Here is a 72089-nt window from a genome sequence, read left to right as displayed (position 1 = left end):
AGACTTAAACAAGAAAGTTTAATAAAATCAAAGAAGACATTTTGAAGTCAAGTTCACTGGTAATTAGTAGAAGGACAATCAAAGAAAAAATGACAAATACTATACTCTTGTTCCCTACATAAATAACACACAAAGCATAATTGGTCAACACAATATCATATAAATAATTTGTCTTAGGTCAAACAAAAAGGGAGTGATAAGTGAGGATTTCAGATACTTGGTTTTAAGAAACCTAGTTTTCATTAAGATAAACCAATGCATATCGCTATAAGGAAAATCTAATTGAAAACTTGCAAACCTCATCAAACTTAGAACTACAAATAGTACTCCTATTAACATTAATCATACCTATCTTGTTAATATCACGCGTCAATATGAATTTTTTTAAACCTATTTGTTAACCTCCTTAAGAAGATTAATAGGTCATTTCTAAATTTGTAAGTTATAAGTCATAAAACTAGATATAATAGAATTGATTATGTGAATCCTCCTTGTCACACTTAACATTTTCTCTCTCTAAAAAATCAATTTACATTTCACCTTATCTACTAGAGGTTGGAGGAATCTAATCTCAAGAGCACCTATAAAAATATGAACAACAAGATATTCAAAAGGTATAAATCCCCTATTGCAACCAATAACATTTTTAATCCTCCCACTAAAAGAAGCATAGTTATCTACAGAAAAAAAGCTTTTAGAAACTTTCATCCATTGACTAGAAACCGTCTCATAAGACTCTAGAAAATTCATGAGATTAGATATAATATTTTTGTTAGCCTTGCAAAACACAAAGATATCATCAACATAAAAGGACATGCGAAGGAAAAATAATGTATTTAAGGTCAGCCTTAGGAAGCATCTGTTAATAGAATAAAAGATAAGCACATGCTTAAAACTTCTTCAGCTAAGAAAACAGAAAGGGAGATAAATGATCTCCCCGCATAACACCTCTACTACATGAGAAATACCCAACCAAATTCTGATTAACTCTAGTAGAAAGAAGAGTAGATTTAAAAATGGTATGAATCCAATTTATCAAAATCAATGAAAATTCAAACTATTGTAACACTTGTAGAAGGAAAATTAAGAGTATCAAAGACCTTTTTAATATCTACTTTGATAGCAACATTAAAGTAATAACTTTAGAAGCAATGCATATGCAATCTTTAATGTTTATTCCTTTGATAAAATCATTTTGATTAGGGATATGATCTTACTTCAAACTAGAACAAGTCATAACCAAAATTTTATAAATAACCTTAACCTAAAATTGGCAACAACAATAAGTCTAAAATCCTAAATGGAGTTAGCTATAGGAAGCTTAGGAATGATGGAGACAACATTAGAATTTATGTTAGTTAAGATCCAATTATGGTGTTTCACAACACACACATCATTATCAATGATACTATAATCAATTATATTAAAATATAATTAATTATAATTTTTTTCACACAAATTTTTGTTCACTTGAAAATTTTCGAGTATATTATAGTTTCTATTTTCATCTTTTTATTATTTTTTTTTTCAACTTTCTCTTTTTGCAATCTATCCACGTTTTCCACTCTAGAAAAATAAACAATTAGTCTTTTACCTTTTGCATATTGTCAAATGTCCTTCTTTGAGAGTTTCTCAATTTCTCAAATGTCATTATGCATTTTGATTGTTGCTTATTTAATCTAGTTGGAAACTTTAATCACTTTGTGGTATAAACATATTTCAATAACTTCATTTGAGTCACAGTGAGAAGTATGAATTCAATCTCTAGATAACCACACTAATTATTGTATGATTGATAACATTTATCATTCCTATTAAATAAAAGATGTGTTCTTCCTTGTACTAAATATTCTTTAAGTCCTTGTTGAGGAGTGACAATTTTTAACCTTTACTTCTTCAACTTCATATGTGACATGACTAGTGATCTTATCTTTCCCATATTTTTTGCTTTTCTCTATATTAATAATTTGTCAAATAGACTATTTCAAAACATAACAAGACATAAACAAACATGCCTTCATCCCACTAAGAATGTTAACAATCACATTGCTAAAACGTCCTAAGTATGCATTCAAAGTTTCTTCAAAGTGTTTTCTTATATCAATCAAATCTCCTATTTTAGGGTTTAAGCTTGTTAGCATAAATTGAGAGACAAACAATTTAGAAAAATCTAAAAAATAAATTATTGATCTATCACTGAACCAATCTAAGATAATTCTAGTCAATGTAAATACAAACATGTTGCATACTTCAAATCACTTTTGATTAAAATTTAAGTTCAAATATTTTCAAATGAAAACTTAAATCTTGGACACCATTGAATAGTCGACTTTTTTCATTTCCACCGAGAAAGATTGAAATTCATGTTGCAATTCTTTATATTTTTTGTTTGAGTTGTTCCTGCACTTTTAGGGCGTCTTTGGTATACACTATTGTGTTTCCTTCTCTTCACTTATTAATTCATGATATCTATAATTTGTTGTAATGTAGGGGGAATTTTCATTGTTATATTCTCTTGCATTGTCGCATTTTGGATCCTCTTACTTGTCTCTTTATCTTTAAAAAAATCTTTAAATGTGTAGGACCAATTTTACTAGGCTTCACGGATGTGAAAATATTTTAGTTAATGTTTGTAATTCCTAGGACTTAAAATAGAACATTAAATAGTTCACAAGTCTTATTTATAAGTGTTTTACCTACTTAAATGCTTTCCATAAAAGAAGTTCATATGTATTCTTATTCATGCAATTCAACTAGAACTTATTCTCGTTTTAAGGATTACTTTGCCATGTGTCCTATTTAAATGTGTGTATGAAACATAGTTTTTCAAAACTAATTATGGATGTTATATCAAACAATAATTTATCAGATCAGGTAATAGCTTATCATTCTAAAGATAAGACATGTTCACTAGTAACTTGTAATAATTTAAAATAAACTTTTATAATTAAAAATATTATTAACATTTTTTTGTAATCTTATATCAATAATTAAAAAGTTATTAAAAAGTTTTTCCCCAAAAAACTTATGCTACAAGTAGGAGGAAGAGTTTATACTCAACTTTTACAATTCGTCCTTCAAATAACATTATATAATAATGTAACAAGTGTTTTGAAGGTACTTTGGGTATGCCCACGTTAACTACTTAGCTACTTTTCCACATCTATCACTATATAAGGTATGAAATGTGATATACACATTTAAACTTTATTATTCATTTTTATACTCACAGTGTTTGTGGCAGTCATCTTCATTGCCAGAAGCAACCACTACGTTCAGACGTATTAAAATCCTCTCTAACTTATAAGTGTTAATAAAAGTTATTCGCTTAATTAAATATCAATAGACGTATGAATTTGGAGTAAAAATTACAATCACGCTATTTTTTAAGATCTTAAATATAAAAATTCTAAATTATTTTAAATTGTTTTAATTTAGTAGGCTCTAACATAAAATAAATTGTTGAAAATTCTAGGTTAATTAAAAATCAAAACATTTTATAATATTATTTTATAATATATTAGTGAGTACAAATTTCACTTTAATTAATTTTATAAGATTAAGTTAAATTTAAAAACAATTCTTAATTAATTTCAAAATTATTTATATTTTATCATAACAAAATAGGTTAGATTTATTAAATTATTCGTTATCGAATAATCCTTAAATATTTATAGTCTTATGTATAAATTCAACAGTTTCAACATAAATGAAATATTAAAAATCTATATCAAGAAAAAAAAAATCATAATATATTGTGTAAACTAATTTTATAAAATTGAGTCATATTTAATTTTTTTTTTAAAAAGAGCTTTTATGATTATAAAGATTGGATGAGTAATTGATATTTTTTAACGTGTGGATTTGAGTAGTTTTTGCATGATGAGAAAGGAATAGGTTGAGGAATCAGGCGCGGTGGCTCTAGTCGTAAAAGTATATATCAAGTTATCAACCGACTAATTCTTTTGTGTGCTTTTACAAGAAGACAGCACTGAAGAATATTGTTGACTTATGTAACATACTTTCTCCGTAAGCTTACATGCCATGTACACAAATTTCTCGTACGTGTCATCATATATGACATATAGTGATTAAAATTAAGAAAAATGATATTTTTCACAAGCTTCGTCGTGGAGTCTAAAATGGGTATAGAAAAGAAGGACAGAATGAAAAATACAGTGAGTGTTGGAATAACAAAGGAAGCAAGAGATAAAAAAAATAAATATTTTAGACAAAAATGAAATGGTAGAGAAAGAAGTGTTTAAAAAATAAAAGGGTTTTGAAAGACAATGCTACCCTTTCATGTGTAATACTAATATAGCTAGCTAGTTGGCCAACACATGGATGGAACCACCACTACATCCCAATTCTGAAAGCCTTACACGCTTTTAACACTCTCTAGAAAAGTGGTTTCTTTTCTTTCTCTGAGGACTCGTAGCTTTTCCTTTTTCCCATTCTCTTCTTAAATCCATGGACACAGCTCAGTGGGCACAGGTACACAGAACTACTTTTTCTGTTTTCTTTCCATATAATCATGAAAATCTCTGCTGGGGGTTGTGGTTTTCAACCATAATTTAGATTATTAAGTTTTGGGCTTGGGAAATTATTTTGATTATATTGTTAGTTCTATGGGGAAGTTAAGTTCCACTTTATCCCCAACTTTTTCTGATGTTCAGCTCAATCCCCCACTAAATTCAATTTTTCTTGCTGTCTTTTTAAGATCTTTCCCTCATTTATTTTTATCTGCTATTGAAAGTACTGCTCCTTTCTTTTTCCCATTTTCTTTCCTTTCCACCATCTGATAAAGGATAAAGGACCCAAGAAAAAGTTAACATATTTGTTTGTATCATACCACTGCTGTTGTAATCCCTCAAAGTGTTTGTTGTAATAAAAGCACCTTCTTTGTATACTTGTCTTGTTTGTTTCCTTCCTAGACTCTCTTTTTCTCCGCAAAGGTTTTGAATTCAGTAATGGCCTTTTGCTCTCCTTTAGATTTTATTGTTTTAAAATTTGGATATTTTTTCAGGGTATTGGAGTGGTTAAACCTATGGAAGGTTCAAAGCCTCCTCCTATGTTGGAGAGAAGGGCGAGGCCTCAGAAGGATCAAGCTTTGAACTGCCCAAGGTGCAATTCCACCAACACCAAATTCTGCTACTACAATAACTATAGCCTCTCCCAGCCAAGGTACTTTTGCAAGACATGTAGAAGGTATTGGACTGAGGGTGGTTCTCTGAGAAACGTTCCTGTGGGTGGTGGCTCTAGAAAGAACAAGAGATCAACTCCATCAGTTCCATCACCAGCATCGCCACCAACAAAGAAGCTTCCTGATCTCACAACACCAAATTTCCCTCAATCTGCTTCTCAGGACCCTAAGATCCACCAAGGCCAAGACCTTAACTTAGCATATCCGCCAGCTGAGGACTACAACACTGTGTCCAAGTTCATCGAGGTTCCTTACAGCACGGAATTAGACAAGGGTAGTCTTCAGAACGCCACTTCCTCATCAACACCGTCTCAGTTGTCTGCCATGGAGCTTCTCAAGACTGGGATTGCTTCCTCAAGGGGTTTAAACTCCTTCATGCCAATGTACAATTCAACTGGGTTTCCTTTGCCAGACTTTAAGCCACCACCTGGCCTTAACTTCAGTCTAGAGGGGTTTGAAAATGGTTACGGGGGTCTTCAGGGAATTCAAGAGGGTCCTACAGGTGCAAGGATCTTATTTCCTGTGGAGGATTTAAAGCAGCAGGTTCCAACCACCAATGAGTTCGATCAGCAGAATAGAAGTCAAGGGGATTCAACTGGGTATTGGAATGGCATGTTAGGTGGCGGATCGTGGTAGATATTTTAGAGAGAAAAAAAAAGGAAGAATGAGGGTTGCTGTTTTAGCCTTTTTTTTCTTTTTCTTTTTCTTTTCTTAATGGAGGGAGTGTGGTTGTGTTTGGAGTGATCAGAACCACTAACAAAATAGGGTACATGGCTGCTGTTTCGCTTCTTTTGAATCCATTTCAATTTTTGGTCTTCTTTTCCTTTCCCTAGTAGTCCCACTTTGATTGTTGGCTTTGGTCCCAAAAGAATGTGGCTGTATTTTGAAGCTACCTTGCATTTTTATTTAGGTTAAGCAACAGGAGTATCGAGTCGATAACCTATATCATAATCAAAACTACTCATTTTTCATTTTTGGCTTTCCCGTGAGAATAATAACGCTTATTCTTGGGGTTTTACCAGGATCTTCGCGCACGGTTTGCTGCTACCACAGCAACACATCAAGGAAAAGGATTCCCATCAATACTATTGTCAGGTACCAAGAGAGTTTGGTCGGTCATGCACAACCTTCAAATTTAATGCCGTATTTAAGTATAATTGATTTTGGTTAATAAGGGCACTTAGCAACAACTTAGTGCACCAAATAACTAGTTTTTAGTGTTGGTATTTGTAAATTCTAAACTGGGATTTTGGGTGATTTATATACAGTCCTGAAACATAAAGTGAGTTGGAATGATGGCTGTCAAATCCTTTACAGCAAAAGTGGTCTCACTCTCTCTTTTCCTCTCTCTCTTTTCCTTTCTTTTTGCTTGCCAACCGATCAGAAGTGTCAGATCTTAACAGTACCGCTTGGTATTTCAGATTCTTCCATCCCTTCAGCTTTCACGAAGCAACCAAATAAGATCTATAACATGACAGTAATAATACATTGGTACGATCCATGAATTAATTCTACTCAGCTAACTATCCTTTATCAACAATATAATAATAACAATAATACACTCCTGTAAGGTTATCAAACTGCACTTTAACGTTTCCCTATGCTTTCCGATCACTACCACCTTTACAAAACCTTGCTACATCGTCTCTTCCATGTCTTAACTCACTCGAGCCGAATGCGACCTAGATTTTTCTTTTTCATTCATAGTTGGTCCCATGTTTTGCAGTAACAGTTCCCTTCAGTGGTTGATGAAGGTTCGTTGAGTCACTCACTTTGGTCCAATTTGTGAACATTATTATTTTATTTATACATCTCCCACATGGGCTTCTTTTCCCTTTCTTATATTGAAAGCCAAAGAAGCTGGAGCTTGACTCTGGTCTCTCCTTTTCCAGTGGAGGGTCCTACAAACATTCCTCTTGGTAACCGTGCAGGAATATTATCCTCCACTGCGAGTGTCCTCCTCCACGTAGAGATACACCTCCTTCACTTTATCCAATATAATATTATAATAATGTACCCTTGGTAAATATTAATTCACGCTACCCTTCCTTGCTTCTAACGTGTTAAGCATATGCATATCTATTTATACATTCAAATTTAACAACTCATGGAGGAATCTACCTCTTTCTGGTTGCAAATTCATCTACTCCACAAACATCCACTAAACAATATTTTTTCAAGCATTTATTTATTGATTTGGTGTGGCAGTATATATCTATAGAATGTACTGTGATTCATTTGGATTTACGTCGGTACTATATATATATATATATATATATATATATATATATATATATATATATTTTGTGATCCTAGAAGAAGGAGTCTACTATTTTTAGGGTTTGGTAAAAGCATGATTCATTGATCTACGAAGGAAATTCTCATTCCTTATGACTAAATCATGTGGGGAGAATTGATGTATGTAGGCATTGGATGATCAAAACCTAGAGGACGACCCTTTCAACCTAGGGCTTCTCTCCAATGATGACCTTTTTACATTAGGGTTTCTACGTACTAGACAGGCCCTAACATTAAGGACAGAAAGGGTAATTATTCACGTAGCTGCGGGACCATATATGTGCAAGCAGGTGATCATTCATTTTTCTAACGAAATCATGTTAAGAAATGTACACCTTTGGGATCGTCTCGGAGCAATTTGTTTGGCTACATATGGCAACATTTTTAAGTGAAGACACAAGAAAGAATGGGCTATACCTAGCTGCTTTGTATAAATTTTTATTGCAAATCCAACTAATTCCCTCCATTGACCAATATAAATACTTGTTACATCCTTCTTACCCAAATTTACTCTATGAAAGATGCTGCTCAAGATATATGTATGTAGCGTTGGCCCAGTTCCTGATGTTACTTCATACATATCAACAATTCTAGCTAGCTACCTTATTATAGATTTCTAGATTCCTATAACCGTCGTGTTTATGACCTGTGATCACGCTGTGCCTTAATACTTGGTATTCTCAGCTTAATGCTTCATTTTTTCAACCGTTTTTTTTTTAAAGTAAATGTAGTGCATGTTTAGTAAGTAACACTGAATTCAACTCATTGTGATCTTTTTTAAGCAACATAGATTACTTTTGCTTCGATTTCAACATCATTTTCTCCCGCGAAATTAAATACACTAGTAAACTTACATGTGAGTGTCTTGATTTATGGAAATGTGCATGCTAAGAGGGCGGAATATTTTTCACAAGTTAAAATTTATAAAATTATTAAGAAGTTGATTTTAAGTTTAGGTGAGTTTTACAAAATCAGTTTATAAGATTTTGCTTTCACTACAAGAAAAACATGAAATAAAATCAATTTAGAGACAAAAAATAATTAGTTGTTATAGTAACTAAATTAGAGACCATTTTAAAAATTAAAAAAAAAATGGTTTCTAAATTAGTTTCTATTATTGTTAAATGGTTTCTAAATTGATATCTAATTAGCTACCAAGGTTTTAATTACTAATTATTTAGTTTCTATATTTGGTAACAAAAACTTTGGTTGCTAATTAGATATCAATTAAAAATCATTTAAAAATAATAGAAACTAATTTAGAAATCAATTTTTTTTTAGTCTCTAAAATGGTCTCTAATTTAGTCACTATAACAACTAATTATTTTTTGTCTCTAAAAATTCGTTTCTATTTCATGATTTTCTTGTAGTGTTTAAGTTTAAGGACACAAAATCAGACAATCCTATGATGGGGAGGTTAACCCCCACACCATCTGGGTTGAAACCCAGATGATGCTAAACCATACTAGCATGACTCTTACACTCACTTATATACTATAAAATGTCTTTATCTCTAGTCGACATGAGATTTTTAATAAAAAAATGCAATCCTTTAGTTTTCTTCTACTTTCTCCATGTACATATATATGCTTCCTCCCTCATTGTCAAAATTGAAGATAAACACACATTCATGAAAATGCCTTAGATTGCATGCTTAATCTTCAAACCTCCCAATGAAAATAACAATTTTTTTTCAAGCAAAGATTAAATTAATTAAAGCGAACACTTCACGGGTGTCCCAACCCTTATATAAGTGTCAAAACAAATCACAAGAAAACATTCAAAAACATATCAACAAATTGAAAAACTTATAAGAACCGATGTTTTCTAGAGCAACAACTCTGCATTTTCCAACACAATAGAAAAAAACAAAATAAAACATTATGCAGCAAATTTGCATATTTCCAACACAAAATAAAACATTGTTGCTTCCATCCTAAAAGTTGCACATCTCACACTCCTTTTGTTGTCTCCTGCACCTTCTTTGGTCTCTTTCCGCTACATCATTTTTCGACCAAATGATACACAATCGTGTCGCCATCACAGGGAACTTTAACACACCTAGTGATGCTACACCACAACCTGCACATAGAACAAAACCTTCAACGCCTCTCAGCCAGCACAAGAAAATGGAAAATAAACCCTTGGATTGTATAAAGACCTAGTAACTTATTTGCATCTGAGTTAAAGCATAGAGACAACGAGCATACATTATAGCCATTCAGATTCGCAAATATAAATGAGTAAATTTTATGCAAGCAGATTTATTTAGTTGTCATGTTAATGCAAATTAAGGGAGACAACAACCAGTCAGAAAAAGAGAAAATGTTTTTCCTTACTTTATGTTTCATCCAAGTCCAAGACTGGACTTGAGCCATGAAAAGGATTTTTTGTGCATCAACCTTTTGCTTGATTAAAAATAGACTGGACTGTTCAAAATGATTAATTAGGACATTGTGGAGACAACTGTTGCACAACTTCCAAACTACATTTGACACAATACATGTAATAAGATTGTGTGAAGTTGTCTCCTCCTCCCTCCCACATAGGGCACACAATGTGTCCCTCAAGATAACTCCTCTTTTGAACAGATTTTGTTTGGTTGTTATCTTGTTTGAAAAAAATCCTCCAAACAAAGAACTATGCCGAGGGAGTAACCTTTAAGCTCCACAACACAAAAAATGATTTAGATATACCCCCTGCATCATGATCAACTAACTTTGTATATGCAGACTTTACTGAGAAGCTATAAGATGGAGGGTCTCTCCATAACCATTTATCTTCCTTATTTGAATGTAAAGATGATTGTGATATACAAACCATAAAATCTTCTAGCATAGGCCTTTCCCATTCAAATCAATCCCTTCTCCAACTGAAATCCCAATTCCAACCTTTTCTATACTAACTTCTGAATTTATCAATTGGTTTATCTTTAATCATAGAATTATTATAGATTCTAGGGTACTTCTATTTGAGGTGAGAATTGTGTAACCACTCGTCTTCCCAAAATTTAAATTTTAATCCAAACCCCACTTGTCAAACCACATTTGAGTTAAACCAATTAGTTCCTTAATCGGAGTTACATACCTTACATAAATCAGTCCACCATCTAGATTTGTACTTATTCTGATCCAGTGTTATTAGATTTATTCTCCTCCACGATCCGTACTTTGATTCCAAAACATCCTTCCAAAGGCCAACCTTAAGGAACATCATTCTCCATTTCCATTTCGCTAGGAGTGCCTTATTAAACAAATCTATACTTCTAATACCAAGGTCACCCTCCGCTTTCGGTTTACATATAATTTCCCTACTAATCCAAGCATTTTTCTTTCATTCTGCCCCCCACCCCCATAGAAAACTTCTTTGTAACTTTGTGATATCCTTGCAAACACCAATCAGTGCTTTAAAAAAGGACAGGTAGAACAGAGTTATGACATTAATGACAGATTTTATAAGACACACTCGTCGCATGAAGAATAGATTTCTTCCTTTCCACACTGATAACTTCTTTAAGATCTTTCATAATACGAGCTCCCAAAAGGAGCATCTAGATGGATTACCTCCTATCGAAAGACTTAAGTAAGTGAAGGATAATTCCATTAAGCTACAGTGGAGAATATTAGAATACATTCTTACCAAATGCCCATCAACATCGATTGCACCAATTTTACTTTTGTGAAAGTTTACTCTAAGGTCATATCTAAATTCAAAACATCTTAGCATAGCTTTAATAGTCCTTACCTTATATTTTGTGCGCTGGATTCACAGACAAAAAGAGTGTCATCAACGAACTGGAGTAAATCCACGTTTAAACTATTGTTCTTGACTTTTATACTTGAAAAGTTCTTACTCTTTGCTTGATTTACTAACCCAGACAGACCTTGAGCCACAATTAAGCCACAATTAAAAACAAGAAATGTGCAATCAATTCCCCCTGCCTAAGGCCTCTAGAAGGTTTTAATTCTTTTATCGGGCTATCATTAACCAGAACAAAGATAGTAGCATATTCAAGGCTTGCTATAATCCATTGTATCCATTTTTCACAAAATTTAATTAATCTCCGTTCAAATCAATTTCTATAATATTTGATATCTATATAAGATTACAACATTTTTTTTATTACTACTAAAACTATCACAGTATAATAACTTTATTTTAACTACAAACTTAAATTCTTTGAAAATACTATCCATTAAACATTGAAACGTTTTAATTTAAATCATGCAAGAAAAGAATATTTTAAAAATTCAACATGAAAATATTTTTATAGATAAAACACAACTAATCATTATATTCTTATATCTTATATCTATACTACAAAACATAGATATATGAAATATTAATTGTAACTTTTATAAAAATTCTTTTTCAAATAACTAAAAAAAAACGGAAGACCATGCGTAACTACGGGTCTCCTACTGATTAACAAAGAAACCCAAATACGTGGATATGAATATGAGAACAATGTTAGTTTGATAAGATAAGTTTAAGGAGGATTTCAGCTTTGGAGGACAAACCAAAGTTAATTCCAACTCATGATTTGTCCTTGTTAACTTTTATTAGTCCAGAATGCAGACTCACTACTACTCAGTGCGCAGCATTCATATTACATCTCTTGATCTTATGAGTGCTAGCAACGAAATTTGAAAGTAGCTGTGGGTCACTGCTGCTACGAAATTCAAACTTCTGCTGAGTGAAAATGCTCAAAAGTGCCATGTTCTTCATTCAAGTTTCAAATGAATTTGTTATTTTGGAAGCAGCAAAGTCCGACCCTGATGGAGTTCTTTCAGCTTTATTAAGAAACATGGGAAAATTTTAAAGAATGATGTCTTCGAAGCAGTAAAAACTTTCCACAAGGAATGGATGATCCCAAAGGAATATAATGCTTCATTCATCACATTCACTCCAAAATTTGAGAATCTTCAATCTTTATAAGAGTATAAATCCATCTCACTTGGAGGTTGTTTATAAAAAACATTGGCTAAAGTGATCTTAATAAGGATTAAGAAAAATAGTGGAATGATTGTTAAGTTAAACTTTGAAAAGACATATCATTCGGTGAAGAGTTTTTTTGTCTAGACGTTGGGCAGATTAGGAATGTAAATATTTGGATGTTTGGATTTAATTATAGATAATGTGATATTAGGAATTTTGATACTATTATTGCTTGTTACACACTTATATATAATTAATTTGTTCCCGTACCTTTAATATGTTGATGTAACAGCTTTGATTTTTAAAATTATACAACCCTGTGCTTTGTATTTTATAAGAATTAGGGTTTTTTAAGATGCGTAACTAATAATACAATTGGAAGAAAAAAGGTCTTAGTAATTACAGATTCTATAATTTAAAAGATGAGTGCAGCAATTGTAGTTATACCATAGTTAAGTTTAAGAGTTAAATAAATTTATGCATTGTGAGATTTGTAACATAATTCTAAATCTAAAACATAAAAATATTTTAAATCCTTAGTTTTTGCAACGAAGTATATAAAGGGATATATTGATATTAATACTCATGGTTCATGGAGGTGTGAGAAATAAATTATGGGGTGTAGGAAGTAAAAACCTATGATGAGTCCATTAAATTTTTTTATCAGTAAGGAAAAAATAAATAAATATGGATCATTTTAGGGATTGACCAATCCTTATACATCTTAAACACCTATCTCTCACCTCAATAAAAACAAAAACGACATTTTCTCACAGACAACAGAACACACCTATCATTTGTTTTTAATTGAAAATATACAAATCAGATGATTAAGACACCTACCATTTATTTCTTTTTCTTTTGCTACAATGAATTTAGGACCTCTTAAGCTTTTTCATGAGTATTTTTAAAAGAAGAAAATAAAAACAACGGTTTTTTCATAAATTAAAATCAGTTTATGATAACTTATTTTGTAAAATCTATTCAATATGAGAATTTTAAAAGAATAGTTTCTAATTCATAAAAAAAAATTATTAGTAAAAAAAATAAATAAATATGAATCACTTTAGAAATGGTCTAACATTTATACATCTTGGACTGAAAGTCCACAACAATCCTAACAACATCACCATCCTAACAACATCACAAACTGAAGAAACACAACCCAACCTACTACTAATCACTTGTTTTTAATTCTAATTCATATATAAGTTGTTTCTTATTTACTATAAATTTGTTTTTTTTTATCACAAAAGTGTTTATAAAGAAATTATTCTGGTTTGTTCTAATGATTTAAACACTTTAAAAGCATGAGTTGGTCGAAACCCTTATTCCACCGCATAATAATTTACTAAATCTCCGCATAAAGTTTAATGATTATTTAATATGCAAGATACATGATAATAGATAAATAATAATGATGATACTAAAGGAAACACAAATGCAAAATTATGAAAATTAATAATTTATTTAGCCAGCAACAACTAATGAGATATTTATTGTACTATTGGAAGAAAACGAAAACAATTAGAAAGAAAGACATGAGAACAAAAACAAGTCTTTTCTTTCTTTCTCTCTAAAAACGCGGCTTTATTTTTTTTATTTTCTTTCATGTTTTCTTAATTTCCTCCTTTCATTCAGACAAAAGGGTCTTAAAATAATTAAATTAATTATCTGATAACTTATCTCAACAGGAATATTTACGTAATGACATGTTTTCTTTTTCCTACTCATTTTTTTCCCACCATCTATTGACATGTTTTTCAAACATCACGATTAGGTCTTACAAATAAGTAACATATATGATAATAAAGCACCGTTATCTTCCTTTTTTTCAATTATTTCCCGTCGTTTTACTTGGTTAATGAAATATTTATAAAAAAAATATTTTAGTGAGAAAGTTAGAGTATTGATAACATTGATAAAAGTATTTAGTTCTCTTATATTTGTTACTATGTTATTTTTCTTTTTTAAAAAATTGCTGCTATTAAAGTTTTTATATCTGAAACTTATGTCTCAATGAACATGCAATACATTCTCTTCTTCTTTCTTTATAGCATGTATAAAGAAGTCTTTAATCTCATTACAATTTTTATTCATTTTTCTTAAACAATGTACTTTTTTTTTTCTCTTTCTCTTTTCTTCCTTACACTTTCAATACTCACATATTCATTAAACTAGTTGAATATAACTTTCTAATTTGGCAACAACGATTGCGATCGTTAAATACTTGAAGCTTACTAAATTCTTAGAAACTCAAGATTACCTCTCCAAATTTCTTTAACTACTCGTTATGTTTTTTTTTTTTATCAACAAAGAATAAATAAAATAAAAAGAGACACTTCAGGGATGTCCCAACCCTTATACAAAACCCCAAATACAAGTATTCTAGTACCCTACCAACTAATGATCCAACAATACACAATCCCAGTACAAAATATAAGAACCCAATGATAAGTGTCTAATTTCAGTAATATTTCATATTAAAATATAGGCACTTATGAGGATTTATTGCTAATTTACATATAAAATAATCCATAATTTATGAATTTATACCTTTTTACATTTTTTATGATCTTTATTTGAATAAGAGTATTTTATTCCCAAATTTGGTATTAATTGCAGATTTATAAGGAAGATTGGAGATTTGGATTAAAGATGAATGATTTGAGCTAAGAAGATAGAAGGTCCCAGAATGGAAAAAGATGCAAAGGAAGATTGGGCCTTTTTTTATGTTTTATCATTTAGCTCATTAGCGCGACACAATAAACCACCTAACCCTAGAAAAATAGGATAAATAGAGGGCTAGAGGCTCAACCTTAGTGTGCCAGATTGAGAGGAAAACACCATAGAGTGAGTTGTAACCCAATTAGGAGAATGGAAGTATGCGTGGCTAATTCTACCCTTTGGGATTGAGAATAATCTGCTCAAACTCTTATGTATTAAGGTGATATTTTATATATTAATATTCAGTTCTTGATTGATTATTGGTATTGTTGTTTTACTTTTAATTTTCCGTGACAAATTGAGAATCTTAAATATGATCGGGAGGTATTTTTAGCGTTCGGACCTAAACAACAATACTTAACATATTTGAGTGCTAGGAATAGACTTGAAATGTTAATTGCTATTAAACGTCTGAGCTTCGTTCTAAGTTGTTCTTATAATTATGCAAGGGATCGATAGTTAGGGGACATTCTTAAGGATTTTATATGCGAGGAATCGATATAAATGATTTTTATACGGGCATCAATTTCAATCAAAGAACTTAATATTGACATGCTAATCAAAATACTTGAGAGTGAGAGAGATGAAACTAATCCTTATTTTTCCAATTGAAACAACTAATTCTTTGTTTGTTTTCTTATTGATCAGTGTCAACACAATTAATTCAAAACTCTTTTAATTGTTCTGTTTTTATATTTAGCGATTATTGTACTCGATAATTCACTGTTCCTTGTGGGATCGATATCCGTCCTTATGGACAATTATTACTTTTGACAAACGCGGTGCACTTGCCGTAAAAAGTCATCAAGTTTTTGGCGCCCGGGGAACAGATTTGATTTGTTGAGTATAATTTCCTAAATATTGTAAATATTTTATTTTTTTTATTTGTTTTGATTTTATTTATTTTATTAAAATTAGATTTGATTTGATTTTAGTATAGATTTGCTGTTAAAAAAAAAAAAAGTTGTTGATTTTATATTATTTTATTTTCTTTTCTTTACGTTATTTAATTTAGTTTATTTTTATTTTATTTTGTTTTGATTTTGATTTTAATTTTGTTTTATTATATTTTATTTTAGTTTTTTTGGATTAGTTTAGGTAGTTTTATTTATGTTTACGTTATTTATTTATTTTAATTATATTTTATTATTAGTTTTAGTTTTTATTTCTACGTAAGCTAGTTAGTTAGAATATTAGTTGTTTACAATTATAGTTTTCAATTTTTTTTTTTAACTTTATTTTATTTTATTTTATTTCTAGTATTTATTTTATTTTTTATTTTTTTAATACGTTATTTTTTGTTTTTAGAGTTTTCTTTTATTCTGTTTTTAGTTTTTATTTTATCTATTTTTTTTTTTGAATATTTTTGTTAATTTTCTCTTAACGTCATTTTAGTGTTTTATTTTTGTTTTTTGGTTTTATTTATTTATTTATTTTATTTTACATATTTTGTTTTTATTTTTATCTTCAAATTTATTTTATTTTATTCTTTTTAAAGAAAAAAAAAATTCTCTGTTTTTTTTCTCTCCACTAATATGTTTTAGGAAGAAAGCAACATGACAGAACAGCAAGCAACACCTACTAAGAAGACACTTGGAGATTATGTCATATACCAAGGACCAAGACATTTTTCTAGTATTGCAATACCTACTACTACCAAGGCCTTGGAAATAAATCCCGATTTTCTCACTCTCATCCGTGCCTATCAATTTACAGCAATAGAACATGAGGATCCATATTCACATTTGGATACATTTTATGAATTGGTAGGAACAATGGGTTTTCAATCAGGTGATCTTGAAAATGTTTATATGCGCTTGTTTTCTTTTTCATTGGCAGGAAAGGCTAAGGAATGGCTCAAATCACTTCCAAATCAGAGCCTCACTAGCTGGAAGGATGTAGAGGGAAAAATTTTGCAAAGATTTTTTCCAATTTCTCGCTACATCAAAGCAAAGTCTGAAATCTCTATGTTCAGACAAGGAGCAAATGAAGTCTTTTGTGATACATGGGAAAGATTTAAGATGATATTGAGAAAATGCCCAAATCATGGGTTTGAAGATATTTCTCAACTGAGCATATTCCTGAATGGTCTCAGATTTGACATAAAGATGCTCCTAGATGCTGCAGCTGGTGGCACAATGATGGCCCTTGATGTAGAACAAGCGACAATAATTATTGATGCATTGGCATCAACTGATTATAAAGCCCAACATGATGGACAAGATCTTCAGAATAAAGGGTTGTTAGAAAATGCACTCTTGGCTAAAAATAAGATTCTGACACAGCAAATTGAGCAACTAACTGCACAAATGGCTAAATTGCCCCAACAATTATATGTTGTTCATTCATCTCAAAGCCAAAGTCAGTCAATCAGGTGTGATTTTTGTGGAGGTGTTCATCCTAATGGTCACTGTTTTTATCAGAACAATTCACCTGAAGTTGAGGATCCATCCATGCTTGAAAGAATGAATAAAGTTGAAGACGCTCTGACAAAGATTGTGAGCGCGCAGGACAATATTGTGAGAGCGCAAGACAATAGCATGGCCATGATTAGGAGTATAGAGATCCAGATGAGATAGCTGACCAAACAAATTTCACAAATTGTGGAGGAACAAAGTGGCCAGTTTTCAGTCAATAGGCAAACTAATTCAAAAGAGCATTGCGATAATGTAGTGGCTGAAAAAGAAGAAAAAGATGAGATAGAGGGGAAGAGAGATGAGAAAGAGAGAAGTGAGGAGGAAAAAATAAAGAAGAAAAGTAAAAATAAGGAGAGAGGAGTTTTTGAAAAAGATTTATCATATCCTCATTCTCTTTCAAAAAGCGAGAAGGAAAGAAAATTCTTTGATAAATTGCTCCCTAAAAATTATTTTGCAGGAAATTTGAAGCAAGATTCAACATTTGAAAGATTTTGAAAGAATAGGAGCTATATTGAAGAAAAAAATATAGAGCTGGAGGATAGATACAATGTCATTATTCAAAAAGGCTTGCCTAAAAAATTCAAGGACCCAGGGAGTTTTAACCTTCCCGTGTCTATAGCTACTTTATTAGTAGCCAATGCTTTATTGGATTTGGGAGCAAGCGTAAATATAATTCCTTTGGCAATGTTGAAGAAAATAGGTGATTTGGAGATTAAACCCACCAAGATGACTTTAAAGTTAGCTGATCGATCAAGTAACCAAGTATCCATATGGTGTGGTTGAAGATGTTCTTGTCAAAGTGGATAAATTCATATTTCCTGTGGATTTTGTTGTGATGGACATGAAAGAAGATGAGGAGGTTCCCTTGATACTTGGAAGACCCTTTATGAAGACTACTAGAATCATAGTTGATGTCGACAAAGGAGAACTTCAAGTTAGAATTCAAGATGAGGAGGTAACTTTAAATCTTTTTAATGGTCTTAAAAATTTTAATGCAGGGGAAGAATGGGTACAGAAGGATGGATCACAGAGATATTCCACCTTGAAATAAACAGGCGTCAAGCTAGATGACGTTAAACGAGCGCTTACTGGGAGGCAACCCAGTCCACATTTTAGTTTTATGTTGTTTTATTACCTTTGCTAATTTTATTTAAAATAAAAAATAAAAAAGAAAAGTAAATAAGAATAATAAAAAAAAATCCCATATGCCTCCTAATCATTTTGCAGGTTATGTATTTTTGACCTGGGGACAGTTTCTATTATTCAGGGGGGCAGATCCAGCAAATGAAGCAAGATTGTAGATAAAAATTTTAACAAAATGTTGGATGACTTCTTAAGAATAGAGGATTGAACAAAAATATGGTTTTATCTCTCTAATTCTCTTTTCTTTTCAGTTATTTGGATTTTTTCTTATTTTATTTATTTTATTTTTCGGTTATTTTGTTTTCTGTTTATTTGCTTATTTGTTTGGTTTGTTTTTATTGCTTATTTTGAATAAATTTCCTGTTTTATTAGTTTGGTAATTTTAAGTCTTGAATTATCTTTCTTGACTAAATTTCAGTTTTAATTTGTTTGTTTTCTAGTTTTTTTTTTCAAATTAAAAAGAACTAGAATATTAATTTTGAATTGTGGAAAAAAGAATTTGTGTTTAAATATTAAGTAGTGAGATGAATTAGACACAGGTTAGAAAAGAAAATATGATTGAATCCCTATTCAAATGTAGTTAAAATTATGATACATGAAAATTTAACAGGATGATTGATTAGGACAGATAATGACAAGACAAAAAGGAATGAGACCATTTAAACCAAGTGAGTGTGTGAACCTTAAATAGTTTTGAGAGTTTTATTGATGATTTGACAGGTGTGGTTGCTTAATTTTTATTTTTTTTGCATCATAAAAGAGCATGAAGATGATTGAGGCATTTGTTTGTGTTAATTAGGAGCCAGGGCCAAAAAGCCAACCTTTATATTAGAATTCCATTTTTTTATATCCCCTTTGGGCTAAGAAATTTTTTGTTAATATTGCACCTTAACCTTTATTGATATAATTTTCTACCCTTTAGCATGTTTAAGGAAGGAGAATATAGATACAATACATATAGAAAAGGGAATGGTTGGTTTTGATTTTGAAAGTTCAAAAAGTTGAAAATAGGAAGAATCTTTTCCTATTATTGAAAAAAAAAAAAACAGAAGAAGAAAAAGAAATAAAAAAAAAGATAAAAAATTCATGAAAAGAAAGAAAATGGGGAAAAAGGTGACATCGAAAGAAAGTGGTAACTAGATAACATATATGTTCTCTATAATTGAATTGTAGGTATGTTCTTCTTCTTTAAGATGTGCATTTTGTTATCTAAGAAAAACCAATATTTTTTGGAAGCCCAACCTCATTACAACCCTGTAAAAGACCTCAAGATTCATGTTTCTAATATGTTTGTGATTTGAAGATGAAATGAAAAGCAACTGTGATTTGTTATGATTCAGTGAAAATATAGAGAAACACTTACCTGTGAGCATATGAGAAGATATTCCTTGATGAATTGTCATTTATTTGTTTTGATTTGATCCTGGAAATTGATTGTGTCTATAATTTTTTATATTTGAATTTGGAAGCATCATAAGTTTCTAATTTGATCTGTTGTTTAGTGAATTAAGCTATTTGATATTTAAATTCAAATATATTCATTTACTTTGCTTGAGGACAAGCAAGATTCTAAGTTGGGGAGAGTGATAAGTGTCTAATTTCAGTAATATTTCATATTAAAATATAGGCATTTATGAGGATTTATTGCTAATTTACATATAAAATAATCCCTAATTTATGAATTTATACCTTTTTACATTTTTTATGATCTTTATTTGAATAAGAGTATTTTATTCCCAAATTTGGTATTAATTGCAGATTTATAAGGAAGATTGGAGATTTGGATTAAAGATGAATGATTTGAGCTAAGAAGATAAAGATAGAAGGTCCCAGAATGGAAAAAGATGCAAAGGAAGATTGGGCCTTTTTTTATGTTTTATCATTTAGCCCATTAGCGTGACACAATAAACAACCTAACCCTAGAAAAATAGGATAAATAGAGGGCTAGAGGCTCAACCTTAGTGTGCCAGATTGAGAGGAAAACACCATAGAGTGAGTTGTAACCTAATTAGGAGAATGGAAGGTGATAGAAGTATGCGTGGCTAATTCTACCCATTGGGATTGAGAATAATCTGCTCAAACTCTTATGTATTGAGGTGATATTTTATATATTAATATTCAGTTCTTGATTGATTATTGGTATTGTTGTTTTACTTTTAATTTTCCGTGACAAATTGAGAATCTTAAATCTGACCGGGAGGTATTTTTAGGGTTCGGACATAAACAACAATACTTAACATATTTGAGTGCTAGGAATAGACTTGAAATGTTAATTGCTATTAAACGTCTGAGCTTCGTTCTAAGTTGTTCTTATAATTATGCGAGGGATCGATAGTTAGGGGACATTCTTAAGGATTTTATATGCGAGGAATCGATATAAATGATTTTTATACGGGCATCAATTTCAATCAAAGAACTTAATATTGACATGCTAATCAAAATACTTGAGAGTGAGAAAGATGAAACTAATCCTTATTTTTCCAATTGAAATAACTAATTTTTTGTTTGTTTTCTTATTGATCAGTGCCAACACAATTAATTCAAAACTCTTTTAATTGTTCTGTTTTTATATTTAGCGATTATTGTATTCGATAATTCACTGTTCCTTGTGGGATCGATATCCGTCCTTAGTGACAATTATTACTTTTGACAAACGCGGTGCACTTGCCGTAAAAAGTCATCACCCAACAACCACAGTTACATCAACCCACCAAAAAAGGTTACACCCTCAAACAAAGATATACAAGAGGCTTTTGCCATCAGGCTGAATTACCATAACCAAGTGTCAAACTCGATAATAAAAGACACATCACCCAACAACTAAGTCAAATCTTTGTAACAGGCAAACTGTACCAAAAATCCAAAAACTAACATCAACAAACCGATCCTTCGAGGATAGTACATAGACCAGATATTGCCTGCAAGAAAAACGTAACAGCTTCCAATCGCAGTTTTGAGCAAAGAACTCAGTCCGGCCCTGCCAAACAAAATGTCCAAGACAACCACAATACAAAGCAGAATCATTAGTCTGACCCTGCCAGATAGGAAATACCAAAACAACCTGCACAACCACTTAGAGCTTTCCAAGCCTCAGTCTAGCCATTCATATAGGAGTTACCGAAGGAACCTGTGCAATCCACACCACAACTACCAAAACTAGGAAAGAACGTTAGTTAAAAACACAAAAAATCAGACTTTCAAATACCTCATACAACAAATAGGATCCAAACACCAGTCTGAGTAAGAGAACGCAACCGATTTTTCTTTTACTGTGACCCAAGACCAAGTCTTCCTTTGTGCCACGGTAAAAACCTCCACTAGATCCACCCGCCCATTCTCAAACACAACCTTATTCCTGTGATTCCAAATTTCACTCACAAAACCTACCCAAATACCCCCCAACACTTGGTAACTGCGTGGTTCAGACCAAGAGGTTTGAACATCCTAAAGTGCATTTGTGCATCACAATGTAGCACCAACGGGAAACCCAACCACGTGAGACACATACCTCAAATTCTCCAAGAAATCTTACACTCAAAAAATAAATGTCTTACCGACTCTTCTTCCACACCACACAGAGGGCACCGATCGCACATCAAAGGTATACCGCGTCTCGAAAGATTGTCCTTAGTAAGAATAACATTACGTAACACCCTCCAAGCCAAAAAATGTGTCGAAGGTAAGGTCTTTAAAGTCCAGAAATTCGCGAACAGATCCTCCCCCACTACTGACTCCTCCCCCATGAGGCACTTATATGCTACCTTCACAGAGAAATCCGTATGATCCACATCCCTCCATAGCCATTTATCTGGTTTAACTCCACCTTCTCTTGTTAACCTTTTGGTATCCAACTTCCGCATTAGAAGATCAAGTAAATTGGATTCCCACACAAAAGGATTTCTTCTCCACCGCAGTTTCCAGGACCAACCATTACTACTCCAACTCCCAAATTGTGACAGAGTACAACCAATATCCAAGGAGATTAAATATAATCTAGGGAATTTATGCATTAGAGGGATGTTTTCCAACCACTTATCCTCCCATAATCTGATTTCTTTCCCATCTCCTACTTCCCACCGACCTCTATCTTCAAAATCAAATCCCCACCCCTCTAAGTGCCAAACTTTCCTAAGGTCCCTCCACCACATTGACTCCTTACAAGACTGATCTTGAGATCTTAAACCCCTCCACCCACCGTACTTAGACTCTATAATATCCTTCCAAAACCCACTCTCTTCAGACTTAAGTCTCCATATCCATTTCCCTAAAAGAGCCAAGTTAAACTTTTCTATGTCAATGACCCCTAATCCGCCATTATCTTTCGATTGACAAATCTTATCCCACGCCACCCAAGCAATTTTCCAGTTCTCTGACCCCCATTCCCACAAAAAGTTTTTTTGTAACCTTTTCACTTCCCTCATCACAGTTACCGGCATATAAAAAATGGAGACATAGAAAAGCGGTAGGGACGTAAGCACCGATTTGATAAGACATACTCTGCCTGCCAAAGAGAGGGTTTTCCCTTTCCACGCGCTCAGCATATTCCGTAACTTAGTGATCACACCTTCCCAAAAGACACACCTCTTATGATTCCCACCTACCAACACCCCCAAGTAATTAAAAGGTGCCTTCATAATGTCACAGTTAAGGATTGAGGCGAAAGTCATCGTCTGATTTATATTCACACCCACTCCCCCAACCTTACTTTTGGAGTAGTTAACCTTAAGACCAGAAGCAAGTTCAAAGCATTTCAGAATAGCCTTTAGTGTCAGAACATTTTGGATTGAGGCTTTACAGAAGAAAAAAGTGTCGTCTGCATATTGCAACATGCACACTTTTACTCGTTTTTCCCCGACTTCAATACCTTCTACTAGCTTCTTTTCTTCCGCCTGCCTAACTACCCCTGCAAGACCTTCAGCCGCAATTAGAAAAAGGAACGGTGCTAAAGGATCCCCTTGTCTTAGGCCCTTCAAAGGTTTAAACTCAGTTGTAGGGCTTCCATTTACTAACACAAATATTGAGGATGATTCTAAACAATTTTTTTATCCAATCAATCCACTTACCACAAAAACCCAATCTTCCCATCATGTAGTAAATAAACTCTCAACTAACTGAGTCGTATGCCTTTTCATAGTCCACCTTAAACATCACACATTCTTTCTTTTTCCTTTTTACCTCCTCCAGTGTCTTGTTAGCCACTAACACACTGTCCAACAAACTTCTTCCTTCCAAGAAAGCAGACTGTCTGGGATTAATAACTTTGTTTAGTACCCTTTTTAACCTTGAAGAAAGGATTTTAGAGATAATTTTATACACACAACCCACCAAAGAGATTGGTCTAAACTCATTCAGTTGTTGTGGATTTGCAACCTTTGGAACCAGGGTAATAAATGAGGCATTAGAACCTTTCGGCCAACTTCCACCCTCTGCAAACCTTTGTACCGCACTCACAACATCTTCTTTTAAAAAATCCCAACAGAATTTTATAAAGCCAAAATTAAAACCATCCGGTCCAGGACTTTTGGAGTTGTTACAATTCCATACTGCCTCCTTAACTTCCTCTTCAGAAATACTTCCAACCAACATTACATTGTCCTCCCTAGATATCCCCTTAAACCGAACATTATCCAATCTAACCAGAGGACTTCCACCCCCACTAAATCTGCCCTCAAAAAATTCCTTCACTCTAACCTTTACTTCGGTTGGGTTTTCGCACCATTGATCTCCGACCTTGAGACCATTAATAAACTACTCGTTATGTGGTTATTAACTTTCATGACTATTCATATTCTTATTAAAATGGTTGACATTAACACTTCTTTTCAGATATGGACTAAACTGCATGTTTACTATCCTACTCAGAATAGAGCCAAGATCAAGAAAATCAATATTCAAGTAAGGACACCCAAGAATGATAGATCTATACTTGTCTATTTAATTTATTAAAGAAAAATATGAATGTGTATGTTGCTATCGATACCTCCATATCCATGAATGATCATTTTAAATTCGTTTTAGATGGCTGATGTAAAGAATATGATAGTTTTTCACTTTTTTCCTCTCCCAAATAGATCCTATATTGTAGAAGAGATTAAAGCACTTTTGTTGTCTCAAGAAGAAAGATTTGATAAACACATGACCGTTGAGCACTCCATAATTCAAGCCAACTATGCTCGGGTTCTTGATCTTCTCAACATCAACTAAACAACAAACCAAGAGTTAATGGCTCTTTTAACAAAGGCAATCATAACTTCTTAAGAAACCATGCTTCAAACAAGTACTTTCACAATTCAATGACAAAATCTACTACTAAGACTATATTAAACATCTCCAATTCTTGGAAGAATAATAAACTCTAGGCTCAAATTTGTGGCAAAATAGGACTAAATTGTGTGTTTACTATGTTACTCAGAATAGAGTCAAGATCAAGAAACTCAATATTCAAATGAGGACACCCAAAAATGATAGATCTATATTTGTCTATATACTTTATTAAAGAAAAGTGTGGATGTGTATGTTGCTATTGATACCTACATATCCACAAATGATCTTGTTAAATCCGTTTTAGATGGTTGGTTTGAAGAATATGATAGTTTTTCACTTTTTTACTCTCCCAAATAGATCCTATATTGTAGAAGAGATTAAAGCACTTTTATTGTCTCAAGAAGAAAGATTTGATAAACACAAGACTATTGAACACTCCATAATTCAAGCCAACTGGGCTCAAGTTCTTGATCTTCTCAACATCAATTAAACAAAAACCAAGATTTAATGGTTCTTTTAACAAAGGCAATCATAACTTCTAAAGAAACAATGCTTCAAACAAGAAATTTCGCAATTCAAGGACAAAATCTACTACTAAGACTATGTTAAACACCTCCATGTGCAATCATCGTGAACACATTGAACTAAGAGCTTAGATTGATTTGATGATGACACCTTGTACGTGCAATGATTGATAATGTGGAAACGATTAATGGCATCTTGAGCTTCTTCCTTGATGTTGAATCGTTGCCCGATCAAAAGTGTCCTTGGAGGATACATTATTGAGTCGCGATCAAAGGCATTACCAAATGCGGGGTCATACATAGGTGGTTCAGGTGGAAAGTGCAAAAAATGCTCTGGTGGGTCATAAAATGAGTTGTGTTCATGTTGTTGATTATTTGTATGGTGTGCATGTGGTTCTTTTGGCTCCTCATCATCAACAGTTGCAAGTATTTCGTCTTCATACTCACTAAAAGGATTGAAGACTTCTTCAGGAACACCAACAACTCCATGCTCTTCTAGTAGTTTTTGAGGAGTTGTTAGTTTTCGTGTTCGCCTAGGTTGATATATGAACTACTTAATAATTGGGTATATTTTTTTTTTCTTCTGCCATTCTTTTTTTATTTCTGATTTTGTTTTTACTTTTATTGTTGTTGTTTTTATTTTCTATAATTATTTATTTTTGCATTTTTTTCTTCTCATTTTTAAGCATTAAGTGTAGTATTTGTATTAGTTTTTTTTTTAGGATTTTGCATTTAGGTAGATACTTCAGTTGTTACTCTTTTGATTTTTTTTTTTATAGTTATATACTGTATTTTTTACTTGAAATTAATATGATTACATCATCAATAATAATAAAAAATATTAATTTATGTTTATAAATTCAATTTTTATGTTTTTGTAGGGTTTAATTTTTTATATATCTAATTTCACCTTCAAATCTTCTAGCCTAGTGTTCTATTGGAAATTAAGGCTAGCTTCCCTTACCTGAAAAATTAGAAGATATTCACTAAGAGCTCCAAAACCACCAAGAACCCAAAGGTAACTTAACCTGTATCACAGAGTCCTAATAAAAAATCTAACTATATCACTAAGACCCTGAGCTAACATAGATTAACCCTGAAGCTAAAAGGGTCACATGCAAGCAAGGAAGAAAACAACCTAACAAGTTCCAAAATTGACTCAAAGAGAAGAGCAAAAATGAACTTACTCTATCAGAGATTTTGATCAGGCAGTCTTGTAGTACTCATTGCCAAGAGTCTGATGGTGGACTCTGATCGTTGAACAGATGAACGAGGAAGTCAGAATTGTAGAGAGAAGGGAGAGGAAAGAAAAAGAACTTTCTAGAGAGATGGTGGTTCTTTTTAAAATGAAACCTGAATAACTGAATTTCTATTTATATACCCTTTTTATTTAAAATTATTCAGGAGTCATTTAAAATATACCACTTCTACTCTAAAGTAATTTTCTAGATCCTTACCGTTGATAATGAAATTTATCCAAAATTTATTTTCTCAAAAAAAAACTAAATAAATGGTAGAAAAAGTTGTTTAAGAAGTTTGGTGGAACTAATGTGTGAGTATTTGGCAAGATGAAAATGACATTTACTAAGATTTTGATTAGCTAAATGACTATTTACACCCTTTGTCTGGGTTGATTAAAGTTAAGTAATATTACTTATTAAAGTGTTGTTATTCTAAAAGACAATATCCTTGATAGTTAAAAGAATATATTAAGTATTAATATTAAGTTTAAAACTAAGATAAATACTTATTTTATTAATTTTAATATATGAGTGATTTTCTGGTAAAAAAATACTTAAACTTAAATGTGATTTTTTTTTATCAGCATAAACTTAAATGTGATATTATAAGATTTATAAAATTAAGATTAATAATTTATACCTATATATAAAGGGGATTCCCCTCTTAACTGCTCTTAATTTTTTTTCTTATTTTATCCTTATATTAATATTTAATTTTATTATTGTATTATGGTTTTTGTGTAATTTCTTATTCTCCTCTTAACTGCTCTTAATTTTTTTTCCTATTTTATTCTTATATTAATATTTAATTTTATTATTGTATTATGGTCATTGTGTCATTTCTTATTCTCCTTTTAACTGCTCTTAATTTGTTTTTCCATTTTATCTTTAGTGGAGAGTGGAGAGTGGAGAGATTGATTAGTTACTTTTCTGTTTTAAAGATCTTCTTCTCTATGGAGAGTGAAGATGATTTGGTACGTTACTTTTCTGATTTAAACTGATATTCTCCACTACACATAACTCACGTATCCTACTTCCCACTTTCTTTTTCCTATATAGGTACCTACTTCTCACTTTCTCTCTCCACTACACATAACACACTTTTTTTTTTACCATACTTCTCACTTTCTTTTCTCTTTCCTTTTCACTTTCATGGAAAATCATACTTTCATTTCTTTGATTAATCTTGCACTTTTCATTGATTGTTTGTGAGTTTTTGGGTTTTTTTTTTTGCAGTGGCTTTGGATCGGTGATTGAGAAAATCTCAACAAACTATGGTGTTCTAGGAGCATCTCTTCAAGGTTTATTTGTTTTCAAGAAACTATGCAGGTTTTGTTGTCTAATGATTATGAAGGTTTTGTTGTGTCTAATGAGGGTCTAGCCTATACTCAAGACTGAAAAAGATATTGATGTAAGTTCTTTAGAAGAAGAATTTGTTGAAGACCTTCTTGAGCAACATAATGAGATTGAGTTTGCAAATCAATGACATATGATCTTAATAACCTACTTTTGCGTTGTTCCCTTTTTGTTTTCTTCCTTTTCTTCTTCTTTGGGCAATTCATTATCCACCATGAATTTGAATTATATGCATATATATTACGGTATGTAGATGTACAATACATTTCATTTATTTCTTCTGGGGAGAAGAATACTGTGCAATTTTGAGAGAAAGTTGGTTGCGAAAGAATCCTATTTCAATGGGTATCAAAAAAAGTGCAACAAATCTAATACATATACCTCAAATTTTTATATCTTAATTATAAAGCATTAAAGTTAAATACATATTAATTATTGTTTTTATGATCATTTAATATCTGTTGTGATTTTCTTCTGCCTATCATAATTATGTGGTGTTGTGACCGTCTTTGTAATTTGATAACATAGAACTTATATTTTCTCAATATTGCACTACATTATAATTCAAACCTTTTTAACTTTTTTGCTTTGCTTTATATTAAATTATAAAAAAATTTGGAAAGTGATAACTTCTCATACTCTAATTTCACCTCCGCAATCATAGAATAATGTTTTTTCATCATTACTCTAATTCAAATTTGAACAGCAAAATTAGTATGTAAAATGTTTCAATTTTTTATTTTATGCATTATCTTATTTTGGTTTATATTTTTATTTATGAAGATCTGATTTTTTTTTATATTGTGGAACATAATTTAATGAGAGGTCTTTTAAAATTATTATGTAAACCATAATAAACATAATTTTACTAAATTTAATGAGTTTTAATAATATTCAATCAATATGCATTTAAAAAAATATTTTTATGACATAATTTTCACAATCTATGTTAAAACAAAATGACTATATATATATTATCGTCTATATATTTGATTTAAAAGGTTAAATATTACTATAATCACTAAAACAATGTATTAATTAAGACCTAAGTTTCTTTTAGTTTGAAATACTAATTAAAATCAAACTACTATAGATTTGATGAATAGTCAAATCAGTAAAAATAAAAAATATTGATACATAATAATAATAACATTAATAGCAAAAATAAAAAAATAAAAAACACAATAATTATAAAAATAAAATATTAAATATATAATAAATATAGATATATATTAAAACAAAAATAAAAAATGCGGATACACAGGCGCTCGCCTGTGTTCCCGTAGTATAAATAATATAAATAATGTAAATAACAAATATGTGCTTTCGATCCTATGCGAGATTTCTTGTAAAAGAAATCAGACCAAATCGAAGATGAAAAAAATACTATTTAAAAGATTTAGTAAACTTTGAAGATTCTATTTTTAAAGAACCTAATTTATATTTTTTTATAATGATAGCAAAAAGTTTAAAAGAAAAAATTATTTCGTTGAAACTATTTTATTTTAATCAGATTAAAATTCATTTTATCTTCTAATTATTTTATATAGTTGATACAAGCTCCTAAACGTATAGATATGTATGGGAAAAAAATATAGAAGTGATTATTTTTAAAAATAGTGAAAACTGTACAAACGGATAGTGACGATACAATATATTAGGAACTTTTTCTATTTTAAATTACATATTTCATTTTAAAAGATATAAAGTGTAGAATTATATGCGTCAGCTAATAGTAAATAATTAAAAATATAACAATTATATAAATGATTATTTTATGCATATTATTAAAATTCTTCTCGTTAATCTTACAATTTATATTTATTCTTCTACCGTATGTAGCAATTATTTTAAAAGACAAATATAAATACCAAAACAAATTATATATGAAATCAGTTGAAAATAATAAGTACTTATAATTTTTTTAACATATATAGATCTTCGATGATATTCATACAAGCATGTTGAAATAAAATGCAAAAATTAAATTACAACTTCATAATATTAAGTTAGATTATGTTATAGGGAAGAGAAGCAATTTAAAAAAAATAAGAAAAATAGGGAAAAAAAATATACTATTGTTTGCAGTGCATTTCTGAATTCTTTCCTCGATTTTTGAATTTTCGTCTCAATTTGATGAAGTAAATTAATGGTTTAAAGGTTTATAATGTAAACTACTAACAATTTTTAAATTATCTGATTTCGTATCAATTAGAAAGATAAATATATTTTATATTATGATATATAATATTATGAATGTATTTTATAAGATTAAGTAAACTTATAATTCAACAGTAATATTAATTCAGAATAAATATAGACTAAAATTTTAGATGAAAAAAAAACAAAAGTACATTAATTTTCTTAATGATATTATGGTTATATTTTTATAAGCAAGCACTTATATTTTATTTTATTTTTCTCTAAATATACACTTGAAATGGTATTACTAGTTTGGATGTGTACACTTTATTCCTTTAATTGCTTATTTATTTTAAAGAATAGTTATTGGTGTAGGGTTTTGAGTGAGTGTGAGTGCAAGGTTTTCAACCCATCGTCCCCTATATTACCTACCTATTTATTATAGACTAAAATAAACAACAAACATTTATTTATCAACTTACAAGGGTATTTTGTTGGTTAAAGGACAATAACTTACAACTACGTACAATTGTTATTAATTCCCCACTCATTTCTAGGTTTTTTGTAGTTCACAATTTTGAATAGCATGGCTTAAATGCCAACGCCCAAGAACCTTCAAACCCTCTTTATAACTCCAAAAGTACAACTTATATTATGATTCGTAAAAATAAACCTAAACTTGATAGTACTTTAACTGTTTATTCATTTACTTTTTTTAGATTAATTAATAATATTCAACTTAAAAGATATTTGGTAAAAAAAAAATCTTTAAATTTGTTTCGAAAGCTTTGGTTGATACTGCACGTTATACTAACTTTAATATAAAGACATTAATACATGAATACGAATGTTTGATTTCTTACTTGAAGATACGTTATGCCTCAATGTCTAGTTTATCCAAAATGGATTAATTTAGTGAGAGAAAAATTAGTTTAAATGTAACATACTTAAATACCATGCAATTACACATATGAATGGAGATAATATAATTTAAAATATAAATAGTTTGATATTTTTGTTTTGCTTAAAATTTAAAGTAGTAGTAGAAGAAACATTATTTTTTTTTTTTTTTGCATTATGTGAAAGTAAATTTTACTTATATTTTTAGACAGTTATGCATTTTGTTTATCTTAATTATCTTTAGTTATACATTTTATTCAAATAACTTAAATCGTTTATAAATACACATTGATCTTAGAGAGTAATCATTCAATCATCTCACTCACTTTATTAATACTTATATATTACATATTTTCTCTCTAACTCTTACAGTTTTGAACGTTCGAATAATACTCAATAGGTTGGTCTCCATAATTCACTCAGTAATCCTTCTTTGAGGGTTGAAGTACAACTTCCTAAAAATATCATTCTTTTCACCTAGAGAGAGAACAAAGTTTTTTAAAATAATACTTATAAATAATGTATGCTAATTTGTTCATTCAAGTAACATAGAAGGCATGATTGTTTTTATTTTATTTGGGAAACCGTTTTTGACTCACTTGAATATATAGAAATGGTGGTATAGGGGCAAAGAAAAGTGGAAGAAAGAAAGAGTGTGTTGAAAGAATTGAGTGGGAAGGTGGGTACCCCCTTGGAAATAACTTGATGCATAGGAATGTAACTGTCAAAGTCCCACACCCACGCCCTATGTCACTCCATACCCCCTTGTTTCCTGGACCCTTGTCTACAATACTCACTCACTTTTCACCAACATTTATCCTAAACCGTGGTACTTGGATTCATCCCATTCTCACTTCCATTATTATTTAATTTACCATCAACATCTCTCAAAACTTCACATCAATTTTTATCATTTTTTACTTCCTTCAAACTCCAAAAATAACCCTCTTCCTTCTTATGCATCTATATGCACTTTCTTCCCTCGTCTACACCCGTGCGTTTGAGGAAAACTCTTGTATCGAAATAGATATGAATGGATTTCGAAGCCACTTTTCTGATCTCATTCGAGTCAACTCTTTACGAGTCACTCGCACTCTTCACCGCACAAACTATGTTTTCCACTTATTGTGAAACAAATAAAAGGATTTAAATTTAACCCATCCATGTTCTTTCAACAAAAAGCGTGGTTTTGGTTAATGGAATACACCCTTTTTTCCTTCTCTCAAACTTTTCTACCTTTTCACTCTTCCTCCACGCTCTTACCACGACCTTCCTCAACTGGTATGCGACATTGATACTTAAAGATAAGATATAATTAAAAAGCACATCATGAATTAACTAATGTAGTTATTGCAACCCCAACTGAGTGTTCACACTTTCAGCAAACTGTTAACTATTACGTCTTAATTAATTTGAGTTATTGGACTTCACTTCCGTGATTGAGTGAACGTCAATTCTGGAAAACCGTTATTAAATACTATTTAAGATGCATGCACACCAAATGTTAATCAGTCCTAACACGGCTCTATTCTGCCAACACTCTACCTACTGTATGTTTAATTCGATCAACTTCTTTTATTTAAAATTATAAGTATCAAATTAATAATTAAAAATATATATAAGTAATTTAATCATTTTTTCTTTAAAGTAATTTAAACGTACTTTTAATAATATTATTATTTATAAAAAAACATCAGCAGAACGGGGTTTGAACCCGACGTGAATCGAACACGCAACCTTCTGATCTGGAGTCAGACGCGCTACCATTGCGCCACGGATCCGTTGATGTTATCATCTCTTCTTTAACTTTATTAAAATCAATTATTTCACAAATTTCCTAATACAAGCTCTAGCATCTTTCACAGTGGTTACTTTTGTATTAATTTTAACAACATAAATAATATACAAATATTATCAACTTTATAACTTACACTCCAATTTTACCTTTTTAGATTTGACTTTAATAAAAGTATTTTACCTTTTGACTTTCTTAAAAGAACATTTCACTCAAGGAAAAAATGTAGTTGAGATTAAAAGATGCCATGTGGCTCTCCATTTTTTACAAATATGCGCATTTATAATTATTAAAAAATGTTTATATTTTTAGTGGATAATAATCTATTTTTTACAATATTCTCAAATAGTTTTATTTGTACAGATACCAGAGTTTTAAATATTGAAATAATACTTATAGGATTTTTTATGTAAATAAATTTTACAGTAAAAAAATATTTTAAATATATAAATTATATTATAGTTAAAGGTTGCAATAATAAAATGTTTATTAACATATAATTTTTATTTTTTATTTATTATATTGTATGAAAATATCATATTTGGTAATTAATAATTTATTTCATACAAATTTAAAATTTAATTTAAAAATAAAAAGACAGATTGAAAAAAAAAAGATTTCAAGAAAAAAAAAATCTAAAACTCGACTAATTATTTTCAAAAAAGACTCTCATTTTTTTTATCAACAAAAAACAAATAAATAAATAAGATATATATATTTTAGGGACACGTTAACCCTTATATAACAAAAGACCAACTTAAATCTCTTTCCCCTCTAACCTTCTTACACAAACAAAATAAACCTTAATCATTTCCTCTTGTACAAACATATGTGAAGATAACTATTAAAATAAAATTGTTAAAGTCTCTCTACTCGTCATATAGATCTCTTAATAAAATTTGACATACATCATGCAAACTAATGGCTCAGGACATCAATCAAATATGAAAAACATACATTGCGTGTTTTGGACTTTACTCATAACCAAGCTTTCAACTATCCGTAATGTAAAGATTTCAATATGATCAATCTTGTAATTTTTTTAAAGTAATTATTTGAAAAAGACTCTCGTAATCTAGTTTAATTTTATATAAAATAATGCTTTATTTAGTTAAGTTACATTTAGACTATTGATTTAGATTTAAAATAGGAATTTAATGTCTATTAATAGCAAATCACCCACGTTTACTTTCAGTCAACTCCGAATCCCTCGACATGTAATTGGCTCCTTTCCTATCATTTGTTCATTAATCAATTGTGATTAATGAAAAATATTCGACAAATTATTTGGTAGTTACGCGCTAAATTATTAACTAGTATTATTGCTGATATAATTGTATTTCAACTTTCGATGATACCAATATGCTTCAATGTATCAAACTTAGTTAGTGATTAAATGATAATTGAAAGGTTGGGGTTATTGAATTGCTACTTTATTTTAACTATTTATATTTTAAATATTAAAAAATTTGTTTAAAAAGTGTAATCTTGTAATTTGAATGTGATTAGATAATAAAAATGATTTATGGGAGGAAATATATTGAAGCTGTTGTTATAAGAATATAGCGATTTTCCAACTTGTATTTGGAGCAATGAGGCTTACCAAAGATGAAGTAAACTAAAATTGGACGGTCGTGCCTATGTTTCTAAAGACACCAACGAAAACACTAAAATATTTAATACCATGCCCTTATACTTCATTACCGACATATTCTTGGCATTAGTTATTTATTTTAATTATGTCGGTTTTCAAATTTATTGAGCACATTATGTAGTTCAACTCCTCTCGTCACTTCATCGTACCATGAGTATCTTAGATATATGAAAAAGACATCATACAAGGATGGTTAACCACTTAACTTGTTCTTCAACACACAAAAACAAAAGGTGGTTAACGTGCTTTATGTCACATTCTCACCTCTCCAATGCAATAACTACTTTCCTCCATTTTATCCACCTAAACTTCTATTATATCTCTCTTCACCTACACTAAAACTTTCCTCTTTTTCACAGATAAACCCATTGACGATCAACAATAATATGGTAAATTAATTTGATGTGATCAACAATTGCATAATATACTATACATATTAAATTTTCTTTTATCCTATATTCAACTTTCAAAGATTAATTATTAGAATTTTTTTATCAATAACAAATAAATTAAATAAAATTTTATACGAAAACCTGATTCAAAAAGAAAAGAATTTACAAGATCAAAAGAGAATTTAATCCTAAATATAGCCTAAATTGTTTTCATGATAGTATAATGTATCTAACAACTGGTGTGATGATTAATAATTATTATTATTATTTGAAATATCAATACAATTGAGATGTTAAGTTGTTAAGTTGTATAATAATATGTAAGATAAAAACTTTATAAAAAAAATCATGCTCTAGTTGACTACTTACTATAATTTCTGTATTATACAATAATTTAAACAAACTTCATAAATAGTTAGTTTAATATAAAAAAAATATACATTTACAGGTTGTTTTTTATTATATTTGTACGACAACTCTGAAAAATGTAAACAATTCTACACTTAAATGAATGTTATATAATTGTGATAATTTTAATATTGCTGTTCTTCTTCACTTGGCATGCTTGACGGAAGGTACATCACACAATGAAACTAATAAAAGAATCAAATTTAGTGTTAAATTTGTGACGTGTATTTCTAAAAAGTATAGTTTGACTTTTGTTTATAATATTAAATTAGTTCAGATGGAGAATTTTCCTCCTTTGGTAGTTGGGAAGGCATGGTATGAAAAAACACCATGCATGCAGTCTATAATGACGGTGCAGTCCACGGAATTATCACTATACACATTATTCTTCCAATTATCTTTGTACATTTTTATTTTATTTATTGTTTAATAAGTTTTATTAATTACACTAATGCAAAAATAGGAATCAATGACAGGTTATTATGACGGGTATACTTTATCTGTCATAGAAAATGGTATGATGGCATTTTTGTAATAATCATAAAATTTATTATGACAGTTAAAATAAAAACTAACATAATAAGTATTTATTATGTCTGTTCAGTGTAGAAATGTTATAGTAAGTTTTTACTATGTCAATTTTTTATTTTAACTGACATAATAAGTATTCTTATTTTTTTAACCCTATTGCTTTCAAAAAAATTTAACCCTAATTCTTCCGCGTGCCGTTTCTTCTTACACATTGCCGCTTTGCGTTTCTTCTTCCTTCCACACTGCGGCTTCTGCGTTCTTCTTCCACACTGCGGCTCTGTGGCTTCTGCGTTTCTTCTACACTAGGGCTTCCACATTTCTTCTTCCACACGACGGATTCCGCGTTTCTTCTTCCACATTATGGTTCCCGCGTTTCTTCTTTCACACTACGATTTTTGCGTGCTAAGCTTCTTCTTCCATACTACGATGCTGAAGCTTCTCCTTCCACCCTACGGTAACCCTTCCGCTTGTTTGGTTCAATCTGATGCATTTCTTCATTTCCTTCGAAACTTGTTTTGTTCTGAATTTTGAGTTTCCCATTTTTTTTTTCCTTTTTTTAATTCCTAAATACTTATTTTCCTTTGCACAATGATCATGTTGCCTATATTTTTTAATTCATTTTTGAATTCTCTGCTTGTTTATGTATTCCGCATACATAGCCAAATGATACAATAGAGCCATCTGTTATATATATATATATATATATATATATATATATATATGGGAGAGTCTTCAAATTAGACAATTGTTACCCTGTCACGACTAACTATAACAACAAATTATTGCTAGATAAGTATACATGTTGATTTAAGTAGAAGTTGTTTTTAAAATTTTATAATAAATTAATTAGCATGCTAGTAAGTGAATGAGTTAGATGTGTGTGAAATTGTGAAATTTCTTATGAGGTATAATTGCAGGATGGGGTAATAGTAAGTTCCTAGATAATCAAGAATACGTGAATCTGAGTTGTATATATAGATGCTTGTGTTAGTAAAAAAAAAAAAGGATTGATAATCAATGTCACAGTTCTAAGAATAATATTTATATTTATATTCCATGAAGAACGATGACTTTCTTTTTGTAGGTGAGATTGCTAGTGCATAGTGCTCTGAAGGTTTCTCAACTTGTGATTCTAGTTTCACTATCTCCTTGGCTGGTTCAACAGTTTGCTCTGAAGGTTTTTTAGCTTCTGATTTATTACTCATGATTTATATGAACTCCTATTTATTCTTGTTATGTTAGTCTTTTAATAACTTGCAACAAATACTTCCTTGCCAAATTTTCAATTATCCAGGGAGTATTTCCTTTCTTTCTCTCCTGTTTTGTTCTGTTCAGGAAGGATTTATTACTCATTCAGGTTTAATATAGTCTCTGCCTTTGTCTCTCTCTATTCTAATAAACGCATGCACTAATAAGTAATCTTTGACTTTCAGGATCTTGTTTTGCTGCAACATTTCTCTAGAAATGTTGAGAGGAAGCTCCTCATAATCCACAATACCCTTAACAAAGCTGAGATACTCTGGAATCAACTCTTCACAGTTGTCCATGATGAAGACTCTGCGTACATACAATTTAGAATTTTTGGATTAACATGCTTTTTAATAATGTGGATTAACATGCATTTTTTCAGCTTCTAATGTTGTTTAATTAGTTTTTTCAGCTTAGCACTTTGTCTGTTTTGCATTCATTGGAAGATTTTATTTAGTCTCTAACCTAAAGTTTCATTTAGCATAAGCATGACATTATACACCTTTGCTAATCCAGGTTGGTGACTTTGATCGTTTCCTCTCTATTCTGACTATATTGTCTCGCACTTGCCTTCCATTAAACACCCCTCATTACAGGTTCATACTATTATCCCTCTTTAATAATAAAATCTTACATGTGGAAGTGGTTAATTATTTTATAATTTTTTCTTCTGATAGGCCTAAAAAATGGAATGGAAGAAGTATTAATATTGGTGCAGTTTTTGTCGATATAAATTATATTTCTTACATTTCATAAATTTATTGTTGTTAGATTTTTTTTTATTTTTTTTTCTTACATATTCTTAAGAACAATAAAGTGAACAATGATAGTGTGTAATACTTTAAATTAGGTTTTAAATTAGGAACCGAGAGAGAGCAAAAAAAAGAAAGAAAAATAAAATGTAATGTGATCTTTGTCTAAATATTATATTATATTTAATTTGGGTATATTCTGTATTGATTTAAATTTTTCAACAAACAAAATTTAAAGGCAATTAGAATGCAATTAGAATTTGTCCTGGAAAGTGATTTGTAGATGGTAGAGTTGATGTGCATGTGGCAGGGTCACTGGCCGCCGTTGTGAATTGATAAAGTGTGAAATTATTAGATTATATGATCCATTTCACTTACCCATTACTTGGTTAAGCAAACTCTGTAGTCTTGAAGGCTACGTTTGTGCAATGAATTGAACATATGGTCCATTAAACAAGAGTAAACCAAATCCAACCCTGGTATGAGATTATTCCCTAAGGCATGGAAAATTTTATGCTTTCATTTTGTGCAATTAATATGATTGTATTCCCAATAAAAGTGTTTGTAAGATGTAAATTATTATGATTATAATAAAATATTTTTATATATTCTTACTTTTCTATGTTTTTCTTTCATTCTTCGAATGCACCAGCTTTCTTGTTTTGTCTCTTCCCAAGTTGTCGTTGACTCTTTAACCTACATTGTCTAAGGTATGTAAAATATTTATTTGTTATTAATATTTATTTTATTGTATTTATGATTTGTATGCTATTTCAAATTTGGCAACATTGTATGATGATATTCCGAAAGACGATCCAACCTGATCCGTAAATACACTAATACCCATAAAGTTAAAATATATAGTTATTTGTTGTGTTATGTCAGAGAACATAACAATGGATCGAAGTTGGATCAATTACAAACGCACAACAAATGAATATGAGAATGGAGTACAACAATTTCTTGAATTTGCAAAGGTGAATGTTCCAGATAATAATGGAAGATTTTATTGCCCGTGTGTGAATTGTTTGAATGAGCGAAGACTACCGACTGAAGTTATTCGAGAGCATGTTCTTTGTGATGGTTTCCTAAAAAGTTACACAAAGTGGATATGGCATGGTGAATTAGTAGACATACCAAGTGTACATATGTATGAAGTTGAAGCACAAGAAGTTGATTTAGAGATGGATGATCAACTAGAGGAAATGATCCGTGATGTAGGATATGATGCCTTCCAACATGCACATGTGTATGAAAATTTGTGTACTGATGCTGAAAAACCTTTATATCCAAGATGCACTAAGTTCACTCGATTGTCGGCGGTATTAAAATTATTTACTGTGAAGGCAAGAAATGGGTGGACAGATAAAAGTTTCACAGAATTGCTTGAGTTGTTAAGTGACATGCTTCCTGAAGATAATACGTTGCCAACACGTAATTATGATGCGAAGAAGATATTGTGTCCAATGGGTATGAAGTTTGAAAAAATTCATGCATGTCCCAATGATTGTGTGTTGTACAGGAAGGAATTTGATAAGTTACATCAATGTCCACATTGTGGGATATCACGATACAAGAAGAAATATGATGATTTTGAACATGATGTTAAGAAGGGTCCTCCTGCAAAAGTGTTGTGGTATCTTCCTATAGTTCCAAGGTTGAAAAGATTATTCAGTAATGCGAATGATGCAAAACTTGTTAGATGGCATGCAGATGAACGTAAAAAGGATGGTAATTTAAGGCATCTGGCAGATGGTTTGCAATGGAAGAAAATTGATTCCATGTTCCCAAATTTTGCCAATGATCCAAGAAACATTAGGCTTGGACTTGCAACAGATGGAATGAATCCATATGGTAACTTGAGTAGTAAACATAGTTCATGGCCTGTGTTGTTAGTGATTTATAACTTACCACCATGGTTGTGCATGAAACGCAAATATGTGATGTTATCTTTGATGATCTCTGGTCCAAGACAACCGGGAAATGACATTGATGTTTATTTGAGCCCGTTGGTTGAAGATTTGAAGATGTTATGGGAGGAAGGTGTTGATGTGTTTGATGGGTACACAAGTGAGTCCTTTAAGTTGCATGCCATGTTATTTTGTACGATCAATGACTTTCCAGCATATGGTAATTTGAGTGGATACATCACCAAAGGCCACAAAGCATGTCCTATATGTGAAGAAAACACATGTCATAATCAATTACAACATGGAAGGAAAACAGTGTACCTCGAACATCGGAGATTTCTTAAATCAAACCATCCGTATCGTAAATTAAAGAAACCATTTAATGGGTGTCAAGAAAACAAATTAGCTCCAACAGCTTTAACTGGATTGCAAGTATATGAGCGTGTGAAGGACATCCAAGTTGTGTTTGGAAAGACACAAAACAAAGCCACAGGAAGTAACATATGGAAGAAAAGGTCAATATTCTTTGATCTCCCATATTGGAGGGTGCTTGATGTGAGACATTGTATAGATGTCATGCATGTAGAGAAAAATGTGTGTGACAGTATTATCGGAACACTCCTCGATATTCAAGGGAAGACAAAAGATGGTGTCAATGCTCGTTTGGACATGGTTGAAATGGGTATAAGAGAACAATTAGCTCCACAGTCTCATGGTAAGCGCACATACTTGCCTCCGACATGTCATACGCTGTCTAAACAAGAGAAAAAAAGTTTTTGTGAGTTTTTACAAGGCGTGAAGGTTCCACTAGGTTATTCTTCCAATTTCAAGAGACTTGTATCCATGAAAGATTTGAGATTAATTGGCTTAAAGTCTCATGATTGTCATGTTTTGATGCAACAAATATTACCCGTGGCTATTCGAAATATATTGCCTAAGAATGTCAGATATGCCTTAACTAGATTGTGCTTCTTTTTTAATGCAATATGTAGTAAAGTTTTGGACCCTGAGAAGTTGGATCAGTTACAAAATGATGTTGTAGTCATATTGTGCCAATTGGAGATGTACTTTCCTCCATCATTTTTTGATATTATGGTTCACTTGATTATTCATTTAGTTAGAGAAATTAAAATTTGTGGTCCAGTATTCTTACGATGGATGTACCCCATGGAGCGATACATGAAGATATTAAAAGGGTATGTAAAGAATCAATATCGTCCTGAAGCATCAATTGTTGAAAGATATATTGCAGAGGAAGCCATTGAGTTTTGTACAGAATACTTATCAGAAGTTGAAGCGATAGGGGTACCTAAGTCTCGTTACCATGGAATAGGTGTTGGTAAGGGTACTCGAAGTGCAAAAGTTATAACATTGACACGAGATGAAGTTCTTCAAGCACATTTTTATATACTGAATAACACTAAAGAAGTCATCCCCTACTTAAATGCTCATAAAGATATTGTGAAGAGAAAAAACCCACGAATGTCTGAGAAGTGGGTGATTAATGAGCACAACAAAAGCTTCTTGAAGTGGTTTAAACAACAAGTTCAAAATGATAATACAACTTCTGATACATTAAATTGGCTAGCATCTGAGCCAAACTTTGAAGTCATAAGTTGGAGTGGTTATGATATAAACAATTATTCATTTTACACAAAATTTGAAGATGAAAAAAGCACCATGCAAAATAGTGGAGTAATGGTGGTGGCTGAATCAATGCATTTCTCTAGTTCAAAAGATCAATATTCTGTTATGGCATCAATGTGCTACTTTGGTGTAATTGAAGACATCTGGATGATAGATTACACAATTTTTAGAGTTCCTGTCTTTAAATGTAAGTGGGTTGACAGTAATAGTGGCGTGAAGACTGATGATCTAGGTTTTACCTTGGTTGATCTGGAAAAGGTAGGTTATATTGAAGAGCCATTCATCATGGCATCTCAGGCAAAACAAGTGTTTTATGTTACTGATCTCACTAACAAACGGTGGTCAGTGGTTCTCCATGGAAGAATCATGCATGGTACTCATGAGAATGATAATTTAACATTCGATATAAGTGAGACTCCATCTTTCTCCACAAATATGCCAACCTTGAATGTCGATAATGAAGTAGATGATGTGCATGCCACACGTGATGATCATCATGAAGGATTGTGGGAGAATGTTCCAATTTGACAATGTAAAACATTTATTTATGTTTATCCTTTATATTTTTAATAACTATATGTTTAGTTTTTTACTAATAATTTACAATCTAATAATTTGAACAGAGATATGTCTAATCCATCTGATATCTTCCCTCCTTCACAAGATGGGGACAAGAGTCAATCATCTACCCATAAAAAAGGTAGGCGTGGGACTAGGTTGAGAGAGTTGACTATCAGCCGCGATGCTAATCAGAGATTGCCAATCCAATTTGATATGCAGACGGGTAAAGCTTTGGGAGAGCATAGTACAAAATTTACTAGCTATGTGGCCTTGCTTGGTAGAAGCAAAGTTAGTATTCTTATTGATGATTGGGAGCATGTTCCAGAGATGGTGAAGAATCAAATTTGGCAGAGTATCATTGTACGAAATCTTAACTTATTTGTTTCATTGTAAGCATACATAATTGCTATTTAACATATATAATTTATATTTATTGTACAGATCACATATGACGTCCCAAATAATAACTTATTGAGGAAAAAGTGGATTTCATATGCTGGGGCACGATGGAGGGGTTTTAAGAGTGACCTTACTAGTCGTTATATTTATGGTGCCTTGGGTGAAAAAAACCCCTGTGAGCAATATCAATTCCTCGATGAGGAAACATGGCAGACTTTTCGAGAAAGGCGATTAGACCCTACCTTTCAGGTAAATTAATATCATATGTTGGTTAAGTGTCTAATTATCATGCATTATAATAATTTAATTTATGTATATAATAGGCTAAGAGGAAAGCTGCACAAGAGATTCAAAAAAAGAATGTTCACCCTCACAGACTATCTCGTGAGGGTTATGATAAATTAGAGCAAAAAATGATTAAAGAGATATCTTCCTCTCACTCCACCGAGGACTCAAATTGTAGCATTATAACCCGTCCTCCCCGACATGAAAAATGGAAAAGAGCTCGCCAAAGACCATCAGGGGATTACACATCTGAAGAAGTTCAAAGCGTAGCTAAGCGCATTGTTAGTAACTTATATTGTATGTCATGTTTGAATGTTTATGTTTATTTGCACATATTTTAAAATAAGTTTTAAAAATTTGTGTTGTAGGATGAGTTGGTGGAGCAAAGCACGCAGGGATTGTTCATTCCACAAGGGCGTGAGGACATATTGACGGTTGCCATTGGTCGCCCAGAGCATCCTGGACGTGTTCGTGCTGCAGGAAGAGGGGTGGGAATTTGACAATTCTTTGGTCCTCCACCTCGGTATTATAGTAAATTACATCTTAGTGAGACCGAGATGGAATCCCTCAAAGAAGATATTAGGAAGGAAATTAAAAAGGAGGTATATTCTGAATTGAAGAAAGAGTTGTTATTAGACATGTGAGCAGAGTTAGCATCCATGTCTGTTAAACCTTCTGTTGCCCCTTCAGAGCCTTCCCCTATTCGTATAAGTACAAAGGAGAGTTGTGATGCTCCTGAAGGATCAGAGGAGGTTGGTCCTACTATCCTTGCAGACTGCGAATTGTATATTGATGATCCCCTCGAGTACTTGGTGGCCTTAGGTAATTTTTACTTTAATGATATTGTTTGATATGTTTTAGTCTAATTATATTATTTAATTTCTTTCAATTACATTATTTGTGTTAGGTAAAATGTATACATTAGGGTCAACTATCCACCACCAGAAAATTGTAGATGATATGATAAGAGTGGTTGTTGTAGACGTTCGGGATGCTGTTGCTCGAATCCCTGTGCCTACTAAGGAGGTTCAGACGGTGGGAGAAGCACCTGGGAATTTCATTCTTTGGCCAGCTAGATTAGCAAAACCAATTATGTTGAGAGTAATTTTCTTTACTTGTTTTAATTATGCATATGTCTTTTTGTAGGTATTATAATTAATTAAATTGATATACTAGTGTTACTTAATTTTTTTATATATGCATAGAATGATACTAAAAAAGCAAAGGAAGTTGTGAATCATTCACAACAACATCCAAGTACTTTTCAGCAACTCGGTGCAATGGCAGCGACTATCAGGATGCAACCTATACAATTAGATATGCCACTGGAAGTTGTAGGCAGGACTAAAAACATCCCTTTTTTTCTGTGCCAAAGGGATATTTTTGATATTCTCACCGGTACTGATATGATATGCGTATCTGTAATACAACTTTGGTTAATGTAAGTAAGCTTCCTATAATAACTTTTCATAAGTTTTAATATATTCCATATGTTGTTATAACAATATTTTTTTTCTATGTTCAAGGTATTTACATCATCTGTGCATTGAGAAAAAAAATGTTAACATATATGGGTTTCTTGACCCTGTTGCCATTCAGAGTGTTGGGAATAAAGCTAGTGAGGTGCAGATGTATTTCAAAGAGACATTTCAAAATGGGAACAAAGAGGTGTACTTAGCACCTTACTTGCATCAGTAAGTATACATTTATAAATTAATGCACATCTATCTAAAATTCAATTGTTACTAATATTATTTCATCTTGTAGGGGCCATTGGCAATTGATAGTAATTATTCCTCGACAATCTCTTGTTGTTCTCTTGTGTTCATTACACAAGAAAATTAATAGTTTGGCAATTAGAAATATACTGGATGCGTAAGTTTTCAATTATTTTGTTATGTTATATGATTTTATAAATAATATAAAATTTAATGTATGTAACTATTTGTAGAGCTATGGAAGCTCATTTAAGGTTGCAAGGACTTCCACATATTGCTAAGAAGAAGCTACAATACATTGCACCAAATGTAAGTAATTCATCTTACTAGTATGAAATTGCAATGTATAAATTATTATATTATTCTATTTGTATTTAACTTGTAGTGCTCATATCAACCGGGAAACTATGAGTGCGGGTATTATTTGATGAGACATATGCATAAAATTATATCTGCTAACATTAAGGACTCGTGGAAGGAGGTAATATATAATTAACTCAAATATGTTAAATGTGTTAAATGTTAATTTCATCTTCAATATTTGATTATGTAGATATTCAATGATCCATCTCCATTGAAGTTGGAAGTGCTACAAGAGGTTCGAGAGCAGTTGGCATCATTTCTTTTAAGTACTGTAAATTCTCATGTTAAAACTAGTTAAATGTTTTGTATGAACTTCAACATATTCACTTTTAAGTATTTACTCTAAATGATAATTTTAGAACTAGTTAACAATTTTGTATGAATTTCAACATATTAACTTTTAGTTAAATATATCATTATTTATATGCTAGATCGTTAAGATTTTATTTTAAAAATATTTGCTTGAGAATTGTGATTATTATGCAGGGTACTTTATGCATGTAAGAAAATGAATATATCAAAAAAGAATTAAAAAAAAACGCATTCTATGACGGTTAAAATATTATCAATCATAGAAAATAACATATTTTATGATGGTTAAAACAATATGTGTCATAAAAAGTAATATTTTTTATGATAGATGTAATTTTAACCGTCATAAAATGTGTTATTTTCTATGATGGTTAAAAATAAATTAGTCATATAAAGTAAATTTTTTATGATGGTTTTTTTAAATATAACATAAAAAATAAAGACTTTTTATGTTGCCTGCATCTATAACGGGTCTAAAACCGTCATAAAAAGATATGTTTTAACCGTCATAAAATGTCATTTTTCTATTAGTGTTAGTGTTTTAAAAAGACAGATCGATAAATCAATAAGTATGGTTTTACTAAAATAGAGTATTGTTTTATTTTGCAGCAATTACCAAAAATAGAGCAGCAGGAAGAGAGTATGTCGTTTTATTTTCTTTTACATATCCAATCAAGCATTAAATAGAATGAAGAGAATAATAATAATAAACTTATTTATCTAATGCTTAAACAAGCTTTAGGCTCTTAACATATAACTGTTTTTTTAATATTTAATATTTTTATATTAATATCTAATAAATTGTCATTTTTAAATTTTTTTAAAATAAAAATATTTACATTTTATCTATATTGATTCTTTTATGTAATTTTTGAAATTCATTTAAATGATAATAATCAATATATTTTGTATCCTATAGTAACATTCAACAAACTGAAAAAATTAAATATATAACAAACGAAATTTAACCCTTTAAATCATATGACACATGTTTTAATACAACAAACATGTGTATATGAATATCAGAAATAACGTTGGAGGTTTAAATCCAAAAGTTTAATTTATTAGGTACCTTATAGAGTAAGAAAAAAAAAAACATATTAAGAACTAGAATTTTTTAAGTCTTTATATTTAAACTTTTTACACTATTGTTTGTACTTTAGACATGAAAAAAAATACATTAGTAATGTAATAATGTATTTTTGTTAATTCGATTAATTATTTAGAGATATTATTTATCATGAAATCTTTCTTTACACGTAATTATTTTTTATTTGTGTTTGAAGTGGTATTTTGTGTATATGTCTAAGTTAATGTCAATTATTTTTTAACTTTTTAATAAATAAAAATATTTATGTTAATCTTTTATTAGTATTGACATTAATTTTTATTTATTTATTTATAATATTTATATTTATTTTATATAGTGTAAGGTTGAACTGACATTTATTTTATTGTTTATTTAATGTATATGTTATAAATTTGTGTGTACCTGTAATAATTAATAAGAATCGTATATTCTTCTTAATCCAAAAGTTCATATATTAAGATGAAAAGTTTACTCATTCACAATTTGTATATCTCACTTTTCTTTATAAATCTTTTCATATTTATTCCATTCCTTCACACTCATCTCTTTCACTCACTTATTTTTTTCTCATCCATTGTTGATAAAAAAAATTCATCCATATTCATATTTTTCACACACACTTCCTTCATCTATTATAATTTTTTTTTCTTTTGATTATTTTCTTGTTTGTGTTTTATTTGTGTTGAAAATTGAGGTGTTGTAGGAGAAACTCTTCATAATCATTCTAATTAGTGTTAACCACATTGACGTAAATTAAATTAATATTAAAAATTGATTTCATTTAAAAAAAATTATACTAAATTAAATAAATTTTAAAATAAAACTCATTAACATTGACATAATAAACACTAAAATGTTTTAATTAAAAATAATTTAAATACTATTTTAAATCAACATTCAAAAGTTGATATTAATGAATTTGTGTTTATAGTTTTACAATCAATTTCATATGGAACATAAATATGACATTATTATTGATTATCAATGATTTTTATTTATTAAAAATTACTTTGAACTACATCTTCAAAATCTTAATATTTTTTATTATAATGTCATGCTTATTTACCTTTCAATCAAAATTTTAATGTGTAACTCACAAGTTTTGTTTATTTATAGATTATACAATTATAAAATCCTTCTCATTATTAATATATAAGAATTAAAGTATTTTGCATACTTATTAAATATGTCTTTTTAAATATAAAATCTCATTAAATGATTTAAAAAAATACTAATGCGAAAATCCATTTTACGTTAAAAATAATATTTGTTTACGTGAGATTAATAGAGTAGAAATAAGATGACATTATTATAGTTACTGAAAACACATTCTATATTTAGTTACACAACTGATGTTATGTCCTTTTCTAGAGTTTTTCTTCATACTAATTAAAGACGTATTCGATAAGCTTTTTTTCTGTTTAACAATATACCGACTTTAGTATTAATTTTTTTTCACATAAAATGCTTCATTTTAAAATATTTTTGTTCAAAGTTGTTGAACACTAAATATTCACACTTCTTGTAACAAATTCAAACGTTGATTTATGGAATACACAGAAAACAACTTATAGATACTCACGTTTTTTCCCCTCCTCAATGGACCACTATTATAATTGCTAGTCTTCTACACAAAGTTGAACCAATAGATCTTTAGACCAGGAATGTTCAATCACCTTCAAAGGCAAGAAAAGAAAAAACCAACACTATACATTAGTGAATTTTGGATTATATTAAAAGTTTTAATTACAATTAATTTATAATGATCACTCATAAATTTTTCCTTTTTTTTTTCTCTTTCTCTTAGTTCAAATAACTTTTTTGTTCAGTTTTAAATTCATAAAACAAATAAATCACACAATTTTAGAGATAATAATGAAAGCACGTCGTTCTCTATCAAAAATTGAGGAGCATGCTAAACATTTAAATTCATCAACCAACCTACTATCTCGTATAACTCATAATTTATGTGACATTAACAAAAACGTGAGTGAATTTGTCTTGTCTTACCATTCACACTATTTTATTTATATTAAATATAATTAAATATTTTCATTCATTATATCATCGATATTATATATTTAAATCTAAATCTAAATCTAAATTTTATTTTATAATTTACTTTAATATATAATTTGTGATAGTATGTTTTCTTATTTAGCTATAGTAAACAACAAATTATTAGCTTTTAATTCTTTTTATAATTGTCATACATGCGAAAATTTATTTCCTTAAAATACTTAAATTTAAGAATAAAAAAAACTTTATAAATTTTATTTCCATAATTGATGGGGTGGATTGAGAAGTTGTTGAAGAATCCATAATTATGCGGAATGAGTGAAATTTATTAATCCGCAAGTTTGATACTCCCATTGAGTTAAGAGTATTTGAGTTAAGAGTGTGTTGAAATGAAAGATAAAGAAAATGGTATTTGAATTTATGTAGGATAGGTTGGGCGGTGGTGAGCATAATGAAAACAAGATGGGGAAATATAACCTTTTTGAACCAAACTTATCTGACCATAAAATCTGTTATACTTATTCAACACTGCTTTTGCTCCTACTTATTACTTGTGCCCGGAGAAGTGGTCACCGCCCACCTCCCTTTCAAACCACTCATTTCAATTTCCTGCTACAACCACTATTCCCACTTTCTATATCTCTTCCATAACACACCTTTTTTTTTTCTTTTAATTAATCTAATATTTTCAACACTTCTATATGTTAGATTAGATATCTGTTAATAATAGATCACACAACAATCAATAGTTTTAACTAGAATATATTCTGAATAATTTTTATATTATATTACAAAATAAACTTCAAATTTAACTTATAATTTCCCATTCCCTCTTTTCATCAAACTCAATCATGCTCTAAAAATAGGTCTTTTATTTGTCAGCTTCTCAAATTGCAGCATTGGTCTTCCTCTTATTGCACTAACATTCAACCTTTGTGTTATGCAAATTTCTTAATTTTATTAAATCTATTTCCCTTGAATTTTCAGATTATCAACAAGAGATTCAATATTCATATTTGACCATCTAGGTAGTGGATAAAATTGAATGTACTTGGGACTAATATTTTTTTTTTTAACAGCCAATTTGGTTTCTAAGTTTTGCACTGAAAATATGGATAAGGAGAAATAAGTGAAGATAATAAACTAATTAAAATAAGATGACCACCAAAACATGTAAAAAAAAAATAATGGTAGTGACGTACATCAATATCATAGGATTTTATTACCGTTACTTAATGCAAATGAGGTCAATCTAATTGAATTTTTGGGATTCAATAGTTTCTCTTTGTTGTTTCTACTAAAATTATTCATTAAAGAATATTCTTTTGTTTGCCTGCTTTTCTTTTCTTTTAGTTTAAACTCTCCATGTAGTGATGTTGCTTAGACTATTATTATTGTTACTTTATTTTACTTTTTTTTTTTACATGTGTTTGGTCTATTTTTTCATGTTTTTCATCTTATTTTTCATGTGATTACAAGTGTTGTCTATCATGAGTTTTATTTTATTTTTAAACATCATATGATACTTCATTTTAATTCTATAATCTAATGAGTATAAATTAAAAGTCTAAATACCTAAAATGAAAAACCAATAAAATAAATATTAAAATAATATGACAAAGTTTATAGAATAATATCGTTGAACAAAAATCAAGTTTTGGAGAAAATAAATTATTACTTCTAATTAATTTATGGATAAAATAATTGTAACTTAAGTAAATATTCTATTCTTTCTTGTAAGTTTTTTTTAAAAAATAAATAATATATATATATATATATATATATATATATATATATATATATATATATATATAAACAAGCCCCATCTTATACTTCTGAATTTAATTCATTATGTTTCATAAACTTAATTTTTTAAATCTAGTTTAAAATATTTTTTTATATAAAATAAGTGTTGCTTCTATGTTAATACTACAATAAAATCATTATATATAAATCAATTTTAGAAAAAAAAGTAATTAGTCATTATATCAACTAAATTAGATATTATTTTAGAAATTAAAAAAGTTATTGATATCTAAAATAATTTTTATACTTAATAAAATTTATAAACTAGCTTCTAAATTAGCATATAATTTATCTACGAAGGTTTTAGCTACCAACCACTTTAGATTTCAAAATTGGTAGTTAAAACCTTGATAGTTGGTAGTTAAAACATTGATATCTAATTAGATATCAATTAATTAATTAGATACAAATTTAAAAACTAGTTTATAAATTTAAAAATTAATTTAAATATCAATTATTTTTTAATTTATAAAATAGTATTTAATTTAGTGAATACAATAATTAATTATTATTATTTTTAATATTATTTTTTATTTAATGATTTTCTATAAACATGTTTTCCTTTGTTCTATGACTTTCATTTCATATTATCAACAACACTGCTGGAACCCGAGACCACCATTTTTTTAGCATTGAATGGACCTGCAATTAGATAACTCATGTCCTATCATTTGCAATAAGAGCAAAACGGAGGAAGTTTTTTTATATTCCAGATCAACAATGAAAGCATATCCTTATTTTTCAACCAAATTTTAGTCAGGTAAACAAAAAGTCAAATTTATGTCAATATTATTCTACCCCAGAAATCTTTGGTTTTCTGCATAGTAATGTCATCTAAAGCCTAATTTTTTTTATCCAAATTCACTATTGCATATTTAAGCTTCTTGTTGATACTTTAAAAGTATTTCCATACGTTCAAAACAACAAATATTACTATACAACAATCATCTAGAAATTAATTTTAAAAACTAAAATAATTAATAACTATTTTGTTTTATAAATTAAAAATATTATTTATTTTTAAAATAGTTTATATTATTAATAAAAAAATATAAATAATTTTTAAATTAACATCTAACTATTATTAGTTATAAAGATTTTAACTACTTCTTACTTTATATTTTAAATTATTTTTTATTAAATTTTTATAAAGTAATTTAGAATCTAAAATTTTAGTAACAAAAAAATCTTAATAGTTAATATAGATACCAATTAGAAACCATTTTATAATTTTGGATTAATAATAGAATACATTAATTAGTTTCTAAAATAATATATAACTTAATTAATATAATAATTAATTACTTTTAACTTTAAATTTAGTTATTATTTAATGATTTTTTAACGTAATATTTTTATTAAAATACAAAAATTATAGTCTTACTTAAAAAAATATTTTTATTAAATTTGTTTGAATTTTATTAACAATTAAAGTAAGTGAACAACATGTTTAGAATTAAATTTTGAAAGAATCTTTTATTATTTCCTTTCTTTTTCTTTGTAAATTTAAAATATTTAATAGTTTCTTTAAAGTTAATAGCATATTATTATTATTATTATTTTTAATAAATATGTATGATAATTATTAAAGATGACATATATGTTTAAATATGTTAACTGGGTTTTTAAAATTAAATATAATGTGAAAATAGTTATTGGTAAACTGATTATTTAGCCGTAAGATTAAAGAAAATGATATAGAAAAATAAAAGGTGCGTAATCATGAATTATAGCGACTGCTGCACCAACTGGTTTTGGGTATTGAATGCAAGTCAAAGAAACATGCTATACTTAAAAGCACATTTATGATGTGATGAGGCTCATGCTACGGCTTCTACCAAAAACGAATTTGTATAATATATAATCCAACCAACACAGTGGTTTGAGTTAGCAATGTTGGAAGAAGAAGGTGTGTGGTGGTTTCATTCTTATGTGTAGAATTAGTTTAGGTTATTTATGATGAAAGGTTTCGAACCTGACAATGTTATCCGAAAGTTGCAGGGAACATCGCCGCAAGGAGAGATATCTGGTTTAGGGTAAAAGAGTAAATTAATCAATTTACTCTTTTTAAGAAAAGTTAAATGCTAAAAACTGAATCAATCAATTAAGTAACAATCAAAACATTTGAATATTTACTTGACAATTATACTTTTACGATCCATATTTTTTTATATAATAAATTACAATTTCTAATATTATTATTTTAATATTTTTTATATTATTTAATTTTAAAATTATTTTTTATTATATATATTTATTTTTAAATTTATTACAGAAAAAAATTATATTTAATTTTAAAGTTGTGAAACTATATTTTTCATTTAGTTGATATATCTAATGGTCATGATATGCTTCTTCACTCTAAACCATATGTCACACTTCCTCTGGTCAGCACCTCCAAATTAATGCCCACAAATGAAAACCAAATTAATATTGCCAATTTGTTATTGCATTATCAGTGAAATTGAAACACCTAGTTTGAAATATATACAAATGTATTAAAAAATTATAACCTATTGAAAATATATAATAATAAATAAAATGAAAGATAGAGTTAAAAATATCTTCTTAGATTTCTAAGATGATAAAGAGAACATACTTATATATAACTAAAAAGAAAATAAGTACGGAATGAAAAAACTCTTTTAAAGTTTTCTTTATTACAATCAATTTTCATATATTTCTTAAGTTCGAAAATTCTGATTTCTTTTTATGTATGTTTTTCTTTTTATCATATATAAAGTTGCGAAAGGAGTATGAAACAATATATCCAAGTTAACGCATAAATAATATAATGGGTTTTTGATTATGATAGGGTTTTTTTTTATTTTTTTTTTACTAAAATGGGGTCCGTTTAGAAAAAATTACAAATTTATGCAAGTCATGCCAATTCGGCATGACTTCACATGCACAAATTGTTCCAATTAGACACGACTCTGCCATGTCATACTGAAGTCGTGTCAACTTAGCATGAAATCGTGCCAACTTGACACGACTTCTGTCCTGTCATACTGAAGTCGTGCCAACTTGGTCAAAAACCCACTGAGCATTTTGGTCGCTCGTTCAACAAACCAAACATTTGTTCTTTCAAATATGGTCTTAACCAAAGCACAAATCGGTAAGGATCGGACCCCTTTCAAAAAGAAGTTGATGCTTTCAGCAAGATTTGTTGTCATGTGCCTGTACCTCTTGCCCCCATCATAGGCTTGTGTCCATTTTTCCAATGGTATTTGATCAATCAAAGAGACTGCTTGTGGGTTTTTGACCAAGTTGGCACGACTTCAGTATGACAGGACAGAAGTCGTGCCAAGTTGACACAATTTCAGTATGACAAGGTAAAAGTCATGCCAAGTTGACACGACTTCAGTATGATATAGCAGAGTCGTGTCTAATTAGGATGATTTGCGCGTATGAAGTCGTGTCGAATTGACACGAATTGTCTAAATTTGTAATTTGTTTTAAATGGACCCCATAAAAGAAAAAAAACATCATGGTCAAAAAAACCTAATATAAAAATGCATAATTATTTGAATTTATTGGTAGTGAGCTTCACAAATCAAAATATCCCAAACAAAATACAATATCATGTAAAAGAACACAGATGTATACTATTGGAACAATATGCTAAATTAAAATATGAAAATGTCTGAATACTAAAATTGTTTTGTAAAAGGAAAACATGTCTTGGGTTAGAAAGGTATTGACTAAATTATTGAAAAAACACAAATGTTTGCGCCGAATATTAGTTAAATAAAGCAAACACCTTCAATGAGAGTGATTATCCAACATGTAAGATGAATCCACAAATGATAAAGCAAACTTGCAGGCTAACATGTCATTCTTAGAAAGAATATCAAGACAATGTTTTCTTTGATTAAGACAATACATTATTATATGGTTAAAGCTAAAATTTCAACCAATAATAAAAATTACTTTACATATATTAAGATTTTAGTTACCAAACTATTAAAAAATCATTAAATAAAAATTAATTTTAAAGATTAAAAATAATTAGTTGTTATATTTACTAAATTAGATATTATTTTAGAGATTACAAAATTATTGATTTTTAAATTAGTTTTTATTATTAATAAATAGTTTCTAAATTAGTATCTAATTATCTACTCAAGTTTTAACTACCAATTATTTAGATTTTAAATTTGGTAGCAAAAACTTTGGTAGCTAATTAGATACCAATTTAAAAAATATTTATCAATAATAGAAATCAATATAGAAACCAACAATTTTTTTAGTATCTAAAATAGTATATAATTTAGTCAACATAACAATTAATTATTATTTTTTGTTTAAAATTGGTTTATATCAAATGATTTTCTTGTAGTGCAAAGTTTAGAATCTAAACAATTAGTAGTTAAAACTTTGATAATTAATTAGATACCAATTTAAAAACTATTTATTAATAATATAAATTTATAATTTTTTTTAGTCTCTAAAATAATATATAATTTAATCAATATAGCAACTAATTATTTTTTGTCTCTAATTCTATACATTGTTTTTCTGGTGATGATCATTTCATTGACATAGGCAAGAAAAAGAATGACAAGTAAAAAAGATTTTGTAATCTTTACAAACAAGGAGTTATCATATTACTTTTGAGCAAAACCTAAATATATAAAAGAGTCAAAATAAGTTTTAAATTTTATTCTCTTATAATTTGATCTAAAGGATAAGGAGACTTTCACAATTTCTAAACTTGTTGAGGATGATTATGATATAAACCTGGTGATGTATTATTTATACATCTTTTTACAAGTTACCGTTAAGAAAATCATCATTAACATCAAGTTGCTCTAAAATTCACCATTTGTTTGCTGCAACTGATAGAATAAACTGGATCGTATTCAGTTTTTGTCATCGAAAAAAAGGTTTTAAATAATTTAAAATTTATGTTTGTGTAAACCCTTAACAACCAATCGTAACTTAAATATTTTCATTTGTACCATTAGATTTATGTTTAATCTTGTAACTCTATTTATATCCAATTAGGTGTTTTCCTAAGGAAATATTTACCAAAAACCAAGCATGATTTTGCTCTGTAATAATTATCTCCTTACTCATGTTTCTTTCCAACAATCATTCTTTACATGCCTAAGTGAAATAAGTGAAAAAGGTGAAGTTGTTTTGAGAGAAATTTTTTAAAACAAAAAGTAGTTATTGAAAAAATATAATGAGACAAATAATTTTGAATTCTAAAGAAAGACTGAACAAGAGTAGCTAAAAAACAGAAAATTTGTGTGAAAATGCTTGAAGTATTATATATATATATATATAATATTGTTCTGTTTTTAATTAATTAATACTTCTAATTAGACTAGTTAATAAGATTAATAATTTTATTTATTAGATTAGTTAATTATGATTACTAGTTAAAATATAAATTTCAATATTTAAAATTTGAATTATAATACTATTACATATTTATATATTTTTAAATAAAATAGTACAAATTAAAAAAAAAGTTGGTAGATATTGTTAACCTATACTTATTAGGCTTTTAGTTGTAATAAGTTAGCAAATTGTAATTAGATTTTTAACTTAATTGATCTACAACCTAACTTGTTAACATATTTCATTAAAAAAATATAAAACTTGTTATGACTTCAAATGTGTTGAGATAACATTACTAATGTCAATCACCATTGGAGGTATTGTCCATCCTTGCAGGTCTTGAAACTTAATCATGATTTTGTTTTTAAAAGAAGTCTCGAAGGGTTAAAGAAAGAACATGTATTTATATTTTCCTTGACATCAATTAATGTTCTAATCTCAAATTTGTTGAGATAACATCACTAGGATCAATTACCGCATCTGAAGTATTATCCATTTTGAAATTTGGAGTTTCAACATGATTTTATCCTTACAAGGTGTCTCGAAGGACTAAGAGAGAAAGATATTTTAAATTTCTCTTGACATCAACTCCTAAGTGTGCACTGTGAATAAAAACCAAAGGGTTTCCTAACACAAACACATGTAATGCATTTAAATTATCTTTTTAACGATGTGTTTACTTCCACATGAGTATTGTGCACGACGATAAAAGATCGTTGATACTAAGCGAAAATGCGAACGTAGAAATGCATAAAAAGTGGATTTATTCATCTGCACTGTTGCACCAAGAAATGTTAGAAAAGCAAGCTGGACCATGAGTATTACCTTCTTACCCTTATTTTTGAACCAAAACCACGTCAACTCTATGTCATACACATTGAAAATTGATTATGGAATATAAAGAAAGGAATCCATAATCGATTAAGACTTGTTTTTGTATGGGTAATAAATTATGTTACATGAACACAAACACCAACTCCACAATTGATTATGCACTATTTTTTGGTGCGTAATTGGTTATCTTCTTTCCATAATTGATTATGAAGTATTTTTTACCTAATAATTATTATTTTATTATACTATATTTCATATTTTTAGGATTTTGAATATTTTATAAATTTTAAATATTATATTTTTATTTAAATATGACATTAAATATGTAGGATTTGTATTTATTTAGGATTTTGAATATTTTAGGAATTTTATATATTTTTATTTTTATTTAAATAAGACATTAAATATTTAAAATTTGTATTTATTTAGGATTTTAAATATTTATAAATTTTATATTTTTATTTAATTTGGACATTAAATATTTATAATTTTGAATATTTCATAAATTTTATATATCTCATATTTTTATTTAAATAGAACATTAATTATTTAGGATTTCAAATATTTTCAAAAAATTATATATTTTAAATTTATTTAAACAGAACATTAAATATTTAGGATTTTGAATATTTTAGAAATTTTATATATTTCAAATTTTTATTTAAATACGACATTAAGTATTTAGGATTTGTATTTATTTATATTTTTTAATATTTTAAGAATTTTATATATTTTAGATTTTTATTTAAATAGCACATTAAATATTTAGGATTTTGAATATTTTAAAATTTTTATATATTTCAGATTTTTATTTAAATAATTCATTAAATAATTTAAGATTTGTATTTATTTTAAATTTATATATTTTAGATTTTTATTTCAATAGAACTTTAAATAACATTTTTGACAAATCATAAATATGTTTGGACAATTTCACATTTTTATTGAAATTATTTTTTACAAAGTATAAGAAATAATACTTTAATTAAAAACAATTATAATAAATAAATAAAATTATTTTTTCATTTTTTTAAATAGAATGGTAAATTTGTAATATTGTAAATAACTCGTATTTTCAGGGTTTTTTCACAAATAATGTAATTTTACTTCATATTTCCTAAAATGGACAAAAGAAAAATTATTTTGAAATTGGACAAATAAACTATTTTAGTTTATATTAAACTGAAGTATGTATGACTTCAGTTATATCATTGTACCTCACTTCTACTACTTGCCTAATTTTAGAATATTTTTTTATCTATTTAAAAAAAAAATACCAAATGGAATTACACTATTTAAAGAGAAAAAACTATTTTCTTTTCAAAAATAATTATTTAATGATACTAAAAATAATTTACAAAATTTAGTTAACTTAAATCTACATAAAATACATCATATTTTATTATTTAAGTATTTTTAAAGACAATGATAATTCTATAAACTTAGATTTTATACCTTTTAATTTATTTTTTTCATAATCATCTGATTTTTCACAAATTTTAATAAAATTGTCTCACAAATTCATTCTAACGTGATAATCCAAATAATCTTTCTTCAAACTTCCTTCTCACATTTCCACTCATTCAAATCCCACCATTGACTCTCTAATCTAAACACACCTTAAAAAAACTCATATTTATGTCAATAGTCATTTCATGAGGAAAAACAATATGCAAGTATAAATGTTTCACAAAATAGCAATACTAATTTTTAGAAAGTTCAGGAATCAAAACGTAATTTTTCGAACTCTCCAGATCAAAATATACGCGATTAAATGTTGGAGGGGTGGTGTATTTCCTAAAATTTATGTTTGACAAAACATTAGCAAACTTTTAAATTTAAAACCATGATTTAAACAAGAGTTAAAAAATGATTTTTTTCTTGAATAACACGTACTTGAAAAGTTATAATCCAAACATGATATGAAACAAAATTAACTTTGAAATAAGGGCTGATTAATTATTACACTGCATGAAAGGGTTGTCGGCATGTCGATTAAGCAGTAACAATTCACTGTACTACCTAAAACTAGCTAGGAACAAAAGGTGGAAACATTGAATCATTAATGTTTTGTGTGATGGTTTTGCAACTACAGTGGCCATTAAAGAAACAATTTCTCAGTTATCTCTCTTTTTCAGTACTCTTTGTGAAGCTTTATCATAATTACTCTTGTTCTTGCACTTAATCAGGCATCTACAATAAGACAGATACCAAACACTTTTAATTAAATTCGCGGGTGGCTACTAGATTAAGGAAAGTGTAGGGCTAGTAGACAACAATAATAAAAGAGTTAATAAGTAATTTGAAAGTAACTTGTTGGATTAAATGGAAGCAGTGGATAGCATCTTTTTGACTTTCTAGGGTTTGTATGGTTCTCAAGGAGACAACCACACCCCTTAATTCTCCACCCTAATCTCACTTCGATTGCCACCAAGATATAATCATTCTTATTTTATCAGCTACCTACAAATTTTTGGCCCACCAGTTTAAGTAATCCTTTAATCTTAACCGTCCGTCTATGTATGACCATGTAATCCATGTTCATTTGTTTTACTTCCTAGAAAATTATCATCACTACTTAATCTGAAAGCAAGGTTGATATCAAAAGTTTTAATTGTGATTATTTGAGAACTAGTTCAATGGCCCGTTTCAAAGAGTAAAACTTGTGATGAAGATGCTTGGAATTAATTTCATCCAAGAGTCCTAATTATGGTGATAAAAAATGAAAATTAATTAATTAACACATATCTTCATCTATTATAGGAATTGATTCGTTATCGAGTTTATTATTCACTGTATTTAGTGATATCTAATAAGTCTTTTTGTACTGTTTAACTTAAGGTTGAGTCATAATAGGCTTTTGCCCTAGTATCAACATATCCAACGTGATGTAGCATCAAAACGTAAATTAACGTTTTAATTGTAAATATCTTCATTATTGTTATATATAATGAAGAATAATTTTATTACTATTTATTATTCGATATGATTTTACCGTTAACAACATAATCAATAATTTATCTACGTTGTTGACAATCAAAATTAATGACCATGAGTAATAAAAGGATGTATTTAAGCCATGATATGAGACAAATACACACTTAAAAAAGGAAAAATAAGATACAATTAGAACTGATTTATGAAATCATTATTAGATCAAATCAGAAACTTGGATGAGATTTGTTTCATAAATCTTTAAATAATTCATGTTTGACTATTTTGTGACCCCTTGAATAGAAGAATTATAATCTTCTTTGAAATTATGGGGTCCTAATTAGAACTAGCAAAATGACATACCGGTTTGGTGCAAATTGCGAGTTATGATAGACAAGGACAAAAAGTAAGAATCCAATTAAAGTTTATTAAACGAAATCCAAAAAAAAATTGTCATTGGATTAAGCTGAATATATGGTCTTAGACTAAGAAGTTAAACAAACAAGGTTTACATTTCATTGGAAAGATTTTAATTCGTTTGTCTAATCATGTATTTACGCCAAATATTATATATATATTTTTAATTTACGATAATAAATAATGTCATATAGATAGAGTGGAGTTACATTATCCTAATCCATGTAATAATTGCTTCACATAAAGATGACGATGACAATTGCATTCAACAAGATGGAGAGTATGATCTCCCATATCGTGTTCCTTTTTCTTTAAATTTCTTGGCACAATTCATTTCTTGATTTTCTTGGTGTTTTGTGGGATCTACATAAAAAATGAAAATAATTTCTTTTAATAAACGTTAAATTATAAAATCTATTTTATTAAACTATACCAAGAAAATGGCTAAAAGTATAATCATTCAATAATTATTAGGAAAATATTTTAAAACATAAATAGATATTGAAGATGAAGTACGACCCTTATCCGAAAATATGTGTTTGTGGATTTTTGTGCCTGTCCCCATTTGTATGAGGTAAAAATCTTCAAACTCCCTGAAATATGACGATAATCCTCACAATAATTCCACGGAAAAATGAAAATCTTCACCTCCCATGACATGGTGAACATTATTAGTTTAGTTTAATAATGATAACATCTCTTAATTCTTGTGACTTGATCTTACTCTAATATCCATAATGTAATGATATAGCTATTTTTTGTTTTGTTTTGTTCGTGCAACAGTGGGATCCAACATCTCTTAATTCATTATTATCTTACTCCATAACATGTCCAAGTGAATACAAACACTATTTATCGGGAGTAGCGAACAGAAAACAACAACACTAATCATATTATTATATGGGGAAGCATAAATTAGTTAAGAAGTTGGTTCATTTTAAAAGTTAAGGTCCCATGGGGTTGTACATAACATGATTGAGATATACATCTCAACAACCGTTAAAATGACTTACTCACTGAGAGTACAAAGGAAGGAAACATAGATGCATGCAAGAGTATTGTACTAATGTTTGAATATAATATTTTGATAATATTAAAAAGTATTTTAAATTTAATTCAATTTACACAATTAAATTTACCCCGGTTATATATTATGAAATGTTTTAATCTTTACTTAATACGAGATCTTCAACAAATTCTCCTCATACCGAGACGGTTAATAACTTGTACGTGAGATTATATAATAGATGATCCAATAACGATCCGGATGATTTAGTAAATCTAACCAACTCTCATTAAAATAGATTTTATATAATTTTAACTCTGATATCATATTAAAAAATAAATTTTAATTTAACGTAGTCTTATAAAATTAATTTATAAGATAAATTTTACAATACTAAAAAATATTTTTATATGTAAGGAATGTGAAATCTTAAATGGACAGGTGAAGATTATGTAATTTTTTTGTTGATGGGAACAAAAAAGTATTTTTGGGTATAAAAGGACGTTTGTAAGGCTAAATTTGGCATGACATAATTTGCCCATGCCCTGCTAAATACAAGGTTGGATGAGCTGGGGAAAAGGGGTGACAAGGAAACCATGTTTGCTTCAACAGTGCTTCTCAATTATAAAGACAATAAAAACAATTTATGGGTCCTTTCTCACCGTTGACTAATTCCTCATTCATGCTCCTTCATTCTTTCCATAAATAATAATCAATAATACACTTTTTTTCCCAATCAATTCAACCCTAAAAAATTCATAAAAAAACAAACAAAATCAACCCTACAATAGCCTGGATCCTCTTTGAGTAGGTATTACTGAAGAATTTCCGGGTCAAAAAATCGTGCTAGCTATATTCGGTGCAAGTTTAGAGTATTTTGTTCCAAATCTTTTATTATCATACTCTGTTTAATATTATGTCAAAATTTGACTGAGTATACCATTATGTGAGCACTATAGTGCACAATTAATCTAAATAGTTTGGTCATAAAACAAATCATAGTTTGTTGAAAAAACACCAAATTTAAATTTAAACTGATTAGGACTCAGCTCACCATCACCAAAAGGAGTCATTCATGATGTAAGGGAATGTACCAATCAATTAGATTTTTTATTATTAAAATCATACACTTTATTTATTTTCTGCGAAGATTACGTGATTACAGATATTTCTTCTTTTTTTTTTTTTATTGTGGGGGGTAGGTTAACCAGTTTTCCACCTAAAAGGTTTATATTTTTCATTCAGTATATAACATGTTTTTTGGATATATCCTTTATGAGTGTTTTAGTTTTAGTCTATTAGATTTAAGTATTTTTTTTAATATATTTGAAATAGTCTCAAAGTCACATACTTAATAGTACATAATATTTGTACTGTGAGTAATACCAATTATTTTATTGTATATAAACAAATTGAATAAAATAATGAGAATACACCATTTAAATAAAAGCTATATTCTTATATCTATCAATTTTATATGGTATATTAAAATTTAAAATTCAAACTCAGGTTTAAATTTCATTTTTCTAATTTAAATAATAATATTTTTAATATGAATGAAAGAAAATGAAAAATGTGAAATACTACAGAAAATAAATTAGCCTTCAGGGAGTTTGTTGAGAAACAAGGTAGGTAGTAAGATCAATATTTGACAGTGTCAACTTTTAGATGTGATAAATACAACATATTTATCTATTTGTTGAAATGGAGCATTTTTTTTCACCTATCCTTAATTTTTTTTTCCATATAAACAATAAATCTTAAAATTCTTATAATTTTAAGACAAGTATTTAATAAATTTATAATATAAACCTCAGTAATGATCTAGCTCCATGTCAATCCAAATATTTAGTAGCGTATTTTTCAAATTAAACTTCTATCAAATGTATTTTTTTATTACTCTTACAATAATCAAATTTAATTTATAATAATTGATGTAATCTTAATATTGCTCAATAACAATAACAATGCAAAATGTACTAAAAAAATGGTAGGTATTTTGTTGTATTAATTTTTATCAAGTGCCTGCAAAGTTTTTATTACTCCGTCAATAACAATGAAACAGTAATCTGATTAAACTATTTTTTATCTAAATAACACCGCCATCATCATTTTTCAAGAGTCTTTTAAACAAAAGTGTACTCATCATACTTCTAGTAACATTTATATAAATTTATTTAATAATAAGTGAGTGAAGAGATATAACAAACAATATTCATTAAATATGTATTTTAAAAAAAGATTATATTTCTTTTCAACTTTTCAACATCAAAATAAGCTAATCTTACACCGATTTGCATATCATAAACCATTTGCTATGTTTGGTCGTTGGAATGCAAGTCTTTCTATTGTCTCACGTTCAACCCATAAACCATTCTCTCTATCTTTTGCTTAATCGAGAATGAAAAAGACCCTCGTTTTTAACCTACAAGCATGCATATATAGTACAAGTGCATTTTATGCTTTTCATTATTTTTTGATGAAAAAAAAAATTATAGACACTTTTCAATTCTAACTTATTTGACTCTAAATGAATAAAAGTGTATACAATATTTGATTTAAACACATAGACGAGGGTTAACAAATTATTAATAGTGACCCTTCTTGTATCATTACTCTCTCAATGAAAGAAAAGAAGACATTTTCTATAAAAAGAAATACATTATACAAAAATATTTAATTCTGGTTCACCCTTTTTGATAGTGATAGATGTTTGATATATATAGTGATAGAATATGTGTCATTCTAACTATATTAGATGTAATCAGCTTTATTCTTTTAGACTTACTTTTTGACAAATTAACTTTGAATTCCAACATTGGTTCAAAAGTTTTTAACACTGTCTTGATTATTAAAGACATGTCTCCAAGAAAAATGGTATCCTCAGCAAAAAATTGTAGTTAACTAATTTCTATACTTATAGCCTTTCTAGACTCTCTTCTCATATGTCTTTCTCATCATTCCACCCAAACCTTCATCAAGAAATCCCCTTGTTTGAAATCCCTTTTCATCTTCAAATCACTCAAATTAGCAAATGTATTCCTTAATCTAGTTTATCCATTTTTTTTTATGAAATCGAGCATGTATAACAAGCTTATAATAATTAATTTTAATCATTATTTAATTTTATAAATTTCACTTATAATATAAAGTTTATTTCTATTTATATATTATAATTTTTTTTTTGAATTTCTAATAAATTTTGTTGGCTTGCGTATAACTTCATACACACTTCCAATTTTTAAAATACCTTCCATAGAATTTGTAGGGAGAAAAATGTTATAATAGCATTGTATCACTTGTTAACTTGGGTTGGAAACAAAAGTAGTAAAATGTGTTGTGATAGGTTGACATGTTCATAATTATACAATAATAGCACAACCATTCACTTTTGAATGAAAACATGATTTTGTAAAATTGAAAACTTTAAGAAGAGCAGGAATTAACTGCACTTTAAATAATTTATTAATTATTATTAATTAAGAAAAACAGGGTTATTTACTACTGGGTCAGAGATATGCAAAAGCTACAGGAATTGTCGTTTTATTTTAGTTTTAATTTATCGAAATTCATTAGCACGAGAATGAGACAGAGCGAAGAGTAGCACAGAACAGAGAGATAGAGAGAGAGGATGTTGCGTTGGGCGCTCACAGCACAAGCCTGCGCAGTGTTTCTCCCAATCTCGTATCTTGGGCCATAACCATCACCAATATCGATGACTGTGTCGTATTTTCCTGTTTTACCCTTTTCAACCTTCGTATTTTTTTACACTCCAACCGGGTTTTCTCCCTCCGACTTCTTCGCTTTTTGCACTTTAACATATTATTCACGCACATATATATTCCACTTCGTATTTTGGGTTCTGCTCTCTCATTCTGCTTCTTCATCGTCTCATCGCAACACAATATTTGGATGCTATAGTTCTTCCGTCTAAACCCTCTGAACCTCCCAACATACACAATCTTATTCTCATCATCAACACACCCCATGTAAGCACATATTTCCTTATTACTTCCTCCTTTTCTTTCCTCTTAAAAAGTTCTTTCCTTCCCACTATTCCTCTGCCAATTTCTCTTCTTTGTTAATTCAGTTGTCTTCGACGGGTTTTAATTTTTAAGGGTTTTGCAATTTCCACATACCCCTTTTTTTGAGGGTTCATTTTGATTTCTGTTTTTTTTTTTATAAAATAGTTCTCATTTCTTGATTACTCGAAAGTGGTTTGCGCTTTACATTCCCAATTGTCGAATGTAATAAGGCCAGGTTAAATGAGTGTGGATTGGGATCTATGTTGGATCTCTCGGTATCTGTTTTTTTATTAAATTATTGTTATCGTTGTTGTGTGGTTTAGTGAAATGTTTATTTTGGCTAATATTGGTTTCCGTGCTGCTTTTTTAAATGCGTAGTTCATGATCTGGGTGGCTTGTCTGGAGAGAGAAAAAAAATTTGGATTTTGACAAATTCCTGGGGTATAAAATGTTGCTTCTTTGAGGGGGTTCATGGGTTGAATTCAGAGAATCATGGGTAGCTTCAGCGAAGACGATGAATGTCGGTTTTTCGATGCTCAAGAGGATGTTGTGTCTATTGCGGATGATGAAGGGGTATCCAATGCTTTGGATTATGGATTGTGGATTCCGAGTCCAAGGAGCGTGAGAGAGCGTAGGGGCAGGTTTATGAAGAGTATGGGACTGAGTAGCGTGGATTTGATTGCCCTAGAAAGAGAAAATTCAGTAGATGTGGGTAGTGTTCTGTGTGAAGAGGGAAATGATAGAGTTGAACTTACTAGTGGGGCTGTGACCCGAAATTGTGTTGTAGAAGAAGAATTCTGTTCAAGCCGGACATCAATGTCTTGTTGGCATAGGGAGATTTCTTCAGAGGAGTTTGGTTTAGTGGATAACTCGCCGTGTAGAGATGAGAATTTGGAGCGTAATGTGGATCAGGAGGGGCTGCAGTGTAGGGAGATGAGTAATGGAAGAGATCTGGATTCAGATCGGTTGGTGGATGTGGCAGAGCCTAAGGATTCAGAGAATCCCTTTAGGGAAACGGATGCCAATGCTTCTGCTGCGAGGACAAGCCGGGTTAGAAAGGGTTGGTTCAGGAGATTGCGGTCAATAAATTGCATGGTTAATAAACATGGGGAAGGTGATTTTAGAAGAGCAGAAGGCCTTGATGAAATGCCAAGGTGCAGGCTTCCGAAAGTTAAGGTCCGTCAGTCCAAGAAGCCAGTGAAGGAACTTTCAGCTCTTTACATGAGGCAAGATATCCAAGCTCATGAAGGTTCGATTTTGACCATGAAGTTCAGTCCTGATGGGCAGTATCTTGCTAGTGGTGGTGAAGATGGGGTTGTGCGCTTGTGGCAAGTGGTTGAGGAGGATAGATGTAATGAAGTTGATATTCCAGAAATTGATCCATCTTGCATTTATTTTACTGTGAACAATCTCTCTGAATTGACACCACTATTTATTGATAAAGAAAAAATAAGCAAACTGAAGAGCCTGAAAAAAACATCAGATTCTGCTTGCGTAGTTTTTCCTCCTAAGATCTTCTGGTTGTTGGAGAAACCATTGCATGAGTTTCGTGGGCATAGAGGTGAAGTTTTGGATCTCTCTTGGTCAAACAATAATGTGAGTGAATGATATTAATTCAATTTTTATAATAAACTAAGCACCATACACTTAGGTATGGATGAAAGTTTGGAGAGTTGATTTGGTTTTTCATCTTCTTTGAATGCAGTATCTTCTGTCATCTTCAGTTGACAAAACTGTCCGACTATGGCAAGTGAATAATGACCGTTGCTTGAAGGTTTTCTCACACAGTAATTATGGTACGCCTTCGCTGCATTGCTCTATTTTTTTTTCAGGCTTCTTGAGCCGTCATCCTAACTTTTTTTATTATCGCAAATTATCTCACAATTTGTTTGTGTTGGATGTATTGTAGTGACGTGCATACAATTCAATCCTGTGGATGATAACTATTTCATTAGTGGATCTATAGATGGAAAAGTGCGCATCTGGGCTATTCCTGATTGTCATGTTGTTGATTGGATTGGTATCAAAGATATAGTGACTGCGGTATGCTATCGGCCTGATGGGCAGGTAACCTTTTTTTCAAAACAATTTCAATTCTGTAGAAACATAGATAAAATTAGAAATGATCTTAAGATGAATGATATTCTTTATACAGGGAGGGATCATTGGCTCCTTGGCTGGCTATTGTCGGTTTTACAATGTATCAGGTATCATCATTTTCACATATCTTAATATTTTATTTGCCCTGGATAATGTCATTTGGTAGATTTCCTTATGATTGTAAAAAAGTCAGTGTTGAAATTATGCTAAACTTGATTCTATAGATGCTTCCGATCTATTTATTTCTTAAATGTTTGATTTATTGTTACTTCTGATCATGATAAGGAGGGAAGTAATAAGATTCTTTATGCCTTGAAATGCCAATCAAGTTATCATTGGGATGTTATGAATTTCACTAGCTATATTACAATTACAACCATATAGGACTGGAACTTGGCCTTTAACTCTTCTGATTTTCATTTTTGCTTGATCCAGAGAATCGCTTGCAGTTAGATTCCCAACTATGCTTAATTGGTAAAAAGAAACTTCCTGGCAGAGGGATTACTGGGTTTCAGGTATTTTCTTTTCCGTCTTTTGTTTATTGTAATAAGTGAGTCGTATTTTACTTTTTCTCATGAATTTTTGGTTTTCTATATAATTTTACTTTTTGTCTTGTAAACTGATTATCTGTTATTTATTTCAGTTTCTTCCACAAAATTCTAACAAAGTTTTGGTCTCCTGTGCTGATTCACAAGTCAGAATCCTTGACGGTCTTAATGTGATTGGCAAATACAAAAGTATGGCCTTTTGTCTAACTCCTATATTTATTGATAGTTTTTTCGATCGGCTTGTTCAACTGTCATTCTTTAGTTCCTAAAAACTTAATTCGTATTAATTTTGAATTTTATTTCATGTTATATTATTACTAAGATTCTTTTATATTTTTGTTCCAGGCATTAGCGCAGGGAGCCCAATGGGTGCATCGTTTACTTCTGATGGGAAACATATTCTATCAGCATGTGAGGACTCTAACGTATACCTATGGAATGTTAATTCCCAAGAGTCTAATCCTGTGAAAGCTAAGAAGATTACGTCTTGTGAGCGGTTTTACTCAAATGCATCTGTAGCAGTACCTTGGCATGGTTTGAAATCTATAAATATTGAAAATGAACATCAATTGGATTTGTTGGATAAAGGATCATCTCAAGTTATGCAACTTAATCCACCTGCTTCCTTTTCTCTGAACCAAGAGTTTATTTTGGAGTCTTTTCCGAAGGGGTCTGCAACTTGGCCCGAGGAGAAGCTTCCTGTTTCAAGCTCCAAGGCTAAAACATCGGTGATTCACAAATCCGAATACAATTTCTTGAAGTCTTCTTGCAAGAGTACCTCCTCTGCTCATTCGTGGGGTATGGTCATTGTCACAGCTGGCTGGGATGGCAGGATAAAATCATTCCACAATTATGGGCTACCCATTCCCGTTTGAAATGAGGTGACTTTTCCTAGGTTGGAGAGTAGAATCAAGATTCATTCATTCCTTTTCGTGGACATATTGTCCTTGGAAAATTCCATGCAGCACGGCCATTTTGTGAACGATGTTAAATTTGGCAGTATCAGTAAAAAATCAGGTTGTGGTAAAAACCTTTAGCAGGAATTACAGTTCAAATGAGTGGTGAACACGGGCATTTGGAGGGTGGTCCCCTTTCAGATTTCAGGGGATTCATATTGCTCATTGGTTCATGACAAGCGGTGGCACTATTATGGTTCTAATGTAACCCTGCTTGAACTTAGCAAATGGCCAAGTTTTAGCTTGTCTTGGCACCCAGTGTAAATTGCCTTTTGCTGCACAAGAATCTGCTGACCCCTAAAAGAGATGCAAAGTCATGTGTTAGAACTTGGGAGGGGGCCTATGAGATATTATTTTGATATGTTGTGGGGCTATTATTTTCCTAAGATGAGAGGATGAGAATGAAGAGGTAGTGGCTGAAGCTCTCACTGTGATCAAAATGCCGGGGGTTGTTGATGATTTTACTATTGGCAGGACTAACTAAATGAATCTCTTTGTCTGCCAATCTTGCCGTCCATCTCATGGTAGGGCCTCATGTGCCTGGAGTTGATGCTTTCAAGTGTGGTGAGGATGTGTGTGGCGGTCATTTCTGTTTGAATACCTGCTTTTAGCTGCCTGTTGCTGCAATCATACAAACAGTACGAACAACCAATCTGGTTGCTTTCTGTTTAGTGGCTTCAAATCTACTTGACTGTCAGTCTTTGGCAACTGATGCACTGCTGACAATTATTATTACTCAGACATTCTGAATATGGTCTCAATTTTAGACTGACATAATTTTTTTTTATTTGAGTTACAACTGTCTTATCCCTTCTAATTTGACACCACAATACTATCTCCATTCTACTGTAGGCAGATTTGTACATTTGTAACTTATGTAAGTAAAATTTTGTGGGCTTGGTAGAAATACAATTAAACACGAGTTCTTTGTATGATGCTTCTTTCTGCTTCCCCTTTTGTAGTGTTTTTAGATTTTTGGATTTGCAATGATGACGATGAATCTTAGAAGTTAATGGTTATAATTTTCACATCTTAAATATGATGTCTCAGTTCTCAACGAGTTTTCAAACACGTTTCAATTGATGTTTCAAACATCACAAACGACTTTACACGTACATAACACACTTCCAATGTAAAATTTGTGGTTAAAATTATTTTAGATACGCATTTCAATTTTTAAAATAAACGTTATATGGGCACCTGAGAGATGAAGAAAAGAAACCTTTTTTTTCTTGTGAAATACTCACTGTTTCATCAAACCAAAAGGCCAGAAAGAATCATGATTGTTAGACTCTAGCAATGCCACGATGAAAGTTTAATTAATCATGATCTACTTTAGTGAAGGGACTTGAGGGGAATAAGTCACAAAAATTGGAGCCAATAGATTTCGAAGTGACTGATTGGTACTTTTGTCCCTTGTCACAAAACAGTTGCATTGCTTTGTCCTGCCCTCAAATTATAAGCCTCTTTTGGTTTTGATTGCTCGTTCATATGAGGTCTATGCTTCATTCAGTTCTGTGCTGCTGTTCTGTTATGTGGCTCAAGAGTTAGAGGAAGTCCTTATAAGCAAATGTGTCTTTCCACTTCCTATTTTTGATGTATGAGTGATTTAATTAGTATTGAAAACACGTAATGACAACTTTGTGACTACAAAAAAGTACACTATTTTCACATTCACCTGTTTAAGAGCCCAATTCATGAACATGCCCACACATTGCTGATGCAATATTGTCTTCCCTGCATTTTGTAATGTTATTTGCTATTTCAAAAGTAAAATACTTTGGTATTGGGAAAACAGAATGTGTGACGGTCACATGGAGGCTACTTATCATTAGTTTAATCTTTGCTATGAATGATTAGTAGCCTTTATTCACTAGTGCTTAAAGGTGGTGTTTGGTTTGTTTCCTGTTTCTATTTTTAGGGGTCTTTTTTATCAATATACAAAATGTAGCACTACTTTTTCCTTTTCTTAATTTAAAAAATTTGAAAAGAAAAGTTACAATATTAAAACCTCGCTTCTATTATTTTTCTCACTGTATCTTGCATTTAGAAGACAACATAAAAGAAGTAATTTTTAAATTTCATGTGTTTTGACACCTTATGGTGTCACAAAAATTACCTTATTTTTCTACATGTTAAATGACGAATAATTATACTTTTTGTTTTCCTTTTCTGTTGCAGAAAATTATACACACAGCAAACTTGGATGCAGAAAACCAGCAGTGAAGAATATCCTGATAGAAAAGGGCAACTTGCAAAAGGGAAAAATCAGTGAGAAAGAATATTTGAAAACTTACTAAAAAATAGGAGCATTATTTGAAAGAATATTTATGTTGTTTTAAAAATAGCATACTGAATGTGAATTATATAAATTTCAGACAGAAAACTGAGTTTTGTAGTGTTGGAACACTCTGTATGGTCTATAATTGTAGCAAATAATATTTAAAAAGGGAACAGAGGCACCTAAAACATGATATGGTGATTGAAGAAAAAACGTCTTAATACATTCACAGACCAAAACCTTTGCAGAGGAAACAAAAGATGATGAATTAATGAAGGTGATTGGAGAAACTGTAAAGCAAAAACAGGCAAGCCAAATCAAATGCACATGGTTGTGAACATTATGAGCAGATAATAGACCCAAGAAAGGAATCGAATCAATGACACAACGATTGGGGAAAAATGAATGATTAATTTTAGAGGGAGTGTTGGGGTTTGCTGCAATCTTAATCAAAGCAGTTTTCATTTTCAAATTCATGAGTTGGGTATTGGAAAACCTGTATGATATGTGTATTCCTATTCTTTTGAATTTTTTAATGTGTGACAGTTTAACCTTTTGAGATTAGGCCAACCATGGTAGTACACAGTGTTACCCACCAAAGAGCACTGGTGCAGAGAATCAAATGCTAAAAGCTGTGTTAATCAATGAGGAAAAGACAAAAAGCATAACTTTGGATTAACTTAGCAGAGAGATATGTTTGGATAAAAATATACATACACCCGACAAACAAACATGTAACAATTGTTTCCCCTCTCTCCATGCTCTGCACCATCATTATACTTACTTAATCCTTACTTAATTCTTGATTGCTTTAATAAACACTTTGGATTTACTGTGTAATGCTGTAGAATGTTCATCATTTTTTTCATTCTTTTCATCTCCATCAAGTTCTGAACACATGTGAACAATAGCTATTCATTCAAAACCATGTTTAACATATATTTTTTATTATGTTAATTGTTTTTATTGTTATTTTGGGGTTTGAACTAATAAAAATGGTTAATGTTTGTTCAAATGTTTGATGTGATGAACGCAGTGCCATGGCTCGTGAATCAATGCTACAAAATCAGTCTCGTGTGTTTACCGGTAATGTTTGGGTTGGGTAGATTGGTCCTTATCGTACCTTCATGTCTCACTCTTTATTAATGCATTCATTGTTTACCTTTTCTAACTCCATCATGTGAAAACTATTTTTGTTTTTTCATATTGTTCAACTTTTTTTTTTATGTTGTGTTACAAACAATAAAGCCACTTGAATAATGTTTAGAAATTTGTAAAATGATGTCCTTGGACAATAGCTAATTTTTATGCAAGATGGCAACTATTTTTTAATAATTAAATACTAAACTGTAAAAATAATGCAGTAATTGTAATAAAAAATTATTTAATAAAATATTATAAATTTAAAGTTGTTGTATCAAATAATGAGTTTTCGCTATATATAATAAAATTGTATTAATTTGAATAGACGTTATATATATATATATATATATATAAAGGAGAGGGAGAAGATATATAAGAGATATATAGGACTACGTATAAAAAAGACGTTAAATTTCTTTGCTAATATCTAAAACAATTAAAAATTTGAAA

General features: G+C 29.8%; 5 protein-coding genes, 1 non-coding gene and 1 pseudogene across 10 annotated transcripts; 4 read left to right on the top strand and 3 right to left on the bottom strand.

Annotated features, from left to right (window-relative positions):
- Window positions 1–4177: 4177 nt before the first annotated feature.
- On the top strand, window positions 4178–6174 carry LOC137820859 (dof zinc finger protein 1-like). Of its 2 annotated transcripts, none has more exons than XM_068625152.1 (2): window positions 4178–4494; window positions 5027–6174. In XM_068625152.1, the coding sequence occupies exons 1-2, from the start codon at window positions 4471–4473 to the stop codon at window positions 5837–5839; spliced, it is 837 nt and encodes a 278-aa protein (XP_068481253.1). In that variant the 5' UTR covers window positions 4178–4470; the 3' UTR covers window positions 5840–6174. The 2 variants fall into 2 exon arrangements, with proteins under 2 accessions (XP_068481253.1, XP_068481254.1); XM_068625153.1 differs by lacking the exon at window positions 4178–4494 and adding an exon at window positions 4720–4955.
- Window positions 6175–17113: 10939 nt separating this feature from the next.
- On the bottom strand, window positions 17114–17219 carry LOC137823227 (small nucleolar RNA R71; annotated as a pseudogene).
- A 4204-nt stretch (window positions 17220–21423) lies between these two features.
- On the bottom strand, window positions 21424–37480 carry LOC137822198 (uncharacterized). The gene is made up of 8 exons (XM_068627098.1): window positions 37335–37480; window positions 25666–26047; window positions 23839–24456; window positions 22281–23693; window positions 22039–22170; window positions 21845–21853; window positions 21609–21760; window positions 21424–21490 (listed from the first exon to the last, which is right to left on the bottom strand). Exons 1-8 carry the CDS (start codon window positions 37478–37480, stop codon window positions 21424–21426), a joined length of 2919 nt encoding a protein of 972 aa, XP_068483199.1.
- On the bottom strand, window positions 32863–32934 carry TRNAW-CCA (transfer RNA tryptophan (anticodon CCA)). Its single transcript has one exon. It is a non-coding gene; the product is annotated as a tRNA-Trp (tRNA).
- Window positions 36136–42241, top strand: LOC137822868 (uncharacterized). Of its 2 annotated transcripts, XM_068627880.1 has the most exons (7): window positions 36136–36387; window positions 37018–37110; window positions 37367–37494; window positions 37698–37777; window positions 38586–38643; window positions 38819–42022; window positions 42114–42241. In XM_068627880.1, exon 6 carries the CDS (start codon window positions 38830–38832, stop codon window positions 42016–42018), a length of 3189 nt encoding a protein of 1062 aa, XP_068483981.1. In that variant the 5' UTR covers window positions 36136–36387; window positions 37018–37110; window positions 37367–37494; window positions 37698–37777; window positions 38586–38643; window positions 38819–38829; the 3' UTR covers window positions 42019–42022; window positions 42114–42241. The 2 variants fall into 2 exon arrangements, with proteins under 2 accessions (XP_068483981.1, XP_068483982.1); XM_068627881.1 differs by lacking the exon at window positions 37018–37110 and having other exon boundaries at window positions 37367–37777.
- A 1142-nt stretch (window positions 42242–43383) lies between these two features.
- Window positions 43384–45246, top strand: LOC137822871 (uncharacterized). Of its 3 annotated transcripts, none has more exons than XM_068627884.1 (8): window positions 43384–43557; window positions 43718–43836; window positions 43941–44176; window positions 44262–44429; window positions 44503–44610; window positions 44687–44762; window positions 44839–44934; window positions 45007–45246. In XM_068627884.1, the coding sequence occupies exons 1-8, from the start codon at window positions 43395–43397 to the stop codon at window positions 45112–45114; spliced, it is 1074 nt and encodes a 357-aa protein (XP_068483985.1). In that variant the 5' UTR covers window positions 43384–43394; the 3' UTR covers window positions 45115–45246. The 3 variants fall into 3 exon arrangements, with proteins under 3 accessions (XP_068483985.1, XP_068483984.1, XP_068483983.1); XM_068627883.1 differs by having other exon boundaries at window positions 43691–43836; XM_068627882.1 differs by having other exon boundaries at window positions 43643–43836.
- Window positions 45247–64157: 18911 nt separating this feature from the next.
- On the top strand, window positions 64158–69147 carry LOC137820987 (uncharacterized). The gene is made up of 8 exons (XM_068625364.1): window positions 64158–64575; window positions 64990–66207; window positions 66317–66407; window positions 66521–66678; window positions 66767–66818; window positions 67147–67226; window positions 67355–67448; window positions 67605–69147. The coding sequence occupies exons 2-8, from the start codon at window positions 65104–65106 to the stop codon at window positions 68132–68134; spliced, it is 2109 nt and encodes a 702-aa protein (XP_068481465.1). The 5' UTR covers window positions 64158–64575; window positions 64990–65103; the 3' UTR covers window positions 68135–69147.
- The last annotated feature ends 2942 nt before the right edge of the window (window positions 69148–72089 follow it).

This window comes from Phaseolus vulgaris, chromosome 9 (assembly GCF_000499845.2).
Source record: "Phaseolus vulgaris cultivar G19833 chromosome 9, P. vulgaris v2.0, whole genome shotgun sequence".
NCBI classification, from domain to species: Eukaryota; Viridiplantae; Streptophyta; class Magnoliopsida; order Fabales; family Fabaceae; genus Phaseolus; species Phaseolus vulgaris.
This window is presented reverse-complemented; position numbering and strand designations above follow the sequence as displayed.

Excerpts from the sequence above, each read along its gene's own strand:
- LOC137822198 (XM_068627098.1), bottom strand. The coding sequence starts at position 37,480 with ATGGACAACTGTGAAGAGTTGATTCCAGAGTATCTCAGCTTTGTTAAG. Across the intron at positions 24,457-25,665 it reads TCAATCATTGCACGTACAAG|GTCGGAGATCAATGGTGCGA; the intron begins GTGTCATCATCA and ends AATGGTCTCAAG. Across the intron at positions 23,694-23,838 it reads ATGAAAAGGCATACGACTCA|GGCCTAAGACAAGGGGATCC; the intron begins GTTAGTTGAGAG and ends AAACCTTTGAAG.
- LOC137820859 (XM_068625152.1), top strand. The coding sequence starts at position 4,471 with ATGGACACAGCTCAGTGGGCACAG. Across the intron at positions 4,495-5,026 it reads ACACAGCTCAGTGGGCACAG|GGTATTGGAGTGGTTAAACC; the intron begins GTACACAGAACT and ends ATATTTTTTCAG.
- LOC137822868 (XM_068627881.1), top strand. The coding sequence starts at position 38,830 with ATGGATCGAAGTTGGATCAATTACAAACGCACAACAAATGAATATGAG.
- LOC137820987 (XM_068625364.1), top strand. The coding sequence starts at position 65,104 with ATGGGTAGCTTCAGCGAAGACGATGAATGTCGGTTTTTCGATGCTCAA. Across the intron at positions 66,408-66,520 it reads TTTCTCACACAGTAATTATG|TGACGTGCATACAATTCAAT; the intron begins GTACGCCTTCGC and ends GATGTATTGTAG. Across the intron at positions 66,819-67,146 it reads TCGGTTTTACAATGTATCAG|AGAATCGCTTGCAGTTAGAT; the intron begins GTATCATCATTT and ends TGCTTGATCCAG.
- LOC137822871 (XM_068627882.1), top strand. The coding sequence starts at position 43,395 with ATGTCTGTTAAACCTTCTGTTGCCCCTTCAGAGCCTTCCCCTATTCGT. Across the intron at positions 44,430-44,502 it reads TTAGCACCTTACTTGCATCA|GGGCCATTGGCAATTGATAG; the intron begins GTAAGTATACAT and ends TTCATCTTGTAG. Across the intron at positions 44,763-44,838 it reads TACAATACATTGCACCAAAT|TGCTCATATCAACCGGGAAA; the intron begins GTAAGTAATTCA and ends TTTAACTTGTAG.